The following is a 72089-nucleotide window of genomic DNA, read 5'->3' as shown; positions in this document are numbered from 1 at the left end:
ATACAACCAACTAACCTACCCTGGGGGGCCTGTACCCCTACCTAGGCCTACCGGGGGGGCTCTGCCCCCCCTGCGACCCCCCCTTAAGGCCACAGTGATTTTCAGGGCACCACCGAACCTAATACACCCACCTAACCTAGCCTAGGGGCCTTGTACCCCTACTGGGGGGGGCTCCGCCCCCCCTGCGACCCCCCCTTAAGGACACTACCTAACTCATCTATCAAACCAAATCCAAAGTGATGGTACTGCTGTATACATCGTTATACTATCACCATTATAATATACTCCATAAATTAATGAAGCTTACCTTAAACTGTTGGTTCATAAAGATGTGCTGCTGCTTTGAGGAAAACGTGAAGCCGTTGCGAAGGTTCCCTGACATGCAGGGCAATTTTTATTTTGTAAAATTAAATTATGTCTCTGGCCCAAATCCGCTAGTTTTTCAATAATCCCCGAATAAGTTTAAACAAATTCATTGTTAGTTAGGAAACAGTCAGGACAAGAAGATGGAATTTCAACTTCTTGTGCAACATGAGATGACGTGCTTGCTATGGTCTCCATGTCTAAGAACGAAATGAAATGCCTGGCAAGATAATGTATTGTCGCGCTGTGATTGGCCAAACATGTATGACGTCATAGTGGATAGGCGCTGTGATTGGCCAAACGTGTAAGACTTCATAGTGGACTAGTTTGTCTGCGGATTATAGTGGTTACAGGGCTCATTTGAGCAAAAACAAGACACAGTCAACAATAACAACAGACTTAGAAAAATCTGGGAGGAAGACAAGAGTAGCGTGAGTTTGATCGTCGATATTTCGACTATTATTGATTTTCACTAAATTATCTCACTGGTATACCATTATTTACATACATTCCTACACATTCTAGTAAAAATAAATTGAATATCACTGATATCTTCATGCGGCCCTCTCCTAGACATTAACCGTATCCTGTAATATAAGAAATCAACCTACGGGATCAGAACTCTGTAAAAAATTTTATCTGAATCCGATAAAAGAAACTTGGTAACTATCTCATGGATACGATTTCAAGTCATCCCGGCCCTCATGGGGCGGAAAAATATCGAAGATGGAATTCCGGGAATAGAGCGATATGCGGTACGTAGCAAGGTTCACACTCAGTCTGGCTCGACTGGTGGCCATCTATGACTAACCGAGGAGAAAACGCTATTTGCATCGACCCACAGACCGTGAGAGCTATCTCTCTCTTGGCTGTCTCCCTTCTTTCCTTAGTGTATAACTCGAGCCTACAGTGAACCCTCATTTATCGCGGTAGATAGGTTCCAGACGCGGGCGCGATAGGTGAAAATCCGCGAAGTAGTGACATCATATTTACCTATTTATTTAACATGTATATTCGGACTTTTAAAACCTTCCCTTGTACGTAGTACTGTTAACAAACCACCCTTTAATGTACAGAACACTTAATGCATGTACTACAGCACCCTAAACTAAAACAGGCACAAATATTAAAGGCGATTTTATATCATGCGTTTCCTAAACACCTAAAAAGCACGATAAAAAATGGCAACCAATGTTTTGTTTACGTTCATCTCTGATCATAATGAAGAAACAAACTCATTTAGTGTACAGTACACATATATGTATAGGTTAGTTTTTGCATCGATTATATTGATTATACAGTACTGTACTGTATGTTGATTTGTTTATTACCAATGTTTTAGTTTACGTATTTTTCTTAGGACTTCCAAATGAAATGTTTTTCTTTATGACGCCGCCTGAAACGACGGCGTGTACGCTCAGAACAAACAAGGCATTTAACGCGCATGATGATAGTGATAAATAATGATACAGTACATACAGTATTTACAGTAAAAGCATTTACAAAATATGTTACCTTACAAATATAAATTATACAGTATTGTACGTAGCAAAGCAGGAAAACAATTTACGAGAGAGAGAGAGAGAGAGAGAGAGAGGGAGGAGAGAGAGAGAGAGAGAGAGAGAGAGAGAGAGAGAGAGAGAGAGAGAGAGAGAGAGAGAGAGAGAGAGAGAGAGAGAGAGAGAGAGAGAGAGAGAGAGAGAGAGAGATTGTTTTACGTACGTAAATGTAAATTTTAAACAAAAAAAATATGATAGGTTACAACATGTAGACTTTTAAAACCTTCCCTTTAACTTAATGCATACAGTACGTACATTACTAAACTATAAAACAGGCAGTAAGAATATTAAAGTAAAAAATAAAGATTGTTACTGTACTCACCACGAAAGAAGTTGAAGAAAAACTTGAATGGTGATGGCGATGAATTTGCTGCACAGTAGAAATGATGATGATGAAGCTGATGATGTGTTCTACTGTGCAGCCAATGATAGTATTTTACGTCTCTTCAGACGGAGGTGTCTTTTCCTGGGACACCTCTTCAACTTCTTCCTGGGAAACTTCAATTTCTTCCGAAGGCGTACTAGCAGGAGGAAGTGGCTCTTTTTTTGCGAGGCTGGAAGAACATTGTGATCGGAAGTTGTTGCCGCTGCTTCTTTTTTCGATCCAAGAGCATTTTGTAGGGAGTCATTATGTCATCAACCTTGTTGCAGAATTGCATCGAGCGAACCATATCCTCGTCCCACTCTTGCAACATTTCTTTCAACTCCTTCGCGTGGTTGCAGGCCTTGGCAAGCCGTTCTAATGTTAAGCCCGTTTCTTCGACATTTTCTTGGGTCTCTTCCTGGGTATCACTCTCTTCCTCACTTGCCGATTTCGTCAGGTCTTCGAGGTCTGCGTCAGTTAGGGGCTGGGAATGGCAGTCCAACAACTCGTCGACGTCTTCAGTCGTCATGTCGCCAAACCCGTCACCTCCAATTATGGCAGCCAACTGCACAGATTTCCGTATTGCAGAGTGTTGGATTTCCGACGGAGTAAATCCCTTGTCGTCGTAAACAATATCGGGCCACAACTTCTTCCAGCTCGCATTCACGGTTGCAGGTTTCATCTCTTGAAGTGCCTTCTGAATATTCTGCAGGCACGTGGCTATGGTGTACTGCCGCCAGTACGCCTTCAAGTTGAAATCTTCATCCTCGTCATCTTGGGCAGCATCCACACACGCAACGAGGTCCGCCAAGGTATTCTTCGTGTAGAGGGCCTTGAACGCCCTGATAACCCCCTGGTCCATCGGTTGAATTAATGACGTGGTGTTGGGTGGCAGGAACTCAACCTGAATGCCCTCATGCGACAGGTCAGTTGCGTGTCCACCAGCGTTATCCATAAGGAGAAGGATCTTGAATGGCAAGCCCTTCTCTAAGAGATATTTACTGACTTGCGGGATAAAACACTGGTGGAACCAGTTGGAGGTCAGCATCTTCGTAATCCATGCTTTTTGATTATGCATCCAGTACACGGGGAGGAGATTCTTATTTTTATTTTTCAAAGCGCGAGGATTTTTCGACTTATAAATAAGCCCCGGCTTTAACAAAAATCCAGCAGCATTGCCACACATCACGAGGGTAACGCGATCCTTGAATGCCTTAAAGCCAGAGGCTTTGGCTTCCTCTTTGAACAGGAAAGTTCGCGACGGCATTCTCTTCCAAAACAAGCCAGTCTCATCCATATTAAAGACTTGTTCCGGCTTGTATCCACCTTCGGCGATAATATTCTTGAACGTCTGGTTCACGTAAGTTTCAGCAGCGGCAGTGTCAGCGGAAGCAGACTCCCCATGCAGGGAAACGCTTTTCAGGGCGAAGCGTTTCTGAAACTTCGCGAACCATCCTTTGCTTGCGGAAAAACGTTTCTGAGGCTGGGAATCAGTGGATGTCCCTGGTTGAGGATCATCTGCATCATCATCATCTTCAGCATGGTTGCCGTCGTCGTCTTTAGGTTCCTTTGCAGCAAAATTCTCATATAAACTCAAAGCCTTTGTTTGGATGGTGTTCGTATCCAACGCTAGGTTCTTCTTCCGGCAGTCGGCAATCCACACAGCTAAAGCACCTTCCATGCGTACGATCGTTTTATTACGCGTTGTAACGACTCGCTTCGCTGATCTGCTAAAGGTGATTGCAGCCGTCTTTCTAATGTTCGCCTCGTCCTTTTTGATATAGCGAACGGTGGATTCGTTGATGCCAAAATGGCGGCCGGCGGCCGCGTAACTTCTACCATCTTTTAACATGTCGAGAAGCGTAACCTTCTCAGCTATCGTCATCATCCTTCGGTGGCGTTTAGGCTCACTACCAGCCTTAAGAGAAGCAGAACGCTTGGGAGCCATTACAGTAGGATTTACGTACAGTACTGTAACAAAAAGTTCAACTTAAAAAGGTCGCACACAGCACAGATTAAACTTCACAAACTTAAGAACGTCTACTCAGCGATACGCGGTAACAGAGAGTGAACGATGCAGCCCCGCGAGAACTTTGATGCTGCGGGTAGAAGATGCGGGCAAAACACCAATCACAGGCTAGATAACAAAACTTGAGTTCTGATTCATCATCCATCAGCGCTTGAACCAATCACAACCCGTCTTACAGTACTATGATGCGTTGGTTACCTACTCATAGAAGATGCCCCGCGCATACTGAACGTACGTAGATTAAGTACAATACCGTAATAATAATAAATAATGATGATAATACTGTACAGTAATAATAATAATAATAATGATAATAATAATAACAATAATAATTTTATTAACAACAACAACAATAATAATAATAATAACAATAATAATAATACACACTTTACGTACGCTATTTTACGCCTCTCTCTCTCTCTCTCTCTCTCTCTCTCTCTCTCTCTCTCTCTCTCTCTCTCTCTCTCTCTCTCTCTCTCTCTCTCTCTCTCGTACGCTTATTCGAAATGTGATTTTTGCAACAAAGAATATTATTGGATGCAGTACTGTACTACGTACGTATACATACAAAAGATTCATGGAAAAGAAGCACATCCATTACAGTACACACCATTCTAATATGGTATGACTGCATCTGATTTGCGTTTCATGTTCGATTTAATTTTACTACGTACTGAATTATTGTATGATCACATTCTCTTTTCGTGTTTTATTTCTTTCTGTGCTGAATTATATATCATATGTAATGCAATGAACAATCAGTAAGAGCAGATATTACTAATTACAGTATTAATGGAATTACAGGTAACAAAATATCGTATTTGGGGGTCTTCAGATTTCGCGGTATTTTCGAATTTTCCGGAAAATCCGCGATATGTATATATGGGTTATGGAAAAACCCCGCGAAGTGGTGAATCCGCGATTGTCGAACCGCGAAGTAGCGAGAGTTCACTGTACTTCCCGAGGTTAGGGTGCGGCGAGTAAGAATTCCACCGAGTAAAATAATTTGGTTTATGAATATAAAATTAACTTGTGCCGGGAACCCCATCAGAGATCAAACATGATAAAAGTATAAATATATAAAATAAACTGAAGAAATTAAATTCCGCCGAGACACCCAGCAGAAAATAGGGTGCTTAAGCTAAAGGAAATAATACGAAATAGCATTAAAAAAACATGTTACGCCTCTGTCATGAGAAAATAGTCTTTATTACAAGTTCTCAGCACACGGGATACCCACCGGGGTGGGGAGCGTAAGCAAGAAGTGACAAGCAGACTAGAAACAACCATCGAAGTCCGTAGACTCCGGAATGCATGAAATTAAATGAATTAAACTTAATGACAGGAAGGTCAAAAATAGATACCATTGTGTCGCCGGAAAAAATGCGTAAATCTGGTGCAAAAACCCAATGCTACGTAAGCAATGTAGCGCCGGAAGAAATGCTTCGCTAAAAACAAATGCTATGTATTAACTCTAACAAACTATAACCTCCGTCGCAGCCCCTCTCCCTCACGAACCAACCATCCATAAAGTTACGTAAACAAATATAGGATAAAGTAAGGTAACAGAACAGAGTTGGATGTCTGAATCCAATCAAAGAAACATAACTACTATTAGTAGATACGATTCACAAAATATCGCGGCCCTCAGGGACGGGAGGAATTACAGTAATAACACGGGTGACCCTGGGTGACTTCCCATTCTCTAAAAGCACGTGACCTAAGCCTACCCCCCTATGTAGGGAGTGGCGAAAGGTGTAAAGGGGGAGAGGACACCCAGGGGGAGGAAACTGGCTTGAAATCAGATGACCACTGTGATAGGAGGGAGCGGGGTTACTACCCTCCGAAACACAGAGGAAGACCTGATGCAAAGCACGCAAACAAAAAAATATAATGGCAGACGTTACAAAATGAAAAACAATAAAATACAATGAAATTCAATAAAAAGGCTAAATCAGCATATTGAGTAAAATGGGAGAAAAAGGAACATGGCGTAGAGGGAATAATAGCAAAACCTTCCAATTTCGGGTAGTTGCCGACTTGGAGAGGAAACTATACCATTTTAAACAAAAACTAGTCCTTCAAAATCGGGTAAAATACCGATCTTGACAGGCAGGACTAAAATTAATGAAAACGCGTTCCAATTCCCCATAAAAACTCTAAAAACCAAGAATTCTTGCATGATATTGTACCGACCGAAGCTGCTAACTAACACTACCCAAATAGCCTAAATAAAAGATAAAATCATGCCAAAACATAGAATTAGATGTCCATAACACAAAAATAAGACTACAATTATTTAAGGAACTAATAAAAAGTCTTACAAAACAGAGATCTCGAGGAAGTGACGCCAAAAGACCGCATACACACCCATAAGGGAGCGTCAACAAAGCGGCTGAGATGAAACCCAACATGGTTATTGAATGAGCGTGTGTCGTTACCTAGAAATCCCAAACAGACAAATATAATACTGTACTCAATTTGGGAGCATGGATCTCCAAAACGTTTGACATCTTCAAAAACACAAAATAACACAGATCTACGAAAAACATGTCCGAACGTTCACGGTTACTAACAAGGAATGATGGGAGAAGGTTAGGTAGTGGTGGTGGTTGGGGGGGCAGTAGCTGTAGTGAACGACACCTCGTAGTAACGGGGGATTTTGAGAAGGGAGAAGTCTAATTGGAAAGGGATCTCTGGTAGTGGTATCACTCACCCCAGTTTTAATACCGACACCCTTTAGGGGTGAACGAGCTGGATATATTCCTAGCATTCCATGCAACTTTTTTCTCTGGTATATTTAGCAGTATTTATACCTTTAAAATGGTGCTTTAAGGAGCATTTCACAGAGCGACACAGGTTGAGCCCAGAAATGGTAAGATATGTTGAGCAAGGGGGGGCGTGGTTATAAATACAAATAACTTGGTTTCCTCACTGAACCACCTGAACCGACATCGTCAACCTAAACCAAACAGAAGTTTAAGATGCCAGTGTACATAAACAGAAGTTTGTTCCGTAACCGAAATACAAACCACGCTATTTACAAAGGGTATTACTTTTAGCGCAGCTGAAATGACGAGCCAATAGTTTTTAACGAGGGTTAATTACCCCCGCGCTAGTTAGCGGGGGGTGGGGAAGGGTAGCTTGCTACCCCTCCCCCCTCCACACACCGGTGACTTGCTTCACTTCACTTTTGGCTCGGCGGTGATCAGACGTGTCTGCTCATCGCCTTCGTGACAGCCTTTAATTTTCTGCTTTTTCTTTTCAGCGTGTGTGATTGGTTGGAAGTTGACCTTCAATTATTTTCTTTACTATGCGTACATGCCCTGGAGTTGCCGGCCGTCCTTGTGGGACTTTCATGTCGGACGTTATTACGGATCCACACACCCTCTGCCCTCAATGTCGGGGCCGACGGTGCGACCAGGATAACGTGCCGTGAGTGCAGGGAGTGGTCTGCCTCCCAGTGGGAGAGGTTTGGCCGTCGGCGTAAGAAGAAGTCCAAGAGAGACCGTTCTCCTCCGGGGTTAGCCTTGAAGGAGGAAGGTTCTCGGGACTCTTCTTCCGCCGCCCAAACCTCCTCCGAAGCTCCCCCTCGTCCGCCTCCTAAGAAGAGTCGTCCGAGTGGGAGCGCAGGCCCTTATTCTGTTTCCCTACCTACGGTGGGGGGAGAGAGAGGGCGTCGCCTCCCATAGCGAGGCGGTTCCCCCTCCTCCTCCGGGGGAGGTTATTGATAATAATGCCTTATCCAGCGATGATCTTTTACAGATTTGGTCGTCCCTGGGGCTTAAGGGCTTGCCCTCCAGGGTCGCTCTTATTAACCTTGTCTCGTTGGGGGCCGCTGTTAAACAGTCGCCGGTGGTAGCGGAGGTAGACCCTCTGTCTATTGTCGACGTCGTGGTGACAGAGGCCTCCGACGTGGCTGGGCCTTCCGCTGCAGGTGCTGTTGCTGGTGATGGTGCTCAAGGCTCTCCTCCTCCTTCCGTGCATCCTTCGAAGGGGGAAGTGAGTCCTTCGGTGTCGACTGCTGCCCAGCATTCTTCTGAGGGAAGTGTTTTGACGGAGACTCCCCTTCGGAGGACCGATGGTCCCGACGATCTCCCCCGAGGCCGCCTCCGCCGTAAGGCTCACCGCCCTCTACGCCACAAGGGCCTCCCTTCCCCTTACAGGGGGACTAAGAGGCGCCTTTTTGGGTCTTCGTCCTCCGGGGGGGACTCTCCTCGTCAGCCTCAACCGACTGCTCCGCCCTCCTTGAACCTCTCTGCAGACCGCTCTCCATCTCCTGCCGGATCTTCGCCTTCTGGAGAACTCGTCACCCGACGGGCAACGGTCCCTTCGGGGCTAAGGGATTCTTCCCTTACGCGAGCAGGGCTAGCGCACAAGCGCTCTCCTGCTCGCCAGCGCTCTCCTGCTCGCCAGCGCTCACCTGCTCGCCAGCGATCTCCTGCTCGCCAGCGCTCTCCTGCTCGTCGACGAACTCCTGCTCGCCGACGCTCACCTGCTCGTCGGCTCTCTCCTGATGTTCGCCCCCCTCGCCAGCTCTCTCCTGCTCGTCAGCTCTCTTCCGAGCGTCAGCGCTCATTTGAGGACCATCGCCCTGCGGTATCTGACCACCCTTTAGTTCCTGCTAAACTCCCTGCTCACCATCCGCCTGGTCCTGTGGCTACGCAACATCGTGCTGCGCGTGTGTCAGAAACACATGTTCGCCAACGCGCCAGCGATCTTCCCGTTCCTGCTCGTGAACGCGCCGCACCACCTGTCCTCTCACAGGACACGCGTCGACCTTCTGCTCGCCAGCGATCACCAGCTCACCAGCGATCACCTACACGCCAGCGATTACCTCCTCGCCAGTGGTCACCTGCTTGCCAGCGCGCACAGGCGATCTTAGTATTGCCTATTCAACAGCGACAACTAGTGCGCCGACGTTCGCCAACGCCCCTGAAGGAACATGATTCGCCAGCTTCTAGCTCGCCATCGCGCGATCGCCCGCCTGCAAATGCTGCTCGCCATCGCTCGCCATTGCACGATTGCCCTCCTGCGCATGCTGCTCGCCATCGCACGACCCTGCATGATCGCCCGCTTACGCATGCTGCTCCTCATCGCACAACCCTGAACGATTGCCCTCCTGCGGATGCTGATCACCATCGCACCCTTTCACGCGATCATTCACCTGCGCATGCTGCTCGCCATCGCACAACCCTGCACAATCGCCCGCTTACGCATGCTGCTCCTCATCGCACAACCCTGAACGATCGCCCTCCTGCGGATGCTGATCACCATCGCACCCTATCACGCGATCATTCACCTACGCATGCTGCTCGCCATCGCTTACCATTACGTGGTCATTCTCCTGCGCATGCTGCTCACCATCGCACATCAGTGCGTCGACATACCACAGCTCGTCATCGATCGCCTGTGGATCTACATCCCCAGCGATCTTCCTCACCTACGCGGCAGCACGATCCCTAGCCGTCGTGCCAACGCTTGCGTTCGTCGCCTCGGACACGTGTTCATTTACCTGCCCACCCTCGCGATCGCTCGCCTGCGCGCCCACGCGATCATCCACCTGCGCGCCCGCGCGATCGCTCGCCCGCACTCCCGCGCGACCATTCGCCCTCGCGTGACCATCGTTCGCGGCGAATTCCACAGCCGGTGGTAGCAGCAGGGACTCGTGCTCCTAGACGGCACTCGGGATCACCTCCATCCAAGCACAGGTTGGTAGTGCAGGACGAAGACAGGTCAGTACAGCATTCTTCCCCACCTTCTTTTCAGGCAGGTACCGTCGTGTCCACTCCAAAGGATCGCCCGATCCCTTTCTCTTTAGCGAGGATTTCGGACTCTGTGTCCTTGGAGCAGCAGACTTGGTTTGGTCCGCTGGCACGGGCGTTAGTGAGGGTTATGAAACCAGCACTCGCCGGCCAGGGTAACAAACCAGCGGCTGTCTCTCCTACGCTGAAGAGAAAGAGAGGAGTGGACTTCGTGGTGACTTCCCCCAGGGCGAAGTTGGTTCCCAAAAGGTCGGTCTCGAAGGTCCCCTCTCCTGCACGAGTACTCTCTCCTTCTCCCGTGGACGAGGCCTTTCCGTCCTCAGGTGAGTCCAGTGGGGCGGTAGTCTTCCCCTCGGCACCAGGAGGGGAGACTTCGCTTCAGGCAGGAGAATCGTCTCGTGAGGAAGGGGCCCCTCGAACCTCGTTGTTGGGATCCTGTATCCCTGCCAGGAGGGAACCCAAGGATTCCAAGACCATCCCTAAATCCTCTGCAAGGATTCGTCAGGAACCCACGACTACCCAGGGGAATGTCCACGTGTCACCCCAGGAAGAGATTCCTGGGGCAGGAGACATAGCTGCCAGCCCGCAGGGAGGAGAGTCCGAACATGCCTTCTGGCAGGTCCTAAGGCTCATAAGGCAACTTAACAGACTTACGGATCCAGTCATCCCCCCCCGTAAAGGCAAAGACACGATTCTGGATGAAGTGTTTGACGTTCGGAAGGCCCCTAAGACCAGTGCAGCTCTGCCCTGGTCTCGGGGGCTGAAGAGTGCCAGAGCTAGGGCCAACGCTCAGCTCGCACTTCTTGCCTCCTCCAGTCGTCCCACTGCCGGGAACAAGCTCATCCCTCCTCCTCGCCTTCAGCAGAGGAGGTATTTCGAGATCCTGGGTGAGCACAACCTCGGTCTTCCTCTCCATCACTCTGTGGAGGAGCTGGCGAAGGGAATTCCCTTGGAGAAACTCTCTGCCCGGCAGGTGTCGTTCTCGGCGGCAGAGATCCTTGACCACGAGAAGGTCGCGAAGTGTGCCATGCAGGCCACTTCGTGGCTGGACTTTTGGTTAGGATCTTTGGGCATCCTATTGCGATCGGAGGACTTGTCCAAGGAGACCAATAGGAAGGCCCTAGAGACCTTCTTGCTCTTGGGCACCCGCTCCATCGAGTTTTTGGCGCACCAGGTTACCACCCTGTGGGCCAACTCGGTGTTGAAGCGTCGCGATGCTTTGTCCGAGAGATTCCATCCGAAGGTCCCCGCCGTAGATGTGTGTAGGCTCCGACATGCCTCCCTCCTGGGGGAGAGCCTGTTTGAGCCTCAAGACTTGGAGGGAACGGCTGAGAGGTGGAGGAAATCCAGCACGGACTCCCTCCTCCACAGGGCCCTTACAACTCGGCCCTATAAGCCTCCAGCCCCGCCACAACAGCAGCAACAGCCTCGTAAGGCTCCCAAACAGGCACCGGCAGCTAAGAAAGTGGTGTCTAAGCCCCAGCCCTTTCCAGCCAAGGTCAAGAGGGGCGGTAAGTCCTCCAGGGGAGGCAAGACTTCTAGGGGTGGCGGCCGCGGCCGCAAGCCCTAGGGGTGGCAGTCCCCCTGCGTGTCCACCTGTGGGGGGGATGCCTTCAGCGTTGCGTCCGCAGGTGGCAACATCACGGGGCCGATGCTTGGACGGTCTCAGTGATCGGCCAAGGTTATCGCGTCCCGTTCACGTCATCTCAACCTCCCCTGACAGCGAATCCAGTGTCGTTGAGCTCCTATGCCATGAGATCGGCAAAGGGGCTGGCCCTTCAGGCCGAAGTCGAGACCATGTTCGAGAAGGGTGCTCTCCAGTAGGTCCTGGACGGCTCTCCAGGCTTCTTCAGTCGACTCTTTCTTGTAAAGAAGGCTACTGGAGGCTGGAGACCCGTCATCGATCTCTCGGCTCTGAACAGGTTTGTCAAACAAACCCGGTTCAGCATGGAGACAGCAGACACGGTCAGACTTGCGGTGAGACCACAAGACTTCATGTGTACACTGGATCTAAAGGATGCTTACTTCCAGATCCCAATCCATCCGTCTTCCAGGAAGTACCTGAGATTCTGCCTAGACAACAAGATCTACCAGTTCAAGGTGCTGTGTTTCGGTCTCTCCACAGCTCCTCAGGTGTTCACCAGTGTTTTCACCATGATTTTGACTTGGGCGCACAGGAACGGCATTCGTCTCCTTCGTTACCTAGACGATTGGCTGATCCTAGCAGACTCGGAGTCGACCCTTCTTCGGCACCGAGACAGGCTTCTAGATTTTTGCCAGGATCTGGGGATCGTGGTAAACCTCGAAGTCCTCTCTGCAGCCGTCCCAACGACTGGTTTATCTAGGCATGCTAATAGACACCAATCTCCACAAAGCCTTTCCATCAGACGACCGGATAGCAAGGCTGAGGAGGGTGGCGGAACCTTTCCTCAGGCGAAAAGAACTCCCCGCCCAATCGTGGTTGCGTCTCTTAGGCCACCTATCCTCCCTGGCCCATCTGGTTCCAAACAGCCGCCTCAGGATGAGATCCCTTCAATGGCGGCTCAAGTCCGGGTGGAATCAAGGATCCGATTCCCCGGACATTCTGATCCTGCGGAAGGGAGTGAGTCTTCTCGTCCTCCCCCCGGAATTGACTCTGTTTTCGGACGCGTCAAAAGAAGGGTGGGAGGCGCACGTTCTGAACCAGAGGGCCTCAGGCCTTTGGTCAGAATCAGAAAAGTGCCTACACATCAACCTGCTAGAATTGAAAGCCGTCTTTCTGGCCCTTCAACAGTTCCAACGGTTCCTGGCGGGTCACTCCGTGGTGGTGATGAGCGACAACACCACGGTAGTGGCTTATATCAACAAGCAGGGAGGCACTTTTTCGCAACAGCTATCCCATCTTGCAGTAGAGAGACTGAGGTGGATCGAAACCCACTCGATAACACTATCAGCTCGCTTCATTCCTGGCAAGAGGAATGTGCTCGCCGACAGTCTGAGCAGGGCTTCGCAGATAGTGAGTACCGAGTGGTCTTTGGATCCTCAGATAGCCAACAAAGTCCTGACTTTGTGGGGTTCCCCGACGGTGGACTTGTTCGCGACAGCCTTGAACTTCAAGCTGCCCCTGTACTGCTCACCAGTCCCGGACCCCAAGGCACTCTGGCAAGATGCTTTCCAGCAACGGTGGGACAACATCGACGTGTACGCCTTCCCACCATTCTGTCTGATGAGAAGGGTGCTCAACAGGACCAGACTATCGGTCAACTGTTCCATGACTCTAGTAGCTCCGCTATGGCATCACGCGGAATGGTTTCCGGACCTTCTGCAACTCCTGACGGAACTCCCAAGGGAGCTTCCTCCACGACACGAGCTTCTCAGACAACCCCACTCCGGTGTCCCTCACAGGGCCGTAGCCTCGCTTCGGCTTCACGCCTGGAGACTATCCAGCGCTCCTCGCGGAGAGAGGCTTTTCGCAACAGGTTGCGGAGAGAATGTCTCGGCACCTGGGAAGGTCCTCTGAGGGAGTCTACCAAGCGAAGTGGAGAGAGTTTTGTGGTTGGTGTCGTGGAAGGGGTATCTCTCCACTCGATGCCACTATTCCAGCAATAGCGGACTTCCTCGTGTATCTGCGAGGAGAAATGCGCCTTTCTGTCTCGGCAGTGAAAGGCTATCGCTCAGCCTTAAGCTTGGCCTTCAGATTGAAGGGCGTGGATATTTCTTCATCGCTAGAACTCTCTTTACTCATACGTAGCTATGAGCTTACCTGCCCCCAGTCGGAAGTGAGACCCCCTCCTTGGAACGTGGTTCGAGTCCTCAGGTCTCTTAAGAGACCTCCCTTCGAGCCATTACGCCAGGCCTCCGATCGCCACCTGTCTTGGAAGACGGCTTTCCTACTCCCCTTGGCCTCGGCCAAGCGAGTTAGTGAACTTCATGGTCTCTCATACGACATCGCCCATTCAAGGGGATGGGGGGAGGTAACGTTCAGGTTCGTCCCTGAGTTTGTGGCCAAGACTCAGAATCCTTGAGTGCCGGATCCTCGGTTTGACTCTTTCAGGATCGCGAGTCTCCGTTCTGTAACAAACGACCCAGACCAGCTGCTACTATGCCCAATGAGGTGTCTGAGGTACTACTTGAAGAGAACGGCTGCAGTCCGTCCTCATGTGCGAGCTTTGTTTGTGAGCACAGGCAGGACAAAGACGAGGGTCACCAGGAACACCATCTCTGCTTGGATTCGAAGGGTTATCCACCATGCCCTGAATCCTGACCCTCCTCCGTCACGTCGCCCTCGGGCCCACGATGTCAGGGGTATTGCTACATCCCTGGCCTTCAAGAGAAACTTCTCTGTGACGCAGGTACTTCAAGCTGGGGTCTGGAAGCGTCAAACGACCTTCACAGCCCACTACCTGCAAGACGTGACCCACAGGAGCCTCGATACGTTCTCTATCGGCCCTGTGGTGGCTGCACAACAGCTGGTCTAACCTCAGGCTCCTTTTTGGACAAGTAGCAGTAGGTTGAGGGCGTTGTTACCCGGTCTTAGTCTGTGTGAATGAAAGAGTATGTCTGACCCTTACTTCTTTCTTCATTCTCCCCTCTCTTGGGGAAGCAGCATCCTGGTCCTCGCATAGCTGACCTCGACCTCTGCAGGTAACCCATGCTTCTTTGTGCTCCTAGTATTAAGCTTAATACTGTTGCGTCTCCCATACCCTGACGAGGTGGTATGGGGAACGTCCTATCCTAGAATTCCTATCTGAAGGTCTCAAGGTCAACTTCATAGGACGAGTCACACTCTCCTCCTCACACTGCTTATGTAGGCCACTCGCTAGGAACCTGTGAGGTACAGGGGCTCCCTCTCTCTAGTGCTGCTCACTGAGGGATCGAGCCCCCGGGCAAGCCGAAGTCAGTAAGGCTGGGGACTTTCCACCCTTCCTAAGGGGTAAGTCACCCTTTGTAAATAGCGTGGTTTGTATTTCGGTTACGGAACAAATGACAAATTCGAAGATAATTTGTATTTTTCCTAACCATACAAACCTTAGCTATTTACACATATGTGCCCGCCATCCCTGACCTCCAAGTCAAGTCCTACCTCTAAGTGAAGTGAAGCAAGTCACCGGTGTGTGGAGGGGGGAGGGGTAGCAAGCTACCCTTCCCCACCCCCCGCTAACTAGCGCGGGGGTAATTAACCCTCGTTAAAAACTATTGGCTCGTCATTTCAGCTGCGCTAAAAGTAATACCCTTTGTAAATAGTTAAGGTTTGTATGGTTAGGAAAAATACAAATTTTCTTCGAATTTGTCATTTTTGATGCCAGTGTACATTTGATATGCTGTATATTCAAAGTATATACTAAATTAAATATGGAATAATTACTCAAAAGTGTCACTATTTTTGAAATGTATATTTTATGGACGCTTGAGTAATGACTCCATTTATAATTTAGTATACATTTTGAATATAATGTATATCAAAAGTACGCTGGCATCACGAACTTCTGCGTATGTACGCTGGCATCACAAACTTCTGTTAGGTTGACCATGTTGACAATGTCAGTTCAAGGTCATTTAGTGAGGAAACCACGCAATTTTTTTTTTATAACCACTCGCCCCTTGCTCAACATATCTTGCTATTTTTTTTCTTTCCCAGCATTCAAAGAACCTCCTTTTAATAAAGAATAGGAGAGCTGTAGGACTGCATAATTTGGGAGTAAATGGAGTGTTTGCTCTTATAAACCAATACCAAGATTTTTTTGTAACCACCCTACGGGTTGATTGAATTTGATTCTGTCGGCTTGGTAAAATTTCTAATATGATGATAATGATACTGTAATGATTTGTTGCTTTGGATGAAAGGCCAGGGTAAGTAAATTCTTCATGTGTGACCGGATATTATGTATTAGTGACGATTTTTATTGCTATACCCTGTGATTTATATTTTTTATGCAATTTTCAGGTAACCTTCAGCAGGCTCTATGATGATGAATCAACTTCAGAAAACATTAAGTACCATACTGTGTTAGGTGTGTACTGATGTCTTCAGTTACCCATCACATCAGAAATTAAAGGACTAAAGGACTGGAGAAAATGCTTTGAAAATCAATATGTTAATGGTAAGTGTTGCACAATGTCTTAGTATGTTTGTGATTTAATAGAACACGTTTTAATAGCCATCTCGTAGTTCCTACACATACAAACCTTTTGCTCTTTACTATGGATATATTGTTCCGGTGTAGCTGAAACTAGCCATAAACTTTTTAAGTGAGGTATAACAACCCACTGCTAGTTAACTTGGGTTAGACTAGAAACTCTGGTCACACGCACTCCCATTATGTTACAACCCTTTTGTTTTGGTTCAGGTGAATGAAGATATACTATCTTGCTCTCCCGTAAACCCTAAGAATAGAACTGGATAAACTAGTAATTTTTTCTTATTGAAGGTCCCTCTTGCGGGACCTTTATGATGGTTCTTTATTCCCTTTGATGTGTGTGGAGACAACACTCCTGTACTCAGGCTTCTCCTTGTGGAGTGTCGCGAGTGGCTATCCTCCCAGTGCGAGTGGTATGCTAGGTGGCGGAAGATGAAGTCGAAAAGATATTCTTCTCGGGATTGTCTTCAAGGTCGAAGTATTCCAGACTTCTCTCTGTCACCTTGTCCTCTCCTCACTGGTTGCTCGCTCGGTCTACTCCAAAGGACGAACAAGTAAGAATGATGACAACCCTCAGGGGTGGAGGGTCCCATCGCTTTCCTTGTAGTGAAGTGCCGGTGCCTGCGGCAGAATGGGAGTGTATATTTTACGCTATGAGTCGGCTCTGGCCTAACTTGAGGATTTTGGGATCTCTAAGGAATGGTTTTTCGAGATGCTGAAGCTTGGGCCAATGCGTGGCCTTTACCTCCTAGCCTCTGGATTGATGTTCCTTCCAGGTGGTCTCTTGCCCTTTGCCGAAGTGTCCTCCGCAACTTCTCGCCCACCTGAAGAGTTGCTGGCAAGGTCTCCCCAGCCTGGTTAGGCTTGCATTACCCCAGGGTGTGCATACCTGTTGAACTTGTTCAGTAAGCTAAGCTGTGCTCAATCAGCGTCTTAGCTTATTCAGCACGCTGAGTACCCTGAGCAGGAGAACGGTCTGTTCCTCCACCTTCTGAGGTAGGTCGCCCTTGCCAACGTGAAAGGGCTTCCTCACTTGAGTGGTCTACCCTTAGAGTACCTCGCAAGCGGGCATTAGAGTAGTGTAGTTCCCTCTCCATCTCTTCAGAGGATCCTGATGATGGCAGCCGCCGACTGCCTCGCTATCATCCCCAAGGAAGGCCTGACTCTTTAGAGTCATTGCCTTTGGCTTCTTTCCCTTACATGTTAGACCCTACAGTGGAACCTCTACATACGATTGTCCTAACATAAATTTTCCAACATACGAAGTAAAATTCGACCAAATTTCTGTCTCAACATACGAAGTGTTGCTCCAACATACGAAGTAAACAATACGCATACCCGCAGAATTTTCTCGAAAGCGTCCAGCGTCGTTTGTTGTTGACACCGCTGGATGGCAGCACATCGGAGGGACGCCAGTCGAGCGTCACCTTGATCAGTCCTCTCATCGCGTGCGCATCGTGTGCTTGTCCTCTATTTCCGCTCAGTTTTAACAGTTTTTTTATCTTGCCTTTTCACGTGTTGTTTTCTGTGTTCCGTAATCATGGGTCCTAAAAAGCTTAGTTTCGGTTCAGGAAGTAGTAGCAGTGGTGAGAAAGAGGAAGTCTCTGCTTTCATTAGAATGAAAGCAGGAAATAATAGAAAAGCATGAGCGAGGTGATCTGGCTGAACAATATGGCCGGAATATGTCTACGATCTCAACAATCATAAAACAGAAGTCAGCCATTAAAGCAGTGAAACCTTCGAAGGGGATCACAATTATTTCTAAACGTCGTAGCCCTACTCTGGAAGAGATGGAACGCCTTTTGTTGATCTGGATAAAGGACAAGGAGATTGTTGGTGATTCGGTCACGGAAACGATCATTTGTGAGAAGGCCAGCGCTATCTACAGTGACTTGAAGGCGGCGCGCTCTCGGGGTGACGCGGGGGAGAGTTCAGCCGATCCTACGACGGAGGAATTCAAGACGTCTCGAGGTTGGTTCGAGAAATTTAGGAAACGGACCGGGATTCATTCAGTTGTTCGTCATGGAGAAGCTTCGAGTTCGGACACCAAGGCTGCTAAAGACTTTGTTAAAAAGTTTGAAAGCATCCTGGTGGAGGAAGGTTACGTAGAGCAGCAGGTGTTCAACTGTGATGAAACCGGTCTGTTTTGGAAAAAGATGCCTAGTCGAACGTGCATTACCGCCGAAGAGAAGAAAATGCCTGGACATAAGCCAATGAAGGATCGGTTGACTCTTGCGCTTTGTGCTAACGCCAGCGGGGACTGCAAAATAAAGCCATTATTGGTTTACCATTCCGAAAACCCTAGGGCATTTAAAGCACACAGAATTAATAAAGACCTGCTACATGTTCTATGGCGTTCTAATTCTAAGGCTTGGGTTACTAGGCATATTTGTGTTATGGGTAAACGTAGTTTTCGGCTCTGCTGTCAAGAAGTATCTTCAGGAGAGGAATTTGCCTTTGAAGTGCTTGCTTTGTTTGGACAATGCACCCGCTCACCCCCCCGGACTCGAAGATGATATCATCGATGAATACAAATTCATCAAGGTGTTGTATCTTCCACCGAATACCACCCCTATCCTCCAGCCCATGGACCAGCAAGTCATCTCTAATTTCAAAAAGCTCTACACCAAGCACTTATTTAAGCAGTGCTTTAATGTCACGCAAAGCACCAACTTAACTTTGCGTGAATTTTGGAGGAGCCACTTCAATATCGTGCACTGCTTAAAGATCATTGATCAGGCTTGGAAGGGAGTAACTCGTCGGACCTTGAATTCCGCTTGGAAGAAGCTTTGGCCTGATGCTGTTACTCCCAGAGATTTTGTAGGTTTTGGCCCCGAGAATGAACCTGTGCTTGCCGCCGAGGAAGACGTTGAAGAGATTGTATCCCTTGGCAAGTCCATGGGTATGGAGGTGGATGAAGATGACATCACCGAACTCGTCGATGAGCATTACGAAGAGCTCACCACCGAGGAACTCAAGGAGCTGCAAGCCATGCAGCATGATGAGTTCCAAGCGCAGTTGAGTGAGTCGGAGGAGATCGAGGAGGTAGGCGAAATCTTAGGTACGGCGGAAATAAAACAGATGTTGGCATATCATCAACACGTTGTTGACTTCATCGGCAAGCATCACCCACAGAAACTTCAGGTTTGCCGTGTTGTTGCGCAGTTCGATGATGTTTGCTTAACGCATTTTAGAAAAATCCTCAAAAGCCGTACAAAGCAACTTTCACTCGATAGTTTCTTTAAAAAATCTTTAAAACGGTCTAGTGATCATGATGAAAAGAAAGAAAGTGAAGCAAAGAAAAGGAAGACCGAATCGAATGAAAGTGATGAAAATTTAAAATAAGAAAAGAAAAAATGTAAAAAAAAAATACAAAATTATAAAAATGAAAAAAAAAATAAGCTAAGTTAAAGTTCACGTAGTAGTGTAAGTTATCGTACACGTTATCGTACAAAGTCACCGTCCCTACCTCCTTGCTGATCTTCCGTCTCCTCCTGCGTAGAAGTCCCTACACCTGCGCTGGCCTGTCGCTAAGGTAAAGGGTTACATTACAACCCGTTTTTTATTATTTCATTATGATTCTTTTTTTTGGTTTGTAATATGTATTTATTATACAGGTATTGTATTAATGTATTGTGTAATTATGTGTAGCCATTTATTAAGGATTTATTATGGGTTTTTAGGCTGAGGAACGAATTAAATCAATTACCATGTATTCTTATGGGAATATTTGCTCCAACATACGATAGTTTTAACATACGAAGCAGTTTCTGGAACGAATTAAGATCGTATGCAGAGGTATCACTGTACTTTGTCTGACAGTTCACAGACAAGCCCCCTCAGCCTTGTTCTCTTCCATACGAGTGAGTGACCCCTCCTGGGGAAGTATGCATTGCTACTCGTCAACAACCTGCTGGTTCACTGACAGTTCGTGCCCATTCACAATGCTACAGCTCGTGGACAAAGAAGCCCTAGTTGAGTGGGCGAGTTGTACACTTCGCTGTGCATTTGCTCACAACTCGCTGGTGAGGTGGGTGGGCGATTTGTACACTTCGCTGCGCACTTGCTCACCACTTGCTAGCGAGGTGGGTGGGCAAGTTGTACACTTCGTGGCTCATTTGCTCACCCTGTTGAAGAACCTGGCCTAGCCCGGGCTCCTATGGATATTAGTTCAGGGTCTGGATGAGTTGCAAGATGATGTCACGGACCACTCTGACAGCATGTTGCCCATAGCTGCTAGTCTTGATGTGTCAATGTTAGAGCAGAGAGTTAGACCACTCCTTCATGCAAGCCCTATCCTGCATAAGAAAGATCAGTAATTGGGGTGTCATATTTTCCTCCAGAGGGAAAAAACACAGTCCTGGACTACTACTGCCAGGCTCCCAGGATGGTGAAGGGAGCTAGGATGAAAATCTTCTCCTGGGTAGCTAGAACTTTGAACTTTCTCAGGAGTGGGAACTCGTTGTGCCTACCTCCACGGCATGTACTGTACGATGAGATCCTAGACAATATTGCCTCCCCCTTACATTTAAACCCTGCAATTTTGGCTTAGACTCATACTGTCTCCCGCAATAAGTTTGCAGCACAGCAGTGATGGCTTCTATAGTCGACCGTTTCATCCAGAGAAGGCGTCTTGAGTTGGTTTTGAGACGATTCATCGACATCTCTGCCGTGAACGGGTTTATTACAAACTCCGTTCAAGATGGAGATGGTAGATATAGTAAGACAGACTGTCGAACCAAAGGACTTCACGATGACACTAGATCTTAAAGATGCCTACTTCTAGATCATGATGACACTGGATCTCAAAGATACGTACTCTCAGCTCCCATTCCATCAGTTGAGGAATTACCTAAGATTCATCCTTCACAAGAGAATATACCAGTTCAAGGTGCTTTGCTTTGACCTGTCCACAGGTCCCCCAAGTGTTCATGAGTGTTCACTCTGTTATCAGCCTGGGCCCACGTAGACAGCATTCGTCTGTTGCATTATCTAGACGATTGATCCTAGCAGACTCGATGGAGACCCTTCTCTTACACCAACAGGCTCCTTGCTTTTTGTCACAATCTGGGATCATCGTAAATCATGAGAAGTCCTTCCTGCACCCATCTCAAAATCTGGTATATCTCGGGATGCAAATGGACACCCTATTAGGCAAGGTTTATCAATCCCAAGACAGAATAGTGATGAAGAGGATGTGGTACATCCCTTACTGAAGCGAGACTCGCTACAACCCAACCTGTGGCTGCGCCTGGTAAGGCACCTGACCTCCACTAAAAGTCTGATGGTAATTCTATACAATAGCTTCATCACTTATAATTTAGATTTGTTCCGTAACTGAAATACAAACCACGCTAATTAATATGGGTAATTACTTTCGGTGTAGCTGAAATGACGAGGCATTAGAATTTTAACAAGGGTTTACTACCCCACCGCTAGTTGGGGGGGGGGTTAGCGTGTTAACACCCCCCCCTCACACACACCTGTGCTGAGCTCACTTTGCTCTCGGCTCGGGTGCTAGACGGACATGTCCGCTGTCACCCTCGCCTTCTCTGACAGCCATTACTAATCTTTTGTTTGCTTTTTCTTTAACAGTGTGTTTGTGAAGTTGGCCTCTGCGATGCGCAAGTGTCCCGGTTTACCTGACTGCCCTTGTGGAACTTACAGTATATGTCGGCGGTCGAAACGGATTCGCACACCTTATGTCCTTACTGTAGGGGCCAACGGTGTGATAGTAGTAATAAGTGTGGTGAGTGTAGGGAGTGGTCTACCTCCCAGTGGGAGAGGTTTTCCCGGCGCCAGAAGAAGAAGTCCAGGCGAGATATTTCTCCTTCGAAGATTTCTATTAAAGGAGAAAATCCCAAGGGCTCTTCTTCCGTGCCCCAAACCTCCTCCGAAGCTCCCACTCGATCTGTTTCTTCCGAGAAACTGTCGAGTGGTAGCGTAGGCCGCAGTTCTGTTGACCGATCTCGGGTTTTGGGAGAGGGAGTTGCCTCCCATAGCGAGGCAGCTCCTCCTCCTCCCCCGAGGGAGGATTTAATTTCTAATGTCAATGTAACTAATCATGATTTGTTGCAGCTTTGGGCTTTCTTGGGGCTTGAGGGTTTGCCCTCCAAGGAAGCCTTGTTTGACATGATCAAATTGGGAGCAGCTGTCAAACAATTGCCGACTTTAGCAGAGGTTTATCCTCTGTCTATCGTCTACGTTGTTGTGGCAGAGGCTTCTGATGAGTTGTATCAAACCTCTGCTCCTGATGTTGCTGATGTAGCTGAAGGCTTACTTCCCCCCTCCGAACATCCTTTGAGGGAGGAACCAAATCCAACGGTCTCTCCTGCCGGTGATTCTCCCCCTCGGGGGAGTTCACTAACAGAGACTCCTCTTCGGAGGACTGCTGGTCAGCCTGCTGACCCTACGGCCCCCAGAGGGCGTATAAGGCGTAAAGCCCGCCTTCCTCTTTGCCGTAGAGGACTTCCTCCACCTCACAAGGGTGTTAGGAGGCGCCTCTTCGGCTCGTCATCCCCGCAGTCCGCCGCAGAGGAACCTCGCCGTCGTTCACCGACCCTGCCAGCTACATCCCTGGACCTCTCGCAGATCGTTCGCGATCTCCTTCGGTGGAAGGTCGTCCTTACAAAGGACACGCCGACCTTCCACCCGCCAGACCTGCTGACGTGCCGTCGCCGTTCCTGGCCGCTGATGCGCTGTGGGCACCTACGAACCCTGTTTTTAAACGGGCATCGGTCCCTTCGGGGCACAAGGGACTTTCTCACAATGTGACACAGTACCTTACGCGCCAGGTATCCCCTGCGCGCCATCGTTCACCTGTGCGCCAGCGCCCAATTGCTCGCAAGCGCGCTCCAGCTGCTGATCCTGTTATAGCGCACAAGCGCTCACCTGTGCGCCAGCGCTCTCCTGCCCGCCAGCGCGCCACTGCGCGCCCATGATCTCCTGCGCGCCAGCACTCGCTAGCGCGCCAACGATCTCCTGCGCGCCAATGATCTCCTGCGCGCCAACGATCTCCTGCGCGCCAACGATCTCCTGCGCGCCCACGATCTTCGGATCTGGGCACAAAGGGGAAGGTAATCTCTTCCCCTGCTCGCCAGCGTTCGCCAGCGCGCCATCTTTCACCTACGCGCCATCACGCGGTCTCCATCACGCGCCCTGCGCTCCCTCCTGTTGTTGTTCCTGATGTGCGCCCTCATGCGCGCCTGCGCGCGCCCAACTTTATCGCCCTCATGGGCTCATCGTGATCCTGCGCGCCCGTGCGCGAACAATCCCCTTCGCGTGCGCGAGCGCTTATTCACCTTCCTGCGCGCCCCCTGCTGTCACCAGAATGCGCCATCGATCGTCCACGCGCACCCTCGCCTGCGCGCCATTGCTCGCCCACGCGCCAACGCTCACCTGCGCGCCCTCGCCATCGCCCACACCGGCGCGCGAGGAATCGCCCACGCGCGATTCAGGGAAAATTACATCATGCGACCCCCAGCCGATCCCACGCGCAAGGCTGCAGGACGACGCGCAGCCAGGTTATCTTCAGCCCCCCCCCCAAGCAAGCGCAGAACAGCGCGCTCGCCGGAGGGAGGGAGAACTCCGGATAGGTCCAGGAACTTGCCTCCTTCTTTTCAGGCCGACCCAGCTTTGGTAACTCCTCCTAGGGATCGAACGATCCCCTTCCCTCCAGAGGGAGTATCTGACAGCACCGCTGTCAGTCGGCAGCCCTGGTTTGGGTCCCTTGTCAGAGCGGTCGTACAGGCTTTTAAGCCTGTTCTCTCTGTGCTGGGACACAAATCAGTGGCAGTTTCGACTCCCCTGAAGAGGAAGAGAGGAGTAGCTGACGTGGTGACTTCTCCAAGGGCGAAGTTGACTCCTCGGAAGTCTTTGAGGAAGGCCTCCTCCCCCCCCCAGACTTTCTCTCCCTCCCCTTCGGACAAAGATTTCCCGTCCTCAGGGGAGTCACGTGAGGTGAGGCGTTCCCCCATCGCACCAATGAGGGAAACCGCACCTCGCTCAGAGAAGTCTTCTCGGGTAGGGGTGGAGAAGAGCCTCCCACCATCACTGCTGGAGTCCTGTATCCTTCCAAGAAGGGAGTCAAAGGACTCCAAGCCGATTCCGAAGTCATCCTCATGGATTAGACCAGAGCCAGCCAAGTCCCCCGAGAACGTCCACGAGTCTCCCCAGGAAGAGCCTTTGGGGACAAGAGACTTCGCTGCCAGCCCTTCAGGAGGAGAGCTTCAGGAGTCAGAGCATGCGTTCTGGCAGGTTCTGACCCTTATGAGGAATCTCAATGGGTTCGCGGACCCAGAGATTCCTCCTCGTTAGGGCAAGGACACGGTCTTGGACCGAGTTTTTGGTACTCAAAAACCCTCGAGGGCCAGTGCAGCTTTGCCTTGGTCCCGAGGGGTTAAGAGTGCCAGGGATAAGGTCGAGGGCCAGCTCTCTGAGCTTGCCTCCTCCAGCCGGTTCAGCGCCGGTAACAAACTACTCCCGCCTCCTCGTGTCCATCAAAGGAGGTACTTCGACATCATGGAGGAGACTTGTTTAGCTCTTCCTTTACACCACTCTTTGGAAGAGCTTACCAGGGGAGTCCCTCTAGAGAGACACTCCACCCGGCAAGTGTCTTTCTCGGCTACGGAGATCCTCAGCCATGAGAAGGTGGCGAAGTGTGCCATGCAGGCAACTTCATGGCTGGATATCTGGCTAGGGTCTCTGGGCATCCTGTTACGATCTGAGGACTTGTCCAAGGAGAGTACCAGGAGGGCCATGGAGACCTTTCTACTTTCAGGCACTCGTAGAAAATCATAATGATCATCATCACTGAGTGATACTGCACTGAGAAAAACCAACCTTCAGCACTGATAGGAGTCCGTGAAGAGGGATTACTAGATAGAAGAGAATAGAGGGATCCTGTTCCATGTCTTAACCTTTTAAAGAGAAGAGCTTTTGTAAAAATATTATGATAATGCCGGTGACCAGGATGCTCAAGTATTTGTAGTGATGAACTAAACCTGAAGTACAGTATGTGAAGGAAACAAAATAATTGAAAAATATATTGAATTGTAAACTAAATGGATTATTCCTACTGTTTATTTGATTGCAATCAGGAACCAGATGGGATGTCATTATTCAAGTTGTATGGTTCACTGTGTCATTCCCAGCTTTAGTATGTCTTGTCATTTAAATTCTTTGCGTGTAAAACCAAATAAAAAGTATAATACTAATGTTGACTATACATAGGCCATTTAGAATATTCTCATTTATATTGTTGAAAGAGAAGGGCAATTTTACCATTTTTAGTGTTGCAAGAGGTGTTCTACAAGCTTTAGAAGTTTTTAATTCCAATAACCCTTTAGTTTTAAAGATTTTACAGAGGCTTTTAATTATTGGCCTGAAAGATATAACGGTTCTATTTTGCTGGGTTCCGGCCCACGTTAGTGTGTGTGGAAATGAGGAGGCAGATTCACTGGGAAAGAATGCTTTGTCGAGTTGCTACCAAGGATGTATCCAATTCCTTTACTTAAACCAGATGGCTCAGTCACTCACTGTCCAAAGGAAAAGGCAACCCTATTGGCTGATGTTTTTGACAGTAAACAGAGTAATGAAAAACTTGAACTTCCTCATTCCTGTTTTCCTGAGGCTAAACTAACTAGTTTAGCTTTTTGATCTCGTGAGATTAAAGCTCTGTTGATGGACCTTGATGCTTATGGAAGTGTAGACCCAAATGGTATTTTTCCTTTGTTTTTTATAGAGACAGCAGATTTCTTAGCTCCATAGTTATGTTATTTTGCGCAAGTTAGCAAGGAGAGGAGCTTTTAGCACTTGTTGGAGAATTGGTAATGTTACTCCTCTATGTAAATGTGTTTGTGGTAGCTCAAGTCCCACTGATTACCGCCCAATTTCCATAACTTCCATATTATCTAAAGTTTTTGAACGTCTTCTGGCAAAACATCTTAATAGGTTTGTTGAAGGTAATCATCTACTCCTTAGTTTGCAATTTGGTTTTCGTAAAGGCCTTGGAGCATGTGATGCCCTTCTTACAATCTCCAATGCTGTACAGAAATCCCTTGATTATGGTCAGGAAGTTCATATGATTGGCCTTGATTTTAGTGCTGCCTTTGACCGTGTTAATCATGAGGCCGTTGTTTTCAAACTCAAACAGTTGGGAGTGGGTGGGTCATTTCTTAGCATTATTATTGATTTTTTAAGTAATAGATCTCGGAGTTTTTGTTGATGGGCGCCATAGTGAGTATAGAAATGAGATATCTGGTGTTCCACAGGGTAGTGTTCTTGGCCCATTACTTTTCATACCATATTCACATGACATGTGGTTTGGCCTAGAAAACAAGCTTGTTGCATATGCAGATGATGCTACTCTTTGCATCAATTCCATCCCCTGAATGTAGATCTGGGGTTGGTGAATCCCTTAATAGAGATTTAGCTAGAATTAGTGCATGGTGCAAATTATGGGGTATGAAGTTGAATCCTAACAAAACTCAAAGTATGATTATAAGTAGGTCAAGGACGGTGGCTCCTCAACATCCGGATCTCAGTATTGATAATGTTTCTTTAAATTTGTATGACTCTTAAAATTTTTGGTGTGATTCTTGACAGAAAATTTACTTTTGAGAAACACATTAGGTCTGTGTCTTCTTCAATTGCACAAAAAATTGGCTTATTGAGAAAGTCTTACAAGATTTTCGGTGATCAATCTATTCTAAAGTATTTTAATTCTTTCATTCTACCTTGTTTTGAGTATTGTTCTCCTGTCTGGTGTTCAGCTGCTGTTTCTCATTTTAATTTGTTGGACAGAAACTTACGGTCTATTAAATTTCTTTTGTTCCGTAACCGAAATACAAACCACGCTATTTACAAAGGGTGTTACTTTTAGCGCAGCTGAAATGACGAGCCAATAGTTTTTAACGAGGGTTAATTACCCCCGCGCTAGTTAGCGGGGGATGGGGAAGGGTAGCTTGCTACCCCTCCCCCCTCCACACACCGGTGACTTGCTTCACTTCACTTTTGGCTCGGCGGTGATCAGACGTGTCTGCTCATCGCCTTCGTGACAGCCTTTAATTTTCTTCTTTTTCTTTTCAGCGTGTGTGTTGGTTGGAAGTTGACCTTCAGTTATTTTCTTTACTATGCGTACATGCCCTGGAGTTGCCGGCCGTCCTTGTGGGACTTTCATGTCGGACGTTAATACGGATCCACACACCCTCTGCCCTCAATGTCGGGGCCGACGGTGTGACCAGGATAACATGTGCCGTGAGTGTAGGGAGTGGTCTGCCTCCCTGTGGGAGAGGTTTGGCCGTCGGCGTAAGAAGAAGTCCAAGAGAGACCGTTCTCCTCCGGGGTTAGCCTTGAAGGAGGAAGGTTCTCGGGACTCTTCTTCCGCCGCCCAAACCTCCTCCGAAGCTCCCCCTCGGCCGCCTCCTAAGGAGAGTCGTCCGAGTGGGAGCACAGGCCCTTCATCTGTTAACCTACCTTCGGTGGGGGGAGAGGGCGTCGCCTCCCATAGCAAGGCGGTTCCCCCTCCTCCTCCGGGGGAGGTTATTAATAATGCCTTATCCAGTGATGATCTTTTTACAGATTTGGTCGTCCCTGGGTCTTAAGGGCGTGCCCTCCAGGGTCGCTCTTATTGACCTTGTCTCGTTGGGGGCCGCTGTTAAGCAGTCGCCGGTGGTAGCAGAGGTAGACCCTCTGTCTATTGTCGACGTCGTGGTGACAGAGGCCTCCGACGTGGCTGGGCCTTCCGCCGCAGGTGCTGTTGCTGGTGATGGTGCTCAAGGCTCTCCTCCTCCTTCCGTACATCCTTCGAAGGGGGAAGTGAGTCCTTCGGTCTCGGCTGCTGCTCAGCTTCCTTCTGAGGGAAGTGTTTTGACAGAGACTCCCCTTTGGAGGACCGATGGTCCCGACGATCTCCCCCGAGGCTGCCTCCGCCGTAAGGCTCACCGCCCTCTACGCCACAAGGGCCTCCCTTCCCCTTACAGGGGGACTAAGAGACGCCTTTTTGGGTCTTCATCCTCCGGGGGGGACTCTCCTCGTCAGCCTCAACCTACTGCTCCGCCCTCCTTGAACCTCTCTGCAGACCGCTCACCATCTCCTGCCGGATCTTCGCCTTCTGGAGAACTAGTCACCTGACGGGCAACGGTCCCTTCGGGGCTAAGGGATTCTTCCCTTACGCGAGCAGTGCTAACGCACAAGCGCTCTCCTGCTCGCCAGCGCTCTCCTGCTTGCCAGCGCTCACCTGTTCGCCAGCGATCTCCTGCTCGCCAGCGCTCTCCTGCTCGCCAAGACTCTCCTGCTCGCCAAGACTCTCCTGCTCGCCGACGCTCACCTGCTCGTCGGCTCTCTCCTGATGTTCGCCCCCCTCGCCAGCGCTCTCCTGCTCGTCAGCTCCCTTCCGAGCGTCAGCGCTCATTTGAGGACCATCGCCCTGCGGTCTCTGACCACCCTTTAGTTCCTGCTCACCATCTGCCTGGTTCTGTGGCTACGCAACATCGTGCTGCGCGTGTGTCAGAAACACATGTTCGCCAACGCGCCAGCGATCTTCCCGTTCCTGCTCGTGAACGCGCCGCACCAGCTGTCCTCTCACAGGACACGCGTTGACCTTCTGCTCGCCAGCGATCACCTACACGCCAGCGATTACCTCCTCGCCAGCGTTCACCTGCTTGCCAGCGCGCACAGGCGATCTTAGTATCGCCTATTCAACAGCGACAACGAACGCACCGACGTTCGCCAACGCTCCTGAAGGAACATAGTTCGCCAGCTTCTAGCTCGCCATCGCGCGATCGCCCGCCTGCACATGCCGCTCGCCATCGCTCGCCATTGCACGATCGCCCTCCTGCGCATGCTGCTCGCCATCGCACGACCCTGCACGATCGCCCGCTTACGCATGCTGCTCCCCATCGCACAACCCTGAACGATTGCCCTCCTGCGGATGCTGATCACCATCGCACCCCATCACGCGATCATTTACCTGCGAATGCTGCTCGCCATCGCACAACCCTGAACGATCGCCCGCTTACGCATGCTGCTCCTCATCGCACAACCCTGAACGATCGCCCTCCTGCGGATGCTGATCACCATCGCACCCTATCACGCGATCATTCACCTGCGCATGCTGCTCGCCATCGCTTACCATTACGCGGTCATTCACCTGCGCATGCTGCTCACCATTGCACATCAGTGCGTTGACATACCACATCGCGCTATCGCCAACTTGAGCGACTGCACTCACCAGCTCGTCATTGATCGCCTGTGGATCTACATCGCCAGCGATCTTCCTCACCTACGCGGCAGCATGATCCCTCGCCGTCGCGCCAACGCTTGCGTTCGTCGCCTCGAACACGTGTTCATTTACCTGCCCACCCTCGCGCCCACTCGCCCGCCTGCGCGCCCGCGCGACCGCTCGCCTGTGCGCTTGCTCGCCCGCACTCCCGCGCGACCATTCGCCCTCGCGCGACCATCGTTCGCGGCGAATTCCACAGCCGGTGGTAGCATCAGGGACGCGTGCTCCTAGACGGCACTCGGGATCACCTCCATCCAAGCACAGGTTGGTAGTGCAGGACGAAGACAGGTCAGTACAGCATTCTTCCCCACCTTCTTTTCAGGCAGGTACCGTCGTGTCCACTCCAAAGGATCGCCCGATCCCTTTCTCTATAGCGAGGATTTCGGACTCTGTGTCCTTGGAGCAGCAGACTTGGTTTGGTCCGCTGGCACGGGCGTTAGTGAGGGTTATGAAACCAGCACTCGCCGGCCTGGGTGACAAACCAGTGGCTGTCTCTCCTACGCTGAAGAGAAAGAGAGGAGTGGACTTCGTGGTGACTTCCCCTAGGGCGAAGTTGGTTCCCAAGAGGTCGGTCTCGAAGGTCCCTTCTCCTGCACGAGTACTCTCTCCTTCTCCCGTGGACGAGGCCTTTCCATCCTCAGGTGAGTCCAGTGGGGCGGTAGTCTTCCCCTCGGCACCAGGGGGGGAGACTTCGCTTCAGGCAGGAGAATCGTCTCGTGAGGAAGGGACCCCTCGAACCTCGTTGTTGGGATCGTGTATCCCTCCCAGGAGAGAACCCAAGGATTCCAAGACCGTCCCTAAATCCTCTGCAAGGATTCGTCAGGAACCCACGACTACCCAGGGGAATGTCCACGTGTCACCCCAGGAAGAGATTCCTGGGGCAGGAGACTTAGCTGCCAGCCTGCAGGGAGGAGAACAGCAAGAGTCCGAACATGCCTTCTGGCAGGTCCTAAGCCTGATAAGGACACTTAACAGAATTACGGATCCAGTCATCGCCCCCCGTGAAGGCAAAGACACGATTCTGGATGAAGTGTGTGGGGGATTATTTAAGCCCACATCGTACAGGAAGGTATGGAAAAAGGAGAGCCTTGGGCTAGAAGTAAACACCATGTTTTTCTTAAAACCTCTGATTTTATTAGAACAACTAAACTCTTAAGTAAATATAATGAGATTTACATTAAGCAAAAATAGTTATAAAATTCACACTCATAAATATGATGACTTGTAAATATCAAATACTAGATTAATTGTACTTCAATATACACTTCAAGTAAGAGAAACAGAATTAAATATATAACCAAGAAAACTAACAAAAAAACATTGGAACATGAGTTATAAAAGAAAATGGTAGTGCTATTTCAGACACACTATAAGGAAACTCCTTTCAAGTGAATAAGCAGAAGACACCTTTCTAAAGTCAACATCCTCCCGGCAATAGGGGACGAAGCCACCTATTAAAGAGCACAACTTAGACCTTATCTAAATTATACATGGCAGGAAAATACACAAAAATTAGTACTGTAATGTAGTTTTACAAAATAAACACATTAAGCTTTGCTTGACATGCACAACTGCATGACTTACAGTGACTATTATAAATCTAACTTAGTAGGAGGCTTAATTACTCTACCAGACTTACACTTTGGAAATACATCCTCATCACTAACAGTATGGATAGGCATTTGAGGATTATCACATACATCTCTCTCAAAATCATCACAGGATGCATCAGTAGTATTCAAATCTTCAGATCTACCTACTTCAAGATTATACAATCTTTGAATGGGTCTAGTCATTTCTCCCTTTTTAGTTTTGAGCCTTACACTTCTTACAAGTCCATCTCTACCTTTAAAAACATCTACAATAACCCCAAGAGGCCACTTCAATCTAGGGAGGTTATCCTCCTTTATCAACACAAGGTCACCCATAGACAAATCACATTTTTTATTGAATCCTTTAACAACTTGAGGCTAATTGGTTATATAATTGTTACTCCAAATTTTCCAAAAATGTTCTAGGTTCTGGTTTCTTAAAACTTCTCTTTCATTCAAGTCCCTGGAAGTCACCTTACATGGCTCAACATTTATTAAGGATTTACAATGTGGGGCTCTTCCTAGGATAAAATGTGATGGAGTGAGATAATGAATGGAGTCAAGTTCATCACTTACATAGGTCAATGGTCTGGAATTAATACAGGACTCTATTTCTACTAGTATAGTTTCTAATTCACTCTTACTTAATAGTTCAGATTCAGTGTCTTTCTCAAGGCAAGCTTAACTGACCTAATGAGTCTCTCCTACCAGCCCCCCCACCAGGGAGCACGAGGGGCAATAAAGTTCCATTTGGGAGCCAAGTGGCCATACAGCCTTTGTACTTCATACCTAGCAGCTACAAAAGTCTTTGCATTATCTGAATATATAACACTAGGTAAACTTCTCCTGGCAACAAATCTTCTTATAGCCAATAAGCAGTCAGGCAAGGATAAAGATTCTGTAAGCTCTAGGTGTACGGCTCTTACAACACCACAAGTGAACAACAATACATAAAATTTCTTACTAGGACAATCAGCACAAAAGAGGGGGCCTGCATAATCTAAGCCTGTTACATCAAAGGGTGGAGAAGCCCTTACTCTTTCTTTAGGTAATGGAGCCACAGGCTGACTACAAGGTTTTGAATCATGCCAACGGCAACTTAAACATTCCTTTATTACTGTCTTAGCTAATCTCCTCATTCCTATAATCCAAAAGTTATTTCGTCGGGATGAAATTACGGTATCTACACCTGCATGCTTTAAAAACCTGTGCTGAAATCTGATCAACAGTTTAGCAAATTGACCCTTTGGAATTATAACAGGATGTTTAGTGTCATAGTCCAAGTTAGAAAACTCAAGACGTCCCCTAATTCTTATTAAGCCTTTATCATCTAGAAAGGGGTCAAGATTTCTTAATTTAGACCATTGAGGGATAGCCTTTTTACCCATAAGTACCTTTATTTCTGCAGAAAACACTTCTCTTTGGATGCAGTAAATCAACTTCAACTTAGCAAAATCAATCTCTTCAGTAATGAGAGGGCCTGCCACTTTGTTATTACTATTTCTACAATTTATGATAAATCTTAAGACATAAGCTGTAACTCTTAACACCTTGCTTAATTTACTGTATCGATCTAAATCTATCAAAGGGTTGTCTGGCATGCCTTGTACATTAAGACAGACAGCAGTACTTTCTATGCCTATTTCATCTTTATACTTAACTGGGTTACCTTCCCTTTCCTGGTATTATTGGGATTCTTTTAACATACTAGGCCCATAGAGCCACATAGTACTATCCACAAGCTTGTCAGCCAACAGACCTCGTGTTATCAGGTCAGCTGGATTGTCCTTACTTACACAATGTTGCCAGCAACTTGGAGGTGTTAACTCTGATTTCCTTTACCCGATTAGCTACAAATAGGTCCTTCTTACTAGCATATCTTTGAATCCATGACAGAGCAATGGTAGAATCTGTCCAGCACCTAACTCTAACACAGTTATCTAGGTTAAGGGTATTCTTCACAAAGTTGACTAATCGTGAACACAAAAGACATCCCATGAGTTCTAACCTCGGCAATGTAATTGTCTTTATGGGAGCAACTCTTGACTTAGAGGACACTAATGACACCTTGTATGAGCCGTTCTCCACAGGCGCTCGCAGGTACACACAAGCCCCATAGCCCTTTTCAGAGGCATCACCAAACCCATGTAGCTCCATATGACTAAGCTTCCCCCAGGCCTTTGGTGAAAAATAACATCTATCTATCTGATAATTCTTAAAATGCTCACTACTAAGGAGCCATCTTTGAAACTTTAGCTTCAAATCTGATGGCATTTCTTGATCCCAAGTCAAACCCAGTTTCCAGAGTTCCTGAAAAAGTATCTTGCCATACATAACATATGGACTAATTAACCCTAAAGGGTAAAAAATCTTAGCTATCACACTAAGGATACTTCGCTTAGTAGAGACTACTTCTACAAAGGAATCTGATTTTATGCCATCAAAGGAGAAACTGTCCAGTGAGTTACACCACTTCAGGCCTAATACAGTATTGGGTTCATCAGAATTTATAAAGGGTACCTTGTTGTCACATAACTGAGAAGTAATTAGCAAACTATTTGATACAAGTTTTGTAAGGTCCATACTAGCATCAGCTAAAATGCTACGGGCTTCACAAAATTTATCAGCTGCTTCTACAGCAGAATCCGCACCACTCAACCAATTGTCTGTATACATGTTAGCCTTCAAATCTTGCACTACACTAGTTGGGGGATACTTATCCAAATGATGTTTGATTGTGGCATTTAACAGAAATGGGCTCGCTGTGTTACCAAAGGGTACACGTGTGAATCTCATGTGCTGTATTGTACCATCATCTCTTGGCCACAAAAATCTATGAACATATCTGTCTTTCTCTTGTACACTAATTTGCAAAAAGGCCTTTCTTATATCAGCTGTAACAGCAATGGGCCAACGACGAAAGCGAATGAGCACCTCAACCAAGTCAGGGTTGAGTGATGGGCCTGAGGACAAACAGTCATTCAATGATACACCATTGTAACAAGAGGCAGAGGCATCAAACACAGGTCTTATCTTAGTACTTGAACTACTTAACTTAACTACTGGACGATGAGGCATATAGTACACAGGATTCACACCTGAAATTTCCTCCCTTGGTACCTCTTCTATTATGTGATCAGACTCATAACTATCAAACACTTTTTGATATTCTTTCTTAAGCTCCTTATCGTGTTCTAACTTAACCATTAGCCTACCTAACCTTTTATGGGCTATGACAACATTATTTAAAAGCCTTTCCTTAGCAGAATCATCTTTCCATGGCAGTGCAACCTCATAGCGACCATTCACAAACTTCACAGTACTCTCAAATTCTTTGAAAACTTTGGTTTCACTATAACTTTCAACAAGTTCCCTAGGCTTAACCCCTACAGTTTCCAAATCCCAAAACTTACACAAATCTGAATCTGAAACAGAGGAGATACACAATAATTGTGGTACAGAGTAGGTACAAGAGTCATTGGTTTTATACAGCCTGCCACTCAAGACATAACCAAAGAGAGACTTCATGGCTACGACATGGTTAATTTGGAAGGCATCTACAGGAGAAATCAGTGTCCAGTAGAAATCTAGACCAATCAGTATATCAATCTCAATGGGAGAATCATGGTGGTAATCATCAGCTAATACAACATGAGAGAAAGAGTTAAGCACTGAATCTGGTACAATAGGCCTAACCAAGGGTTGACATATTCTGGGAATCTCCGCAGCAATAATACGTACCACCTTCTTGTCAGAGTCCCACAACTTTAACTCGTAAACATTTCTGTGTTCATTTTTTCCACTACTATGACCACCAAAACTAGAGTATGGCATAGGTGCACTAGTGATCCATTGTGGTTTACACTTCTTCACAAATTTGCTACTAATATAAGACCTGTCTGCACCATTATCAAACATTACCTGAGCAGTGACAACAGTACCATCACTACCACTCGCCTGAACTTTGGCAGTTTGTAAAATGGCACAGTTACCACCTTGCCCTGTTAGAAGTGCCACATCGCCAGGCTTGTCACTGCCAATAGCACCTTCCTTTGCTTCACTTTCCTCCTTCTTAAGGTTCATTTCCAGCCTAACGCCACACATTAAGGTAGAATGGGCACCGTTACACGTTGTACACCTTGTACGAGCTTTACAGTCTCTTGACATGTGTCCACTCTTCAAACACTTGAAACATAGGCCTAAACTTCTTATTTTTTCACCTCGCTCCTTTCCACTCAATTCTAGCACACCATAACAGTTTTCCGATTTGTGCTTCTTGGCACAGAAACTGCACATTGTGTTTTCTTGCTTGGACGAAGCATGAAGGGCTGCGGCTGAATACACCTTGTCTTTAGAACTCTTATTTTCAATTTTCTTTACTTCACTACTACTCTTTCCCTTAAAGGCTTCAGACCTTTCTAATCTTGAAATTTCCTTGTCTAAGAATGTCAATAACCAATCTAAATCACTCTCATGTCCATCACCATACCTGGCCCACTCTAGCCGCAGTTCACTTGGCAAACGGGAGAGGATGATAGGTGTAAGAAACACTTCACATTGTTTTCCTGTGATGCCTAGTGCCTCCAAACTGCGGATGTGAATTAGAATGTCATCTCGTAATTTCCAGAGCTGTGCCACACCCTTGGGTCCGCTGACATTAATGTTGACCTCACCATTTAACAATGCCTGGACATGAGCAAAAATAATCCTTTCTGGCTTGTAGTAGCGTTCCTTCAGTAGTTTGCAGGCAACCTGGTAATTAGCACTGGTATGAGCTAGTCCCTTCACTACATTCCTGGCATCTCCCTCCAGCAAAGACAGCAAATAAGTGAACTTACTGATCACTGGAAGGTCTGTTGCATCGATGTGGGAATTATTTTGATCCCAGAAGGACTGCCATTGGGTCACTTCACCACTAAACTTCGGTAGCTCCAGCTTGGGTAACTTGACATTGGTGATATCTGACTCTCGAGATGAAGACTGTCCACTTATACTGCCAGCTTTAGAACCAGGACACGCTGCTGCTGCTAACTTCCTTATCTGGTCTTCAGCTTGTATCCTAGGCTGCACACATTGTTCTAAACTCATGGGCTTCATCCAAAAGTTGTTCTAGTTCTTCTTCAGCTACCTCAATTTCTATTGCTTCTTGGACTTCATCCAACTTAGCTAGTCTCTGGTTGTATTCCTTGATAGCATACTTAAATTGACTAATAGTTGTGGTGGAAGACTTCAAAAGGTCACTCAGTGCCTTGGAAGCTCTTGTCACCCACCCTCTACACGTAGTCCTAGTCTTCTTTAACTTCTCCATTATCTTCACTGCACAACTTACTTATTTTCTTAGAGGGAGTGTTCCCGGGTCTGGGCACCAAAATGTGGGGGATTATTTAAGCCCACATCGTACAGGAAGGTATGGAAAAAGGAGAGCCTTGGGCTAGAAGTAAACACCATGTTTTTCTTAAAACCTATGATTTTATTAGAACAACTAAACTCTTAAGTAAATATAATGAGATTTACATTAAGCAAAAATAGTTATAAAATTCACACATAAATATGATGACTTGTAAATATCAAATACTAAATTAATTGTACTTCAATATACACTTCAAGTAAGAGAAACAGAATTAAATATATAACCAAGAAAACTAACAAAAAAACATTGGAACATGAGTTATAAAAGAAAATGGTAGTGCTATTTCAGACACACTATAAGGAAACTCCTTTCAAGTGAATAAGCAGAAGACACCTTTCTAAAGTCAACAAAGTGTTTGACGTTCGGAAGGCCCCTAAGACCAGTGCAGCTCTGCCCTGGTCTTGGGGGCTGAAGAGTGCCAGAGCTAGGGCCAACGCTCAGCTCGCACTTCTTGCCTCCTCCAGTCGTTCCACTGCCGGGAACAAGCTTATCCCTCCTCCTCGCCTTCAGCAGAGGAGGTATTTCGAGATCCTGGGTGAGCACAACCTCGCTCTTCCTCTCCATCACTCTGTGGAGGAGCTGGCGAAGGGAGTTCCCCTGGAGAAACACTCTGCCCGGCAGGTGTCGTTCTCGGCGGCGGAGATCCTTAACCACGAGAAGGTCGCTAAGTGTACCCTGCAGGCCACTTCGTGGCTGGACTTCTGGCTAGGATCTCTGGGCATCCTATTGCGATCGGAGGACTTGTCCAAGGAGACCAATAGGAAGGCCCTAGAGACCTTCTTGCTCTCGGGCACCCGCTCCATCGAGTTTTTGGCGCACCAGGTTACCACCCTGTGGGCCAACTCGGTGTTGAAGCGTCGCGATGCTGTGTCCGAGAGATTCCATCCGAAGGTCCCCGCCGTAGATGTGTGTAGGCTCCGACATGCTTCCCTTCTGGGTGAGAGCCTGTTTGAGCCTCAAGACTTGGAGCGAACGGCTGAGAGGTGGAGGAAATCCAGCACGGACTCCCTCCTCCACAGGGCCCTTACAACTCGGCCCTATAAGCCTCCAACCCCGCCACAACAGCAGCAACAGCCTCGTAAGGCTCCCAAACAGGCACCGGCAGCTAAGAAAGTGGTGTCTAAGCCCCAGCCCTTTCCAGCCAAGGTCAAGAGGGGCGGTAAGTCCTCCAGGGGAGGCAAGACTCCTAGGGGTGGCGGCCGCGGCCGCAAGCCCTAGGGGTGGCAGTCCCCCTGCGTGTCCACCTGTGGGGGGATGCCTTCAGCGTTGCGTCCGCAGGTGGCAGCAACACGGGGCCGATGCTTGGACGGTCTCAGTGATCGGCCAAGGTTATCGCGTCCCGTTCACGTCATCTCAACCTCCCCTGACAGCGAATCCAGTGTCGTTGAGCTCCTATGCCATGGGATCGGCAAAGGGGCTGGCCCTTCAGGCCGAAGTCGAGACCATGTTCGAGAAGGGTGCTCTCCAGGAGGTCGTGGACGGCTCTCCAGGCTTCTTCAGTCGACTTTCTTGTAAAGAAGGCTACTGGAGGCTGGAGACCCGTCATCGATCTCTCAGCTCTGAACAGGTTTGTCAAACAAACCCGGTTCAGCATGGAGACAGCAAACACGGTCAGACTTGCGGTGAGACCAAAAGACTTCATGTGTACACTGGATCTAAAGGACGCGTACTTCCAGATCCCAATCCATCCGTCTTCCAGGAAGTACCTGAGATTCTGCCTAGACAACAAGATCTACCAGTTCAAGGTACTGTGTTTCGGTCTCTCCACAGCTCCTCAGGTGTTCACCCTGATTTCATCTTGGGCGCACAGGAACGGCATTCGTCTCCTTCGTTACCTAGACGATTGGCTGATCCTAGCAGACTCGGAGTCGACCCTTCTTCGGCACCGAGACAGGCTTCTGGATCTTTGCCAGGATCTGGGGATCGTGGTAAACCTCGAAGTCCTCTCTGCAGCCGTCCCAACGACTGGTTTATCTAGGCATGCTAATAGACACCAATCTCCACAAAGCCTTTCCATCAGACGACCGGATAGCAAGGCTGAGGAGGGTGGCGGAGCCTTTCCTCAGGCGAAAAGAACTCCCCGCCCAATCGTGGTTGCGTCTCTTAGGCCACCTATCCTCCCTGGCCCATCTGGTTCCAAACAGCCGCCTCAGGATGAGATCCCTTCAATGGCGGCTCAAGTCCAGGTGGAATCAAGGATCCGATTCCCCGGACATTCTGATCCCAATGGGGTCTCTAGAACAGACGGACTTGCGGTGGTGGCTGGCCGACGAGAACCTGCGGAAGGGAGTGAGTCTTCTCGTCCTCCCCCCGGAATTGACTCTGTTTTCGGACGCGTCAAAAGAAGGGTGGGGGGCGCACGTTCTGAACCAGAGGGCCTCAGGCCTTTGGTCAGAATCAGAAAAGTGCCTACACATCAACCTGCTAGAATTGAAGGCCGTCTTTCTGGCTCTTCAGCAGTTCCAACGGTCCCTGGCGGGTCACTCCGTGGTGGTGATGAGCGACAACACCACGGTAGTGGCTTATATCAACAAGAAGGGAGGCACTTTTTCGCAACAGCTATCCCATCTTGCAGTAGAGACTCTGAGGTGGACCGAAACCCACTCGATAACACTATCAGCTCGCTTCATTCCTGGCAAGAGGAATGTGCTCGCCGACAGTCTGAGCAGGGCTTCGCAGATAGTGAGTACCGAGTGGTCTTTGGATCCTCAGATAGCCAACAAAGTCCTGACTTTGTGGGGTTCCCCGACGGTGGACTTGTTCGCGACAGCCTTGAACTTCAAGCTGCCCCTGTACTGCTCACCAGTCCCGGACCCCAAGGCACTCTGGCAAGATGCTTTCCAGCAACGGTGGGACAACATCGACGTGTACGCCTTCCCACCATTCTGTCTGATGAGAAGGGTGCTCAACAGGACCAGACTATCGGTCAACTGTTCCATGACTCTAGTAGCTCCGCTATGGCATCACGCGGAATGGTTTCCGGACCTTCTGCAACTCCTGACGGAACTCCCAAGGGAGCTTCCTCCACGACACGAGCTTCTCAGACAACCCCACTCCGGTGTCCCTCACAGGGCCGTAGCCTCGCTTCGGCTTCACGCCTGGAGACTATCCAGCGTCTCCTCGCGGAGAGAGGCTTTTCGCAACAGGTTGCGGAGAGAATGTCTCGGCACCTGGGAAGGTCCTCTGAGGGAGTCTACCAAGCGAAGTGGAGAGAGTTTTGTGGTTGGTGTCGTGGAAGGGGTATCTCTCCACTCGATGCCACTATTCCAGCAATAGCGGACTTCCTCGTGTATCTGCGAGAAGAAATGCGCCTTTCTGTCTCGGCGGTGAAAGGCTATCGCTCAGCCTTAAGCTTTGTCTTCAGATTGAAGGGCGTGGATATTTCTTCGTCGCTAGAACTCTCTTTACTCATACGTAGCTATGAGCTTACCTGCCCCCAGTCGGAAGTGAGACCCCCTCCTTGGAACGTGGTTCGAGTCCTCAGGTCTCTCAAGAGACCTCCCTTCGAGCCATTACGCCAGGCCTCCGATCGCCACCTGTCTTGGAAGACGGCTTTCCTACTCGCCTTGGCCTCGGCCAAGCGAGTTACAGTAGTGAACTTCATGGTCTCTCGTACGACATCGCCCATTCAAGGGGATGGGGGGAGGTAACGTTCAGGTTCGTCCCTGAGTTTGTGGCCAAGACTCAGAATCCTGGAGTGCCGGATCCTCGGTTTGACTCTTTCAGGATCGCGAGTCTCCGTTCTGTAACAAACGACCCAGACCAGCTGCTACTATGCCCAGTGAGGTGTCTGAGGTACTACTTGAAGAGAACGGCTGCAGTCCGTCCTGATGTGCGAGCTTTGTTGTGAGCACAGGCAGGACAAAGAGGAGGGTCACCAGGAACACCATCTCTGCTTGGATTCGAAGGGTTATCCACCATGCCCTGAATCCTGACCCTCCTCCGTCACGTCGCCCTCGGGCCCACGATGTCAGGGGTATTGCTACATCCCTGGCCTTCAAGAGAAACTTCTCTGTGACGCAGGTACTTCAAGCTGGGGTCTGGAAGCGTCAAACGACCTTCACAGCCCACTACCTGCAAGACGTGACCCACAGGAGCCTCGATACGTTCTCTATCGGCCCTGTGGTGGCTGCACAACAGCTGGTCTAACCTCAGGCACCTTTTTGGACAAGTAGCAGTAGGTTGAGGGCGTTGTTACCCGGTCTTAGTCTGCGTGAATGAAAGAGTATGTCTGACCCTTACTTCTTTCTTCATTCTCCCCTCTCTTGGGGAAGCGGCATCCTGGTCCTCGCATAGCTGACCTCGACCTCTGCAGGTAACCCATGCTTCTTTGTGCTCCTAGTATTAAGCTTAATACTGTTGCGTCTCCCATACCCTGACGAGGTGGTATGGGGAACGTCCTATCCTAGAATTCCTATCTGAAGGTCTCAAGGTCAACTTCATAGGACGAGTCACACTCTCCTCCTCACACTGCTTATGTAGGCCACTCGTTCCTAGCGATGCTAGGAACCTGTGAGGTACAGGGGCTCCCTCTCTCTAGTGCTGCTCACTGAGGGATCGAGCCCCCGGGCAAGCCGAAGTCAGTAAGGCTGGGGACTTTCCACCCTTCCTAAGGGGTAAGTCACCCTTTGTAAATAGCGTGGTTTGTATTTCGGTTACGGAACAAATGACAAATTCGAAGATAATTTGTATTTTTCCTAACCATACAAACCTTAGCTATTTACACATATGTGCCCGCCATCCCTGACCCCCAAGTCAAGTCCTACCTCTAAGTGAAGTGAAGCAAGTCACCGGTGTGTGGAGGGGGGAGGGGTAGCAAGCTACCCTTCCCCACCCCCCGCTAACTAGCGCGGGGGTAATTAACCCTCGTTAAAAACTATTGGCTCGTCATTTCAGCTGCGCTAAAAGTAATACCCTTTGTAAATAGCTAAGGTTTGTATGGTTAGGAAAAATACAAATTATCTTCGAATTTGTCATATTCCTGATCTAGATATTAATCTTTGGCACCGTCGTTCAATTAGTTCATTATGCATGTAGCATAAAATTTTTCATAACTCTAACCATCCTTTACATTCAGATCTCCCTGGACAATTATTTCCTGTTTGTAATACTAGGCAGGCAGTTAATTCTAATAGCCAGGCCTTTTCCATCATGAGGCTCAATACTACACAGTATTCTAGAAGTTTTATTCCTGCTGTTACCAAGTTGTGGAATGATCTTCCTAATCGGGTAGTTGAATCAGTAGAACTTCAAAAGTTCAAAGTTGGAGCAAATGTTTTTATGTTGACCAGGCTGACATGAGTCTTTTTATAGTTTATATACGACATATCTGTTTTTGACGTTAATACAGTAGTTTATATAGGACATATTTGTTTTGACGCTGTTACTGTTTTTAGAATGATATATTGTTAGTTTATTCTCATCAATTATTTATTTCCTTATTTCCTTTCCTCACTGGGATATTTTTCCCTATTGGAGCCCTTGGGCGTATAGCTTCTTGCTTTTCCAACTAGGGTTGTAGCTTGGCTAGTAATAATAATAATAACAATAATAATAATAATTTTTTACTTACAGTTAAGAATTTTATAACTGCGTTGGGATAGTTTAGTTGAGAATAATTTGAGAGAATTAAGTAATGTTATATCACCTTGAAGGTATAGTGGGATGCCCTGAAAGTGGGAGACTACTCTTTGTTGTCCCCGCGTTGGTCACATTTGGACGACACGAGTTTCTGCTGGCTGCCCATCACCAACTATATTGCGACGACTGTTTGATACCCTTGACAGTGAGGCATTTGTTGACTGAATGCCTTGCTTATAGCACAGAAAGAAATAGATATGTTTTGAGGCTCGAGGTGGTGATGGCAGGTTCGTCCATGCCAAGATTCTTGGACATGTGCAATGCTAGCGGCATGTTTAGATTTATTTCAGAAGTGTATCTTCTGAAAGCCATTTAACTTTTATAATGAGACATGTTTTTTATGGTTTTAATTGAATATTCTTTTATTTATTTATAATAAACAGCATTGGCATCAATAACCTTCGATGTCAGGATGCCAGAAAACTTCAAATCATTCATTCATTCCTGGTCATTTACACCTACCCTTGTTTGAAGCATTTATGGGGATACCATTGTATTAACACTTCAGTAAATGAAGTGCAATATGCAATTGTTATTCCAATTTTGTTTATTGAATGTTTGCATTGACTGCTTTATTTGCTAATCTTCCTGAAGAAGGATCTTGAGAAGGATTTATCAGATTAAGAGATCAGAAAGGTTCACAGTGCTGTTAGGATTGTAAACTATCTACACTCCAATCGAAAGTGAGGCAGCTCTGTGAGCCGTGAGTAGAGATAGGTGGCTAGGGTACCCCCAAGCCACCCCCTACCTATCCACAATAGTGGGAAGGTAGGGTTGCCACCTCACACTTTTTTTCAGTCTATTGGCTTCCTTCCAGCTTCGCTGAAAGATATATCCCATGTAAACAACTACAGGTTTGTATTAGAGAAATACATTGTTTCCAAATTTGTCATTTTTAACAGATTAGAATACAGTTATAAAATCATTACTCTCTGCAGGACCAGTGTGTGGTTGAAAGTACTGAAATAAAAGTAAACTTGGCAATTTGTTTTATGATTTAGTAAGTTCACATAAAAGTAAATTGCTTCATTGGCAATAAATGTCGTGTTTAGGTAGTACAGTATGTCCCCTATAGAGGAACTTCCACCTTAACAAATCTCAGAGATGACATTGTGCGTGCAATAAATGCAAATATTTTGAATAAGGGAATAAAGTAAATATAAATTCATAACATTTTCATAAGCATTTAATCACGTAGAAATAGCTGTAAGAGTTCTTGATACAGATGTTGGCTGGCTTACTAGTATTGTATTAGCATGATAAGTTGACTGAGGACTAAAGATAGGGTTATGGGTGTTATGAGCTGGATGCCAAATTGTGTTGTCATTATGAACTTTAAAGCTTAGAACCTTCATTTGGAACTCATCACGCTCTTATGGAGAGGACTAACTGTATTGTACAGTATTAGGAAAGGTTCTGGTTGATCATAGCCTAATACAGGCATTAGTGTTTTTTACCCTTCCCATTTAGGCTAATAGCAACTGTAAAATTACTAAAAGATATCCCCTTAATTGTGAGTGAGAATTGTAGTATGCATAGTGTTTTCAGAAGTGTAAGGAAAGGTTTAAATGTATGAGTAATATGGCAAATAATTTGTTATATTAAAGAAAATAATCAACCTAGTAAAGGAGTCTGACAAGCTTACTGGCCAGTCCTTAGATGATCTCATAACTTGTAGTAGTGTCAAAATGCTTAATATTTCATAGGTTTTGCTTTTAAGATTAAACCTCCAATGTTTGCTAATTCTGTTTCATTACATCTATATGGTCAGTCATTATGGAAATTTGCTTTACAAATTGATGGTCTTCCAATATGTTTCACTTGACTTGATCCCTAATTTTTAAATGTATAAAGGCAATGAAATTAAAGAGACAATGTTAGTACATAAGCCCATTGAACACACATGGGACATGGCCTAGTAATCTTATCATATAAATCTTTGCTGGGAAATGGCAGGGAAAAAATGCCACATGGTGTCAAAAATTAAGATAAATTTGCATAAAAAGATTGTAAGTTGATGGAACAAAATAGTGGTTAATTTTAAATATAGTTTCATTGTTACAGATCCAACCTTAAGGGAAACTGCCCCTGCTGAACGGCCTTCAACAAGTGTATTGGCAAATCAGTTTTGTCAAGAAGATCCAGGAAATGAAGTACATGTAGTAAACTCAGCTGTGAAGAGGATCATTGGGAAGGGATCTTTTCAGAAATATTCAATTCTTGACATAGTGCGTTATGTATTCTAAGAATCTCATTCTATTGATAGTTTCTAGAATTGGACAACTTCAATACTGTAAAGGTGGTTTGCTTAACAGGGCTTAAATTTTCAAGTTAAATTTTTCTATCTTTCAGTTGATTACTGTACTGTTCACAAATGAAAATATCAGATTAACACTATCGCATCCCATTAGGAAAGAACAAATGCAAAGACAGTCCTGTTTATTAACTTGTGTTGTAGCAAATAGTAGTTTAACATTTTGAGATGTTTTTCATAGAAATATCATCATTATTTAAGAAAAGTATGAATACTCAGTTTAAGAAAAACATTAAGAAGAGCATCACTGATATGAAATTTACAAAGTTTTTCCTTTAAAATGTCAATGTGATATCTTATGTTTTTTAAACTGTTACTCTAATTTCATAAGAATTAAGATTACTTAGAGAATGTCTTGGTAAATGAATTATCTGTTGACTTTATTGTTCACAGAATAATATTTGCTTTTATAAAGCCATAACTCAATAAGTATTTGTAGTTTTATGCATTTTCACATGTGATTTACTGTGTATGTTAGTATTACTCTCTCCTGCACATGTATTGTACATACATAGATGCTAAAGACTTGGAGAGACAAACAAAATAATGGCTACAAGACAGCCATGTACCTACATGCATATACAATCATGCACATACTGTACTCTTATAAGAATACACAGAGACATAAGCACAAACATTAAACATAAACACAAGTAAATGCACTGTTGGAGATTAACATATGCAGAATAAAATTTGCTGTCACAAGTGTGTACGAATACTTTAGTGAATATTCATTTCTTCTTTTGCATCTTCTCTCCATATCGTCCTTTACCTTATCTCGCCATCTAATTTTCTGCCTCCTTGATCTTATCCCCCTAACAGGTTCCTCCCAAACTCTCCTCACTCCTGCCTAAGCTCTCCTTACTCCTGCCTAAGCTCTCCTCACTCCCTCCCAAGCTCTCCTCACTCCCTCCCAAGCTCTCCTCACTCCCTCCCCACCTTATCTTAATATGTGCCCACACCATCTCGGTCATGACACTCTTATCACCTCTGTAATCTTTACTACGCTAGACATTCTTCTCATTTCATAAAGTTCCAATCTTCCAAGTAGTGATATTCCCATAATCCACCTCAGCATTCTCATCTCTGTTCTCGCTAGCTTTGCATCCTCTCCAATTTAGAGCCGACATTTCTTATTCATATATTAACACTGGTCATGTTACTGTGCTATTAGATCTTGATTGGCATTTTCTTATCGCATACCACTCCTGCTACCTCCCTCCACTTTCTCCAGGCTGCTTTTATCCTATTCTCAACTTCAGCCTTACATCCTCCCTCATGACTTATAGTAGATGCCTGGTATTTAAATTGTTCCACCTGTTTTATAACTGAACCTTTATTTTTCGTGCATGGCTATCCTGTTCTTACCTTCCTTTCTGTTAACCATAGCTTCCATCATACTCACATTTACTCTCAAGCCACACCTCTTCAAGGTCTCTTGCCAGTCAACAACCCTTCTCTGTAAATCTTCCTCATTTTCAGCGGTAATCACCAAATCGTCTTCATTATAGCAACTCACACAACTCTTCATTTCTCAACTCTTCACTTAACACATTTTGAATATTCATTTATAAATACATGCATTAATCTCATAAATATTCACACACATGACTCAAGAGTGAGAAGTGTAAATGCTAGAAATTCAATGGAATTGTAGTTAATAGGATAGAAGATTTTCGAGCATTTTTCATAGTTTTTAGTCAGTGGTGAATTATGTGTGGTGGTTGTGGTAAAAGTTCTTTAGGGTTGATGTTATAGTAGCTGATGATGTAACCAAACTGCTACATTGACTATCTTGTCTTAAGGCTGATGGCATAGTAATGTGTTTGTAGAATTTCACTAGGTAGAATTTCACTACTGTATTTCGGCTACTTAGCCCCAGTATCTGGGCATACTTTGTGGGCAATCTGTGAAATAAATTATTTTAGGTATTGGATTTTAGTGAAACAAGTGGAGAGAACGGAAAATTTTGTTATGATGCTTTTGAGAAGAGAAGGTAAAGTTTGTGTAGAAGAATAGGAAAATTTAGGGAAGAAGAAAAAATGGTAAAAAATTAAGGATGAATAAGGAAGTACTGTATCGGGAATGTAGTAAAGGTGTTTCATCCCAAGAGATATGAGAAAACTCAAAGGAGGATGGATTTATATCGAAAAGTTGATGTGGGGAACAAATTGTCACAAGTTATGAGATAACACATGTTTGGTGTTGAATATCTAATCATGTAATGTGTTGGTGTATAGGATGAAGTGTCTTCCCAGTGGCCATACTACTAATATAATGCATCAATCAACCACTGGTTAGTATATGATAATGGTGAATCAGAAATAGTATAGTAGGTTTTGGTTACTTTTAATATTCTTGGTTATAGTATCTAGGATGGGTGAAAGGCAGCAAGAATGGACAAGGTCATCATTATATCTTATCATGCCAACATTGTATCCACTGCATAGCAGCCTGATTGCATTCATAGAGGTCCAAATCTGTACATGTTTGGGACATGTTCATACCCATGAAGTGTGTGGTTCATTGTTTCGATGGGATGCCCACATAGGCACTCGACAGAGAGGGCGAGACCCCGCATATGACAATTGTCTCTAGTCCTTCCAACTTTAAGCTCATGTTCAATTAAGAGTAACCCAGTCCTTCCTACAGAGGTTTGTTCCATGGGGAAGAGAGAGACATATGCAACGGATGGCAGTGGTCTATTTCCCTACAGCATTCCAAGTTGCAGGGCTAGTGGTGATTATGAAGCTCTTGCAGGATTTCAAGATTTGTCTAACCACCCTGTGATCATGGAGCGAGTGCCTTTCATTATTCTTGTCTAAAGTTTTGGGTCTTTGAATGGGTTGTTTGGCAGATGTTTGGTGGTGCCATGCCTGCTAATCTATAGAATACTGGTAGGAGGCACCAGTAATTTTGCGACATGCTTGATGGAGTTCAGTGTCAAATTTAATGGAGTGACATGACCTTTCCCAGACTGGTGAGCAGTATTTGGTAGTGAAGTAGAGTGCCCGAGCTGTTGGTCTAAGGGTTGGAGGATTTGTTCCCCAATTTTAAATGGCAAGTTTGTTAAGGAGGTTATTTTTGGTGCCTAACTACTTTACTTTACATGCTTCATGAAAGTTAGTGTTCTGTCTAATGTAATGCCTAAAAAGACAGCTTGAGATGAATCTGTGTTGATTATACCAGGAATATCACTGAAGAGAGTAAGTTAAATTATGAGCAACACTGTAAATAGTATGCCCAGTTGTTTGAGCTATGTCAATTTGAGCAGTCAAAATTGTCATTTTGATTGATGCCTTTTGAGCGATGCCAGTTTGAGCTATCATTCCTCAGTTTTTTATCTTTCCATGAGAGCTTCAACTCACTTTTTGCGTGGTACTTTTCAAGATGGAAAGCTCGTACTGTACCTATGTTTTGTCTGGGTTGGCATTTAGAATGCTTTACTTGTGGAATTCATTAGACACTTTCAAAGCATTTGATAATTTGCTCTGTGGTAGTAACTGAATCTGACTAGATGGCTAAGCAAAGATCATCTGCATATATAAATCTATGGATATCTTTAATCTGTGGTTGATCATTTGTGTAGATGTTAAAAAGCATGGGGGCCAACACAGACCCCTGTTGGAAGCCATTTTTTCTGTTTTTAAAGGCTTTAAAGGTTTAAAGGCCGCTCATGAATGGTTGAGGCAAAGGACAGTGACATTGCCCTATCAAGTAGGACAATGCCCTACTGACTGACCATATATACATATGATCAGTGCCCAAACCTAGAACCAAGAAGGGCCTGGTAATGGCTGCAGATGACTCGGTAGATAGCTCTATAGGCTCCCCCAAACCCCCCATTGCGCTGAATGGCCTTTGATGCCCCAGTGCTTGGCTTAATGCCTAAATCCTATATTCAATTCAATTCAATTCAACTCCAAACCCCCCATCCTTAGCTTACAAGGATGGTGAGGTTGCAGCGACCAAAGAAACTAAGTCAGAGCGGGATTCTCACCCCAGTCTGGTGTTCACTAGTCAGGGACGTCACCACATCGGCCACCACAACCATCTGCTTTTCTCACCTTCCATTTCAACAAAGAAAAAGTTATTCAGTAGTGACAGGATGATATGCACAATGCTTGAGTTGCGGATAAGTTTGACAAGTTTAAAAAAAAGTAGCCTGTGGTTCAGTGTCACAGGCTGCTATTAGGTCGACAAATATTACCCTTGTGATTTTCCCGAGCTCAAAGCCATCCTCAATATACTGAATGAGGTTAAGTACCTGGGAGCAGCAGGATTTTCCTGCCCTGAAGCCAGCCTGGTCTGGTGTCAGTTCTGCAACTGTGAGAGCTATGCGGGCTATCATCATCAGTTCGTAGTTTGTACAAGAGGCAGAGAAGAGGTATTGGCCAATAGCTCTTAGGAATCAATGGATCTTTGCCATATTTAGTAAGGTTCTTCTTCATAGTTTTGTATTTGCACATTGGTTAAGAAGTGCCAATGCTCGTGCTGTAGTCCTGCTACCAAAGTGCAGTATGATCTCTGATGTAATGTTGACCAGCCCAGCAGCTTTTTTAGGTTTAAGGTGTTTCATGCTTTCTTGGAGATAAACAGTGAATGGTTCAAACTCATCATTTCATTGAATGCCAAGTTTCATTTTGTCCATCATTCTTTTGAAATATCCTTGTTCTTTGTTATATAGCTTTCCATTCAGTAAAAGTTGTTAGGTTACTGCAGCTGTTCTTGTTTGGGTGTTCTTATCAGAGTTCAGTTTATTGATTGTTTTTCATGCTTTCTTACTGTTCTGAGTCATATCTGTGCTGTTTATTAGTTCTTGCCATCTCTCCTTTTTTCTTGTTCGCTACATAGGCCAACTAAAGCTTTCCTAGTTCGATGGTGTCTTAGGTAAATGGGTCTGAATTGTACGCCAGTGTATAATCATTGTTAATATATTTAATCTGGTCTGTGATACATACTTATTACTGCTTCCTCTTGGAATATATTTCCTTGACATTGTCCATACAAGGTTTTTCAAAAGGTCATTGTTGCGTGTTTTGGTGCGATGTTGTCTTATCATCCAACTCTGGTGTAAAGCATTCCCACTTTGCTTTCCAGAAGTTGTATCTAAACTATCTTGTTATAGGTTTAAAATCAAAAGCTATGATAGCATAGCAAGTAATAATAATAATAATAATAATAACTGGTCTGATGTTATTAGTAATAGGTCTGTTGAACTTGGTCGCAGACTGATTTTTTAAAGTTTGTGTAGTTGCAAGATGGCACAAATGCCAGGTCAGAATTATAGCCTCTCTTCTATCTTGAGTTCATAAAAGATAGTTTGTCTTTTGTATTATGGAGAATGTTTAAGATGATATTTAAGAGACCATTCTACAAAAGCCCCTCCATCAGTGTTATTCTGGTTGTAGCCCAATATGTTATGACTATTGAAATCTCCAATCACTAAAGATGCCCCGTTTCCAAGGTTCTGATTTTGAGGCCATTGAAGTGGTATAGGTGGTTGTTTGTAGACACAATGTTGATGTTTTTAGTCTAATTGGAGTATCTCCATCCCCTCATCCGATAGATCAACACTAATGATGATAAAGGTTTTTTCCTTCACGTATATTGGATTATCATGAACGGGGATTGGGTGGTAAGATTGTCAAATGCATGCCTGGAATTTTTGGTGGTGCTGAGCCCTTGTGTGTCTTTCGAAGACATAAGATGTCCACATTATGACTGCTGAGAATTTTCACTTTTGTGGTTGAGGTCGTCTGCATTGAAACTCATGACATACAGGTGCGTTATCTTACAGGGCCAAGGGTTTATTCTTTTACCACCCCACAAAACAGTTACAGTAGTTTTAAACAAATAATAGTATAGGAAATTTGGTTATGCTTAATATTCTTGCCAAAAGTATTTGGGATGGATAAAAGACAGCAAGAAGGAAAAAGGTACAAGGTGTGTAAAAAGAGAATTTAATTAATTTCTCAGCAAATACTGTATCTATATTGAAAGAAGTCTGATGATATCTGTGTGTTTTAATGTTTATCTCTATTGTTGATTGATGAAAATTCTAATGTTTTGAAGTGGAATAGTTTTTTTGGAATGTTGAATGGAGTGTTTCTTATTCTATAGTCTCTATTGATTTGGCACTTCTTAGCCATGTAGATACTTTTCAGCTTTCACTTTTCCAATGTAAATAATTCATAGGAAAAGTTAATAACAGATGATGATGGGTCAAAAGTGGAAAGTTAGTGGGGTAATGATAGAAACTCAAGTAAAAAATTTGAAAGGGACCAGTAAGGTTTTGAGAATTGATGTGTGCACTTGTTGGACTAAATGACACTTACAGTTCTTAACACACACATACACATGTAGACACAAACAAATGAACAGGATGTTTCAATCCTTTTCAAATACTTTAAATCTGTTTTGATTTACAGATTTATAATTTGTCTATATTGAATTAATTTGTTGTAAAAGTTGAGTTGTTTTCAAAATTTGTTTTTGGGTTCCAGAGTACTGTATTTTTAATGTAAAATTGCCATTGTTATTTTGGTGTATTTTTTTTAATAAAATACATTTGTGATTTCTTTGCCCTTCATTCTTTGTAAAATGGGTTAAGTGTTTTGGTATATATCGGATGATTTTTGTATATTTGAGAAGTATTTTCCTAGAGTTAAATGTATAATTTTATATTTGGAAATTTTAAGATTTATTTTAAGCGACAAATTTTGCGACATAGCATGCATTGAGACACATCTGAAAGCACTTTTAGTTCTTCTACTTCTGTTGCTCCCACATCCTTTCTTCCATCTTATCCTTCAACCTCTAGACTTATAGTGCAATGGAGGTTTTCCATAGTTGCACCTCTGTACTTAATGTTCTCCTCGTCTTCAGTGACAGGCCATAATGGCAAAGTACAAATGGAAAGTTCAAAACCAATTCCATCCATTATGTGTAATCCCAAACTCATCAACTTTTCCCATCGTGATAATTTTTTTACCAAAGATACGTAGGAGTTCTATGATGATTAACAACTTCTATGATTTAATTTCCTGTGTACAGAGTATTTCACTGTTAGTGTATTACAAGCAATTTTATCAAGTTATTGCATAGGAAGTTTCAAATTAGGTTCCAATTTGTGATCTGCTCTAGTCAGTAATCAGATTTTTAGTGGCTGAACTGCATATTATAGGAAATTTCTCTATTCTGCGCCTCTACCACTCCATCACCTCTTCATAATCCTCCCCTTGTTAATTGGGAACCATCTTATCCTTTTTTTTTCTTTTGATTTTGGTGGTTTCATATTTTAGCATTTACTGTGCACTCATTTGAGTTATTTTCATGTCTGCTTTGCCTGGGGGTTTAATGGCTTCTTTGCCTTCAGATGATGATGATGATGTAGTGAGATTCAATGTTTTCCTCGTGCTGTTTTGGTGTCCTCCACAGTCAACTAATCCTCTTCTATTGAAGCTCTGCAATGATAAAGCAGTCAAATGCATTTTAAAGGGAACTTACGAGAAAGAAATTTCTCATGGCATTTCGTAAATGGAAACTAGTCATATCTATTTGGAAATACAGTTGGTGACCAATATTCCTGTAAATAATGGGATTTTTGACACTTTATAGTGTAGTTGGTGAATCTAAATTATCAGTCTCTTTATTTTGGCTTTCCATCATATGCAGAACTTGCTATACTGTACAGTTTTTTAGGTGCATTGTAAAATTTTCCTAAAGTTATAGAAATAAGAGAACACATTATTAGCCTATGTTACTTTGACAATTCTATGCATTTACTTATTGTAACCTGGTAGAAAAGTTCAGCGTGTAAGCGTTTGTATCTATGATTGCAGGGTTTCTTGCAGGAACATTTGATCCACTCTTGACAGCTACAGTTTGGGAAAAGCTGTCTAACAAATCTAGTTTCTCCCTTTTGCATTCACTCCAGGTTGATAGTACTCCTGGTTAATGTTATAGAATTGATATTGTTGCTGACTTCAAACTATACTATCTTGGTATGCAAACCTGCATTGTATGTTCCTTGAAGGTTGAATGTTTAGGTGGAATAGAAATGTGTGGTCTCTCCTTATGACAAAGAAGATTGCCTTGTCTTGTCCACAGTAAGGAGTTCACTGTGTCTGGTGTGCATGAGAATGAATATTTATAGGCTCTGGGATGTTAACATCAGAATCATTGTTGGGCATGTTAATTATTATTAAGTATTTTAGGAATGTCTGCACGTGTACACTGCCTGCCTTTCAGCTGTTTTTCCCGCATAAATACCTGTGATATGCTTCCTTTTTGATGATTGAATACTTTCTATCTGATGATTTCAGTTAGACATTTGTGATGATTTCTTTTGAAATCTACCTTCTAACCATAGCCTGGTGTAAGTGTACGGTTATGATCGATATGCATTATATAGCGCTGAATGGCCTTTGATGTCCCAGTGTTTGGCTTAAGGCTAAATTTTATATTCAATTAAATTTTCACCATAGCCTAGGCCTATGCAGATTACGAGCCTAATTATGATGAGCTAAGTTTCTTTCCTTTCATTGGCTTTAATCAATGGTCTACTATGCCACGAAAGACAATTTTTGTTTTTGTATGGGATATTCTCTTTCTTAATCCCTGTGGAACTGCATGACTGACTGACTCTGTGTCTAAAGGCTGTCTATATGTAGGTTACTTGAAGACTAGGCTCCTGTTGTGATGGCATTATAGCTTCTTTTGATATTTGGACCTGTGGACTTGTAAAATTCAGATGTTTTCCAAGTGGGATTGCAGCTTAGCTTGTAATATTCCTAATTTGAAGTGCCTGGAAATATGGCATTGAACATTGCTGAGCATAACATCCTAACATGGTTTTGGTTTTCTCTTGTATTTACTATTATTTGAAGGTTTTCATCCATCTTTCAAACTTGACATATAAAGTACAGTATGTTACCTGTAGTATCGAGAGTAGAAAGAGCTGACTGGTTCCCATGTCGGGAGAATTTGTGAAAGTCCTGCTGCCTATTTCTATTGAAGATATAGATAAATTGATTGTCGCCTTTTAGGGCCATTTAGTTGAAAGTTCAGTGTGATATGTCTAGAGAAGGAATTATTATTCTTGATTAGATTGTAGAAGACATTTACCTCTGGTTACTGTATAAATTTTGCCCATCTTTTTTCATTGTTTTAATGTCTGACCCATTGAAGGAATTTTTGTCTAGATTTGAAGTGAGGTTTTTTTATTTCTTTCCTAGTGCTGAAGTGTACAACTTCTCAGTATTGGTGGCCATGCCTCTTTCTCTTACTGGCCTATAGGGCTATCATGTGAAATTCTTACTCCTATCTTCACGAACACAGATGTGATTAGACTGTAAAAGCTGTCTCATAGTCTTTTAAGTGTGTGCAGATTTATGTTCCTATAGCAGGTTTGATTTCAATGGGTTATGCTGGAGTTGGAACTGAGAGCATGTCTGATCTTATGTGCTAATCTAAACTAATGATGGAACTGCCCCTGTAATGTCCTTTGTAAAGTTTGAGGCCTCTCCCACTGCAACGTTTCAGTGAATGCAGCCAGAGGGATAGAGTTTTTTCAGTAGTTAGTAGTGCTCAGTCTACACAAACATTCTTTTCAAAGGCTAATGGGATAATTTGCAGCTTGGGGAAAGTGGAATAGCAGTTGATCTTAGGACAAGGGGCAATCCTTCAGGAAGTTGTTAATTGCTGAATGTAACCAGATTAACAGGTCTTAAAATATGCAGACAAGTACCTTTACTAGAAGCTTTTACCTTACAATGTAAAAAATTCAGTACTGTACTGTTTTGTCTTGTCCCTTGCTCTTCAGGAAGGATTTTTCTCTTGCCTTTTGTTTTAATTTTGTTGATTAGTCTCCATTTCTTTTTATGCAGTATTGGGTTTGGTTATTAAATTAGCTTTCCTTCACTGTTTTGTCTTCTTGTTTTGCTTTCAAGTTTGTTTCCTTTGTAATTGTTTTTTTCTGTTTTTATTTCTGGTTATAAGGTTCAGTTTTTCAGTCACTATTAATGTGTTCCTTTTTATTGCTGGTCAAGAATTTTTCTTTTATTTTTTGAGACTACTTTTTGTGGATGCCATACTGGTGCACCAAATGAAATATTGAGGTTTCTCAATTATCTAATACTCACAAATGTGCAGTTCATTGCATTCCTTTTTTCTCTGGTGTATTTAGCACTATTTATTCCTTAGAAATGGTGCTTTGAGGAGCATTTCACTGGGCGACAGGTTCCTCGCCCAGAAATAGATTTTTCCTTCGTCAAAATCCCTTTTTTCATACTTTATTCGTACTTTTTTTAATTTTCTTGATTTTGAGGATGCTTTTTGTGTTGTCCTTTCCCATCACCTTTCCAAACATTAGCTCTGTGAGATCTCTGATCTGCATACGTAAGTCCATGGATATTTTCAGTGCCATTTTATCTAATTCAATCCATTGCTCCTGTTGTTTTGGAGATCAGTTCAGGTGACTATATTTCTCTGAGTATCCTTTAGTTCCAAGTCTGCTCTAGTCTTTGTTGTCTTGCAATCTTCTGCCCATCAAAGGATGTAGTGTAGGCCTAACAGAGATGGATTCCTCTAAAAGTTAATAGATGAATTCTGGGGTGTGGTCTTTTTTTTTCAAATATCTATTTAGTTTTTATTAGTATTAAAGGGCTGCAAAGCTAGGTGTAAAAGTAGAAAGCTTAAAGCCATGGGTACCAGTAGCCTTGTGTGGAGGAAAAATTTGAAAGTACAGTAATAAAGTTTTAAACGAAATGAAAATAGAAAATTAAGATTTAATTAATAATAATGGTTAACATACAGTACAGTACAGTACTATGAAGAAAAACCTTTGGGGCATCTTGATCTATGAAAGATCACCCAAAAGCCGAGTGCTCTACAAGCATTATTTACTGATCTGCAGCATACCTTCATCCCCTAGGTGCACTTGCTTCGTATCCTATTTTACCTTGTTTTTGTCTCACTTAAATCTTGCTGTCCCACTTTTAACTTCTACCTTTGTGTAACGGGTTTTATCATTGATTCACCTAGGGTACTAAATGTCGTTACGGCCCCAGTGCTGCCTTATGTAACTCAAATCTATAAATCTAAGAGTTTGATTGGGAATATCATTTCACAATTTGATCTGCCAGTGTTACTAGAATTCTGCATTCAAATTTTTATTTTTAAGAAAAAATCTTTGGGAAGACCTGCTGGCACAGCTCGGAATGTTATGTTCCAAGGTGGAAAAGGATAAATACAGAAAATCTCCAATACAACATTTAAAAATTTTTGGCTGAGTTTTTTTCATAATTTTTTTTCCTTCAAAACTACTGTACCTCTAAACTTCATTTCTTGTCCTCTTGCATTGCTAATTCAAAATAGTGCTTGATTTAATTTTTTGAGGAATATTTGTCGTCAAAAGACACTAATTCCCATTTTTTCTTATGTTGATAAACTGTTCAAGACATTTTTGGTGTTTTATATTGTTAAAGTATTGAACTTTTGAAAGTCGGAATTAACATTGATCTTTTTAGCAGTCTCTCCCAGCTTATTATCCCTGTGTGCATATCTCTTCCTATCATAATTTTCATTTATTCTGAATAATTAAATTTCAATTTTATTAGGAATACATCTCTCTCTCTCTCTCTCTCTCTCTCTCTCTCTCTCTCTCTCTCTCTCTCTCTCTCTCTCTCTCTCTCTCTCTCTCTCTCTCTCTCTCTCTCTCAACTTAACTATTAATGGCTAACCTTTTTTGACTTTTACTTTGCAATCGCAGTTATATTTCCTCGGTTGTTCTCACAGGCCCCAGAAGAGGACCATGTCTGAATTTGTATATTCAGTTCAATCTTCTTTAACCTTCTATACCTTCATTCTTGTTTGCTGTCCAACATCTCAACTTTATGACGTGTTGGGTTTTCCTCTCAGTTGTGCTTTGGTGCTGAATGTCTTCCGTAGACCTTGAGCCAGCCCTTATGGCATTTATTCAATACAATCACCATTTCTCAATCTCTGTTGAGGGCTTAAATTCTTAATTTAAGTCTGGAATGCCAAATCCATTTTATATGTCAAATTTTATGTAATTAAACTTTTGTTGCCAAATTGAGGGTTTTTTTTTTATTTTTTTTTTATTTCCGAAGCAATCTGTTCACAGTCAAACCCTCAAAGAAGGCAAATGGCAAGCTATGAGGTGGGCAAAGGGACAAGTTGGGCATAATTTTATTGGATAGGGAGGATTCCTTTAAATTGTTCTATATCTATTTGTTGCAAAGGGAATCGTAGTGTAAAAATATTACTTTTATTAAACGAGAGCAATTTCTTAATATTTAAAAAAAAAGAAAAAAGTCCAATGAGTGATAATAGAAGACAAAGAAATTGTTGGTCATGATCACAGAATGGAAGGAGTTTTTGTCCAGAAATTTATATTGGTGTCGATTTGTCATTAGATCACTCAACTGTATTTAGGTGGAGATGAGAAGAAATTAAGGTAGTTTTGGTTAGGCAGGAATGGTTTATTAAGGTATATTCTTTGGTTTTGTAGGAAAAATATTTGAGCAAAATTTCAGTGGTGTGAGAAAAGTATGAGTTAGTTTGTTTGGGGCATGCATAATTAGGCAATAATTAAGTAGGCAAATTATGGCATGGTGGGAGAGGGGAAATAAATATTCAAATTACGGTGGGGTGGGGAAATAAATAATTGGAAAAATTATGGATTGGGAAAGTGAATAGGCAAATCATTATGGGAGGGGTAAATAAGCAAATTATATTGAGGTGGGGAGATTCATAATTAGCCAAATTATGGTGCATTGGTGTACTGAATGCAGCAATTGGGTTTGAAGTGGAAATTCATAACTTAAGCTATTTTTGGAGGGCTTGGAAAATTGCATTTACAGTATTAAAGTGTTGTGTAGGGCGGGATACAATATTTTTGAGGGCATGTGGAAATTCATAAAATTATTTAGTGAGGGGGGTAAATGTCATTTATTTTTGTTTTTAGGTTGCAGTATAATGGATTAATAAGGAATGTGTGGGGGTGAGAAAATATGTTACAGGTACTTTTAGATGGATGGGAGAAAGTGCACTAGACTTGAGGTATTCAGTTGGAAAAAATAAAACATGTTTTTGGGGCATTAAGTTCAGTTGACTAAGTGAGCTGAAGACAAATTGGTGTTATAAAGATTTAGATGTGTGATGCAAATAATTTGTGTGATCCATTCAACTATTCGTGTAGTCTAACTGTAAAACCATATGTTTGAGGAAAAGTGTTTAAATTGCAAGCAGTTTGAAGCTTTTAATGTGGAAGTTTCATTTGCATTGGAGATCTGATGTTGAAGCTGCTTGTGAATAGAGCTATGTTCCTCAAGCATATGGTTGTATAAGATTTTGATGTTGGTTGGGCTTTTAAACATTTTTGTAATATTGTGAACACCTTGAAAATTGAGTTTATAGTCTATCAAGAAGATTAGTTTGTATCAATATATTATGAATAATATGCATTTAAAAAACTAATGTAAAAGTGGCATGTACACAAAAGGAAAACAAATAAAAAACAACTTTAAACATATACTTTTATTTTTTCCATGAAACTTAACATTGATAGCAAAAAAGGAAATGAATAAAGATAAATTAAAAATAATTTTTATTTACATACTTCAGTGTCCCCCCCAAAACGGGGGCTGGCCGTACGGAACTGACTTTGCTGGCACTGAGGAGTCTTCCCAAGTGCCCTGCTTACCAGGGAACCTGTACAGAGTTCTATTGATCCAAGGGTAACTCCAGTATGATGGTGTCTTAACTCTGAATGAGGAGTCAATATGGTATCTGGCAACTGTTTGCTTACTTAGAAGCATTCTGCACTTGGACATCTCCCAGCTGGTGAAAATTCACTGAAATTGGTATCTCTAAAGATAAGTTCAGCTTGGTGCGATTATTGCTCGCCAATGACTCAAATGATTTCCTAGTACACTTGTTTGTTATGAATGGGCTTACTTTGCTACGCACGACTACTGCTGGTCGTCTGCGACTAGCAGCAGTCACTCGAAGCAAAACAGCACCGTTCAAAAATAATAAGTGTACCAGAAAATTCTTTGGTGATCATTGTCGAGTGATAATAACACCGGGCAAAACGTACCTTAAATGGCTAGAAAATTATCTAGAGAAATATATCTTGATTCTGTGCAACAGATATCTTAAGCTTTTCTTTCTGAGAGAATTACTGATTAGCTGATATTCATAAAGGTGTTGAACTATCAAGAACACCAGAGATTATTTTGGAGACAGAAGCACTTCATGTTCAACTCAACTATGTAAAAGAGCAATTTTGCTTTGTTAAATTGAGACTATTTGATTGAAGAAAAAAATGTAAGACTTTTAAATAAGTCTGTGATCTAAGGCCATCTTTGGCAATGCCATTTCATGGCCATTTCAAGACTTTTTGCCTCCTTACTAACATAGTGATTGACAAGAACACCTGGTTTAGAGAGCAGCAGAATTAGCCTTATGTCTTTCCTAATCCTTTCAAAATGATGACACTTGGATAAAACACAACACATTCTATTATATAAATGAGAAATTAACCAGAGTAGTAATGTATCTCAAATACAACCTTCAATGTCAAAGGAATGGTTCCCAGTATTTATGAGCCAATGTTTTGATTATTAGTACCAAAATATCTCCCAGTTTCTAGCATAGCAATCTCTATTAATTAGATCTAAAAATGAACAGCTTCAAATGTCTGCTTAGTTAAACATAAAGAATAAGGAATGTTGCATAGATAAATGTGATTATGCTCTTTTTGTCCTGAATTCTATTTAAATCATTGCATCAATAAGAACACTGTGCACCCAAAATGTGAATGAAATCATCTTAATGTTTAAACATTTTCAGTTTATTAATTGTATCATGTCACCAATGTCAGCAGGAGTCCTCATTTCAAGTACAGTTTATTATATAAGAATAATAAAAACTTTAAAAAACAGTGAAACCATACACATCCAAGAGATATTATTTATGAAATGTTTACTGAATGAGCAAAACACTTAAGAAAAGGGACGGCATCATTGCAGGGTACTACCAAGATACGCCTATTTTCACCACACCAAATAAGGTGCACGATAGGATGATGTCCCATTCCCTTACATTGATGAGTTAGCACAGGTAAGATACTAACCAAGGTAAGACACTGAAAAGCTTACCCAAAGGCAGCAGTCAAACACTTCCCTTGGAGAATAACTACCTAACCTTTACATTTAATCAAAATACCTGCACATACTAGTTTTCTGTAAATCAAAAGGCACCAGAGTACTGTATTTAAAAAGAACGCTTTCAATTGTGGTGTTTTTTGCAAATGGCCATTTTCATTGTCTGCGAGTCCTCAGTACACAAATTTAAAACCTTACTAGCTTACTGTTGATTCCATTTAGCAATACAGCATTGCACTTGGAACAAACAGATTCAATTCTGACATTCTTCAACATAACCACAGATTACTCGAGACTTGATTCCTCCAACAGAAATCAATCTTATTGATGCAAGCAAATTAGGAATAAACCCAACCACTTTCTTTTTTCCTCCAACAAACCAACAGACTTGACTTGCATAAAAAAAAATTCACAACTGATTCAAGTACAAATCAAGGGTTAAGAAAAGTCATGCTGTAAAGTATTGAGATTATTCAACAAATATTTCCATACAAAGAAATATTTTCAACAAACACATGGAATATTTTGCCAGTGTCAATATTGCAATAAGAAGGTGATGTTCTTAAAAGCCTACCTTTCACAGGAAGTTTTAAGTTAAAATGTAACAAATCCTTCCTCAAACAGCAACTAAATGCATCAAGATAAAAGTCAACATAATGCCAATGAAGCGAAAAAGGACAAAAAATCATCAATCATAAGAACAGGCCTGTATCCACTTACCAAAGGGAATGAGAGCCTACTGCCAAAACACTCCAAGCAACCATTGCAATACAATACTCATTAAGTGTCCCATGCAAGTATGGCAGCTGTCCTTTTCAGATCTAACTGCCCTCTTAATTTTTTGGGGTTATGGCAATGGTTTTCCCAAATGATTAATTATAATTTACGCCAACAAACAAACCTATTGACAAAAAAACAGAGCCATTAAGAAATCCTTAATCAAAGAACAGGGAGATATAGAAATATGCAAATGAGCTATTTCTATTATCTCAGAAACCATTTTAGAAGGCAAGATCAATAAATATCATAACCAATACAATAAACATCATAACTGACTCCAGAGTATATAAACTGAATTCCCACACTTACACGATTGCAAAAGAAGGGACAACTATGCCCTCACTTGTCCAATTAGTACCAAAGTTAACCCTTACTAAAATGGGTTAAATGAAGACTTTGCTTCATCACATAAAAGATGAATGAACAAAATGGCAGTAGCAGCTAAAAGATACAGTGTGTGGTATGAAAAGGATTAAAAGCTTAACCACACTGTATCACTTGAGGAACTGAATTAACAGTAACTGGGCTCTAATACAGGATGGTACATATCAAAGACCCATAAATACAACCCACAAACTCTAGAGATACATCGATAACAAAAAGAACATCGTATAATTCAAGGCTATCTTCTTCATAGGAGTAGCAGGATTTATTCACAATTAGAAGACAAACACACACAACAAAAGCTATCAGATATGCAGTGTTGTGTGTTAATCCAAAAAATGCAGTTATAAGTAACATGCATGCTGCACAGCAAAGACTGCTGCTGGATAAAAGAAAGCGACTATTTACACATCAAAATGAATGAAGAAAACTATGGGGCTTCTTCAAAATAAAGATGGAAGTATCTTGTACTAGAAAAGGTACAAGACTAATAATGCAACAAGCATACAAGCAACTTTGATAGAAACAATAAAAGGAACCTATGAAGATATTCATAATTAACTCCTTTAAAAATTACATGATCTTATATATCTCAATAACATGAGGAGTCTATCTAATAACTTGCCCAAAGGAACAACCCTAATCAGGAAGGACAGGGTAACATTAAACAGAGCAAAGGTAAAATTGGGAAAAACTTGAGATAACTGCCACTAATTGGGATTAGCCACCAAACCTAAATGCCCATGTTGGACAACACAAATAATGGAATACATCCTATGAGGGTGTCCACTCGGCACTCACTGCTTAGATTAAGTCCTCAGAGAGGCAAACGGCAATGCCCTCCTATGGGTTCAACAAGCTATGATGATGACTTGAAGTATTACAGCTTCCAAAAAACCTCAGGCATACAATCTACAAAGCACCAGCAAGGAAAAATTGGACTGCAAAGTATGACTGGTGCACTTCTCCAGTCTCACCCACTACAAACTTTGATGACCATGAAAATGACTTTTCACAGGAAATAACTACAGTACTGTATATCAAATTTCCAGAAAAACACTGAAAATTTTCTTGTAAATGTAAAATAGCATCACAAAATAGATCATCAGAAAATGAGGCACAAAAAAGATAGATCAGTTTAATTTGGACATTGCTGTAGCAATATTAGTTTCTTTTGTCCTTTACAAGAAACTGAAAGCTTCAGAACATATCTCTTAATCCACAAACTAGCATAACAAGAGTTCCCCAGAAACAGAGAGGTGCTTTATCAACACAAAAGAAAGCTACAACAATCTGTAACTGATTCAAATGGAACAGTTCAAGTTGTCTCAGAAGCCAAACCAGGAAAGATGTAATAAACGAAATATTCGGGGCATAGATAATCAGCACCATGACTGATGGAAGAGTAAAAGCATTTGTTTAGGTATCAATGTCAAAGTCAGCCCTCATTGTTGTATATTAAAAGCAGAGTCTGCCTTACCACATAACAGAAAAAGAAAGCACCACATGGCAAGAGTCAGCTACAACATTTGCTTTAGTAAAGATGCTTAAAACATTCAATCACACATTATAACTTGATGAGAATTTATCACCAGTAATGGTGTACAAGGTGAAAACAGGTTTGGCAAAGATCCACCAACAAAAAAAACAAATTTGTAAAGACTGTCAGACTGACTTCCAGACATGTACATTTTTTGTTTTATTCATTACTGCATGAATAAACAGATGAAAGGATATCTGCCAGTGGTGCAGTGATTGACATTAAGAAAAAACCACATGAGATTGAATTTTCATATAGCATAAGAAGCAGTGCCTACTTACCCACAAACGAGACAGAAATTAATGCTCTAACAAGAAAAATGGAAGGGTAGAGTCAAAGCTGCAATGGAAAAGTGATGCTAACAATTCAAAGATCTGTACACAAGCACAATAAAGCAGTAGCAAGATCAACTTGCAGGAGTTACAAGTTTGTGCACTGAATGCTTCCCTTATATATAGGAAACAGACCATAAAAAGCCCCTTGTAAAACTGGAACTAAATGAAAAAGAAAGAGAGATCAACAACCATGGTTTCTTTCTTAGGGCTTCAAGTTCATAAAAGTTCAAATGCCTCTTGTAAGCTAATGTAGACTTCACAAACAAATCAAGATTAAAAAGGATCAAAATGATTACATTACTAAAACTGAATGAACCACTTGAAAATAAAATACTACACTTGCATAATTTTAATAATTCAGGCGGAAGGCTGTTGAATAACATATAAAGGTTTTATTTAACAAGAAATGATGAAAAGAATGGATTTATCAATTTGGGCTATGTAGCCCTGCAATGGGGCCTGGGAGGACATTTAGTACCCCAGGACAGCTGGGGAAAAACCTTGAAGTTCCTCTATAAGTAATAGTTACAAGAACTTAGATAAAAACAACCTTTTTAACTAAGAAACAAAAAGTTTAGAGCCAAAGTGAACACGAATGTTCTATAACAAAAGCGATGGTAATGGGCTGACCAAATGAATTGACACTTGAATTCTCCTCTTCACTTAGGATCTACAGCTGTAAAGTATATAGATTGGCCCAGCATACAGGTGATCAGGAAACAACATTACTCATACAAAAATCTTCAAAAGGAACTACTGATCATAATTCTCAAAGAATTATCTACAGGAAGGGCAGAACAAATGAAGCAGTATTATGATAAGTACCTGAATCCAAACCTGCTTAAGACAAGTACAGTAGGTGCATTTCACCTCAGAAACAGAGAAGAGCTAGAACATCTACAGTTTCCAGTATACCTAGGGATAACACTGAATAGAACTCTTGCCATTTGCCAGATATCTGCAAAAGATGAGGGAAGGTTGGTTCTCACAATTCCCAGATAGAAAAAAAATAGCAGGAACCAAGTGGGGAGCCAATGCTCACACATACTGAGAGCAACTGCCTTAGCCCTGTGCTACACACCAGCAGAGTACTGTGCACCAGTGTGGAGCAGATCACTGCTTGCTAATGAAATATATCCTATGCTCAAAGAGGCATGCAGAGTCATCCAGGGACACTACATCTCACTCCCACCAACACCCTTTATAAACAGTCTGGTATTCACCACCCCAGAAATCAGGAGGCATACAATAAAAACTGAAAGGAGCAAACCAATCTTGGACTCAAGACACTCACTAAACCCTACGTATCAGTTCTAAGCAAACTTAAGTCCAGGAAGAGCTTTCCCCCTGTGGAGGAAATGCCAACTCAAATACCAGCACAAAATAATAGAATGGACCAATGGAGGGACTTTGCTAGACTACCTCTTAACAGTGCAGTGCAGGACCCCACTGAAGAAATTAATAATGGGACACTATTTCCGAGATGTGATTGGTGTGCCCTCAACAGAGCTAGGGCTGGAGTGGCCAGAACAGGTGACAATCTAGTCAAATGGGGCCTTAAAACGGATAAGTCCTGCGAATGTGAAGAAAATACCCAGATCATCAATCATATCCTCCGATCATGCCCACTATCTCATAATTTGAACAACTCTGACTTAGTGTTAATGAAAGAACACTTCAATGGTTGGCTATTTGGACTGATAAGTTAAGATTATGATAAGGGCAGAGAGCACTGACATCCCAATGGAAATAAGGAAACCAAGAGTACTATACTGTACCAGGGAAAGAGGATCTTCCTAATAAAGGAAGAGACAACATAAGGTAGTTTGGAGGAAATGTGGGCAGAAGTAAAAAATAACAACTAGAGAGCAATTTCCGGCGGAATGAAATTTGAATTGGAATCAATGATGCAAAGAGCATAAAGATTGTTTCCATAAGGTAGTGTAGCACTACAAGACTTGCAAACAGAAACCACAAAAAGAATTCTTTAGAACAAAGAGGAATCCAGAGTGCAATACAAATCTCTTATACCATGGAGAAGAAAGCTCAACTGTATTTAGGATTATACAGTATACACAAATCCTTTTCATCAGAAAGAAAGGAATTGTGAACAGAGTTAACAACTCGGACAAAAGTATTTATTTAGACTAGAATGAAACAGATTTGTCACAGAAATAAAATAATTCCAAAATAAATCTTTCAAACAATAGGAAAAGAAATTCAAGATGGATTTAGGGATGCAAGCAAAAAACACATCTATTGAATGAGAAGGAAAGAAAAAGAAATATAGTAGCTTGAGTACCAAATTTCAATCTCAGTCAACATGTATATCCATCTAAGATGGTCAGAAGATCTTTCAGAGTACTGTATTAATCTACCATGAGTTTTAGAATGAAAGACAAAATAAATCCCTTTAAACTGTGAGTTGATTTAGGAAAACAGTATAAAAGTACAGTATAGGTGATCTTTGAGGTTGCTCATGAATAGCAGAGGTAAGGGACAGTGACATTGATGTGGCATGACAATGAGCATACTGTATATACGTATGATCAGCGGCCAAGCACCCTATCCACCAAGCTAGGACCACAGAAGTCCACCTCATAACCCACACCCCGTGCTCACAAGGGTGCGATGTTACAGACACTACTAGAATCTACTGAGCTTAAGTGGGTCTCGAACTCCAGTCCATGAGATATCCAAGCAGGGGTGTATTTATTAATTGGCTACCACAAATGTGAATCAATTGTTGAAAGTTATGTAACATATCTTATGAAGATAAGGACCAGAAAGACTGCTTTAAAAGCTTACGACTTCAATTCAAAATAAAAACTATCTCGATTCTTGATAAGTCTTTGAAAGCTAGATCTAAACCAGTCTACATACTTGAGTATCCTTCTCTATTACATCATATAGCTTCTTACATACAGTATTGTATGTAGTTGCCTATGGCTAATCTAAAATGGAAGAAATACCATTTTCTTAAACTTCATCGACTGTCCAGTGGTTAGCTGTCAAAGGGGATTGCCTTGGTCATCATAAACCTTTTTTCCAATTTTCCCTCAATAACTTTGTACTTCTATCTCTTCACTCTGTAGTCTTGTGAACTTCCTTCCTGAATTTATATCTTCCTGTCTTTATCTACAACCCTTTCCACAATTTTCTGGACATTCTTACTGATCTGTCAAGATACTTCAATATCTACTTCTAAGGCTGACTTCTCTTAGCCAGTCCGTGTCACTAGTTCAACACATTTGATTCATATTCCTGATTCATTTGGAAGTCAGATTAAGTATCCTAAATTAATATGGGCAGATGAATATTGCAAATATATTCTTTAAATTAGAAAAGGTTATATGACTTGGCCTCCCCATACTGTTTAACTTTGGTTCACTAACTTCATCTTATTCCATTTTCAATTCCTGAACAAATCCTCCCCTAAGCCGTGTTCAAGTTATTCTACGATCTTAGCATAAATCCTAGAAGTACTTGGAGAATTCCATAGTACTTTTCATATATTAACAGAACCAAGCAACAATCCATCTCCTAAAGTATCAAACTTTAACCAGTAAGTTTGTCAACTTCAGTGAACTTGACATAACAATGCCTGTATTACAAGTCAAAACTCCAAAGAAAGCTGTATCTAAACTAACTTCCAATTTGACAATGGCAATTACAATCAACTGCACAAAACAATTCAACATTGAAATTAAATGATGTTCCTCCAAATGACAATCTGAGACCACAACACTTGGCTAAGATCAAAACTTCTAGACATTCTATTGAACATTTTCAAGTTGGAGAGCTTGACTTTTGAAAAGACCCTCCAAACACAACAGAGACAACAATAACTTCCAATTCACAGAGAGACTTCTCTGCACAACAACAACAATATGAAGCTAATCTTCAATGAATCATTTAGCAACTCTTTGTGGTATTAATTTCCAGACCACTTTCTGGAAAAGAAACAAACTTATTCTTCTCTCAACAGCGAATAGAAACTTGGATCTACTTTTATAATAACTATGGCCATTGCTACATATTTACAGGGAATAACAATATATGTGCAGGTAATTTAATAAAATGAAAGGTAATTGCATCAATGCTGGGTGAAATGATGCAATAATTTTGCTGGTAACCCTTTTCTTCAGTGAATCACACATAATAAAACATAACACATAAATAAAACTTAGATATGTATGATAATGACTTCTTTCTAGTAAGTTTTTAAAAGCCTACATATAATAAAGATGTATTTAAAACTCTTCCAAGTAATTCACGGGACATTATACAATCATAAACTAAAAAGGCTCTACAATTATTTACATTCACATTTTTGTGCTTTACAGTGTTTCTTCAGATGCAATGGATAAATGTATAATTCAAGCAATTAATACATTGTCACATAATATAATGCAGCATTCCTAAACTCTATGTCTAGTTAGACATACAATAAAAGTGTTCATCCTCATAGTAAATTAATAGAGACATCTCTTAGATAAAAGGAATATTTTTTTCTAGTAATCAATACATTTTATCATAAATACTGGAATACAATTCAGACAATGAAAATCATATTTGAAATCCAAATACAGATCAGTAAATTTGCATTTTAACAACAGACCGCATTTAGTTCATCCAACTGTTATTTTCAAGAGTGGGAAAGATCTATTGCTGATTAATTTGCTTTCTGTACACATAGTATTCATGTTAATCATGCTGTCAGTATGGAGTGGCAAGTTCTCAAAACAGATTTATGAAATAGCATTACTAAAGGTGGTTTTATACCACCAACAGTTTAAAAATCTACCATTTGTTCCCTCTTGAGTCCTAATTTAAAATGGCAACGTTGCCCGTTATTAGTTAAGCAGAACACTTTTCTCAAGTGATCCAAGATCATCTCTGGTTTTTTGACAGTTGAAACACAAATATTTTCAAATTCAGCTATACAAAAATATCTATCAATAAGAAAAATAAATCTCTACAGCACAGTCTCAAGATACAACTATCTCTAGATTATTATCAAGCAGATTTGAGATACCTATTTCAGTCAATATTAACCAATTAAAAGATATTCAGGTGACAAAATGCTACCAGTAACCAAAGAGTTGTCAAATATCATACTGATATTCACATCCAGAGAAATGACAGGCACCATAACTTTCTCGGGAGTTACACAGGAGAGCTAGAACTCTATAGGGTCTCTGGCAGCTGGGCGGCAGGGATGACTCTAATAGGACAAGCACAGTTCCGTACGGTCAGCCCCCTGAGGTGATGGCACTGGGCCTTTATTCCTTTCCAAAATCCTACAAACTACAGCTGGAAGAGAACTTCAACTTTAGACTCGATACAAAAGCATATTATAGATTATAATATGAATTTCATTTTGACATAAGTCTGGGAATATGTTGAACCCTGAAATACTCAAACAATTAGTTTCAAAGTTCCTCCTCTGACACATCTAGGAAAGTTATCAAATAATAAAAGCCTAACAATAACAAAGCTTAGATTTTGAAACCTCAAATATTTTATTTCTCTTTCCTGCACCTTAAGAATATCATCATTAGTTCAATAGTTTACCTTCCTACAATATTACAATGGTTCTGTCTCAACTTCTACTCAACCTGCTTTCTTAAAAAACACAATCTTTTTAAATTTTGAATTTCAAGGGAAAACATTACCTGTTGTACATTTGTCCCTCACTTCCTAGACTAAGGATACACTTTACCTTTAAAAGAAACACTGTACCCTCTTCACCAAAATCAATAATCATCGCTATTGCCAAACAAAGTAATCCTATCCCATATTACACTCATTAAAACCAAGAAATGCAACACAATAATACAGAACCTGTCGACAGTCTTTTGAACTCTCCTGCTGCTTATGTTTTCCCTTATCTCTATGTCCTTTCATTCTGAAAGCTCTCTATAGGTTAGTTGTATAGATATTTCTTGCTTACTGCTCAAGAAAATCAATCACCTTAAATATCCTTTTATAAAAATTTTCTGTGACATGTTAATTACAAAGGCAATGAAACTACCTGTCTATACCATCAAAATATTTACATAAATATTCATTCAAACTAAATTTCCTCATTGCTTCCCATTTATAAAGAGATATGCGCCATCTTCTTATTACTCACTAATTCTAATCTAAATTCACTATTGTAATCTAACTTACATTCTGAGGAAACAAAGTCTCCTTTGAAGCTATAATTGGCGTCAATGGCCATAGATGTCAGGATGCCAGATAACTGATACAGTAATCAATCAAACTGAAGGTATGAAATCAGAGGCCCAAACTTATGTCAAAAGAAATTTTACATGAAATAGTTATCTGCCCTAATTTCAAACATTTCAAAAGTTCTCTTTAACAGTATACAAATCACAATCTTTGTAAGACTTTACACCATTTTTTATATATACAATATATAGCTAAAGTAAACTTTGCACTATACTGCAGGAGTGGCCAAAATTAGCTAATGTTATGGTTTTTATCTTGACATGTTTGCATATGAGGAATTTTAAGCAAATCTAAGCTATTTTAGGTCATCAATTGTGTGATTATCAATAATTAAAGAACCATTAAATCTACAAATCCAATTCACACTTTAAAATATTCATATAAATATCTCACTCAATCAAGACAAAATGTTTATGTAAAAATATGAATGACTTGAGAACAATTGTAATGATATATGCAAATTTTGATTTGAACTAAAAGTTATACATATTGACTAATAACATAAAAAGATGAGTGTACATTATACTATATCTTAATGTTTCATGTTTAATTTTTATATTTTGATACCTTATAACTGGTTTGATAGAAACTGAGAACTCAAAGGATAGAAGGTAACTGGCTGAGACAAAACATACAGTATGTAAACAGGGAAAGCCTTTTGTCCCATCTGTTAAGGGCCCTCATGTCTTAGATTCATCTGTTAACTAAAATTTTATTTCCAATTGAGGAAAAAAAAGGTGTGCAATATCAACCTTAATGTTTCTTAGTTGGAAGTCTGAAGCAACAGACATGCAACTAAGAAACATTAAAGGTTGAGATAATTATTGTGTCCATTTAAAAAACAAACCTGCTTTTTACTGACACATAATAAGTATTCATGAGGGATAGTAATCTTTAAGAACTTCATTTGCCACCCTTATCCAACAGATAATCATTGTCATACTGAAAACGGGTCATCTTTTCAATACCATACTATAGTCCGTCAAACTTTCTAAGGCTGCTGTGGTGTGGCCGATACAGATATCATACGTTGTCAATTAAATGTTGTGGTAATCATATTTGCCTCAACGAGTTTACTATATTGAAATAGGTTTCATTTCTTGAAATGTAGTGTTTAGCTTTCAAAAGATATTTTGAATATATCTTATTTCACCTATTATTTCTTAAAACTCGAGTTTCATTAATAAAAAGTAGAAGGGGCATATTTTTCTCCCAGCACTGCCAGGTCTCATTTTAAGGGTTCTATAAGATTTAAAAGGTTACAGTTGATGTCGTTAGAGGTCACTCACTCTTGATCATCTACTGACAACCCTGTATTTTCTACCTGGCCCCACCAGAGCAGCCTTAGAAAGTTTGAAGAACTATAGCTTCTACTTTCACTAAGAATTGTTTGCATCTTTTCTTTTGTACAGATTATTGAACGTATTCCCAAAAATTGGAATTACCACAGCAGCATGAAGACTACTGTCTTTTCTACCAAGTAGTCCTATAGAACATCAAAGATCCTCTTATTGACCTGTAGAGTGGGGATAAAAAGATGCCTAGTTCATGTTCCTATCGTTGGATTCTGTTAACTGCAACCTTTCTTACAGCAGCTAATAAAGGACGGTCTGAGAAATTTGTTTTGATTTATTAGCCACTCTAACTGGTAAGTGTGTCACAGGCCCTTCAGATGTGACCATATTTCTTCAGCATTAGAGTTCTGTAATTGTGTTCTCAACCATAAACTGATGCAGCCAAACAGAACACTTAAAGGTTTAAAGGCCAATCATGAATGGATGAGGCAAGGGACAGTGATATTGCCCTATCAAACAGGACAATGCCCTACAGACTGACCATATATACACATGATCAGCACCCAAGGCCCTATCCACCCTAGCTAGGACCAAAGAGGGGCAGGGAATGGCTGCTGATGACTCAGCAGATAGACCTGTAGCCTCCCCAAACCCCACCCCTTAGCTCACAAGGATGGTGAGGTTGCAGCGACCAAAAGAACTAATGACTTTGAGTGGAACTCGAACCCCAGTCGGGCGATCCACAGTCAGGGACATTACCACATAGGCCACAACAACCCTTTACTTTACAGAAGAAATAAAGATACTCAAAATCTAGCGTAGTGCCTAAGCCTTCACACTATGGGAGATTTTACTTCCTCTAAAAGGTACAACACTGATTAGGATGTGGTTCCTTGCTTATCAGATCTATCTGTGGTCTGTCATCCTAATACAAGGCAAAATATGATAGATCAGAAATAGTATTATCTATATTTCATAACAGCTGAGATCCCATTGCCAAGCATAAATCCATGAAATTTCTGGTCTGTGAGTCTTTTCTCTAAACTCATTCACTAATAAAAAAGTTGCTAAAAAAATAGTAAAAATGTATGTAATACGATAAGATTTCTTGTAAGTTGCCAACAACTGATTAGCCGAGAGGCTACTGTATCTCGTTTCAAAGGCTTATCACTCCTACATTTATTACAGAAACAAGGCACTCCACAGTGGCTTAGCATTTCAAAATAGATTGTTAAACTTCCATAAGACCAGAATATCTAAATAAAGCCAAGGATAAAAATAATTGACTTTTATAGCTGGTAAGACTTATGGTATGATGAAACTATTACCCATACAAACAAATAGTACTAGTTTATACATGATAGCATATACATAAGGCTTGTATTACCAAAAACAATTGAATAATACTCCATAACAGTTTTCATGAAGATTATCCCTACAAAATGGTTCCATTATCTTAACATTAGCAATTTGCAATGCCAGATGGAATAAACAGAGAAAAACAGTAACCTTCGATGTGGAAAACTGTACCCCAGAATTTTCCTAGCACTCGCAAGATTCATGGCCAGAAAAAATAAAAATTTGCTCACAATATGAAGAACATCTTGAAGGTTACAGCCTAAGCATTGTTCTGACATTAGATATCTATGAGGCCAGTTAAATAAACGAGAGAAATGAAAATCGTTATAACCACAATGTGGGAAAAAACTCTGGAAAACTGTACCCCAAGAATTGCCCTATTGTTGGCAATTGTCAAGGCCAGATAAAAAACCAGAGAAAAAACATCATTGTACTCATAATGTGAAAATAAAATACTCTGGAAAACTGTACCCCTAGAGTGCCAAATGCCATAAAATTATCTGTATTTTTCAAAATATTCTTAAATTG

At 42.9% G+C, this 72089-nt stretch overlaps 1 protein-coding gene and 1 long non-coding RNA gene across 2 annotated transcripts; one reads left to right on the top strand and one right to left on the bottom strand.

Moving 5' to 3' along the window:
- Window positions 1-16002: 16002 nt before the first annotated feature.
- LOC137658601 (uncharacterized) lies at window positions 16003-55200 on the top strand. Its single transcript, XR_011047384.1, has 2 exons — window positions 16003-16160; window positions 44185-55200. It is a non-coding gene; the product is annotated as an uncharacterized lncRNA (long non-coding RNA).
- Window positions 31071-36378, bottom strand: LOC137658660 (uncharacterized). Its single transcript, XM_068393604.1, is given in 5 exon segments — window positions 31071-31448; window positions 31545-31659; window positions 31860-32749; window positions 32913-36138; window positions 36140-36378. Coding segments are annotated over 5 exon segments (4848 nt in total).
- Window positions 55201-72089: the final 16889 nt, after the last annotated feature.

This window comes from Palaemon carinicauda, chromosome 19 (assembly GCF_036898095.1).
Source record: "Palaemon carinicauda isolate YSFRI2023 chromosome 19, ASM3689809v2, whole genome shotgun sequence".
Lineage (NCBI taxonomy): Eukaryota > Metazoa > Arthropoda > Malacostraca > Decapoda > Palaemonidae > Palaemon > Palaemon carinicauda.
Note: the sequence above shows the minus strand (reverse complement) of the source record. Positions and strands in the feature narration are given on the sequence as shown.